At 36.9% G+C, this 72089-nt stretch overlaps 1 protein-coding gene across 1 annotated transcript; it reads right to left on the bottom strand.

Annotated features, from left to right (window-relative positions):
• Window positions 1–32442: 32442 nt before the first annotated feature.
• On the bottom strand, window positions 32443–39488 carry LOC140158641 (uncharacterized). The gene is given in 5 exon segments (XM_072181811.1): window positions 32443–32973; window positions 32976–34316; window positions 35102–35278; window positions 36714–37427; window positions 39144–39488. Coding segments are annotated over 5 exon segments (2916 nt in total). The 5' UTR covers window positions 39420–39488; the 3' UTR covers window positions 32443–32565.
• Between the last annotated feature and the right edge of the window lie 32601 nt (window positions 39489–72089).

Genomic DNA, 72089 nt, shown 5'->3' with positions numbered 1-72089 from the left:
CAGGGCAACATACCCACCAAAAAGCCGGGGCTGAAATATGGTTCTGGAGAAGAATGCTAAACATCAGTTGGAAGAACAAACAGGAGCATCCTTGAAGAACTTGGTGTGAAGAGACAGAGTTGGTGACAAGAAAGTTAACTTACCTTGGTCACATCCTCAGAGGAAGTGTCAGTGCATTAACACTCAATAATAGAAGGAAAGGTCTAGCTCGGTACAGAACAGCTTGGAAGAAGGAGATAGGGAGATGCAGCCAGATGGTAGCCGATCATCAGTAGTGACGGCGGCCGAAGAAGAAGATGACTACGAGAATACGTAGGTGTAGTTTTTGACAACTTAAATCTGAGCAGTTTTAAAATTTGATATGAAATTTAACCCCTGTTGACCCCTTGGGACTTTCTTTTTTTCATTTTAAACATAGCTTATTGTTTTCTACCCATTGTTTCTTATCTTATAGACAGCGATTAGAAGTTGATTTCCGAGGATGCACGACAGCCCCTTTTTTCAGCGCAACTTATAGGCATCCGGTCCTGAGTCGGGGGTCATAACATATTTCATTGACTCGAGATAGGGGCGGGGGATCATAAAAATGCATCGCTGACAAATTTCGGACCCTCTCCGAAGAAAATGAATTCACTCTTACCATGCTTACCGATATATTGGTTTGAGGCTGTTTTAGTCCGTAGTTGATGAGGCAGTATTGCAAATCTTGAAGAGACGTACATTCGTCATAGTCGCCCAACCATTCAAAATTTCCAGCCAAAACACCAGCTGGCACTTTACCAAATGCATCTAGAGCTAAAATGAAAATGAATCATTTTTATTAAAGTAAAGTCATTCAAACGCCCATGCTACACTCTGCTCGACTATAAAATGTTTGCGGGATAGGCTTCAAATTCCATGCTATTTGATATATACGTATATTTATCGAAATATCAAAAGCTATCTCAATAACCACTGAACCAATATACTGTACTAATTTTGTCATAAAAATGTTGAAGTTCAGATTTTTAAAGAAAATTTGTAACTTGTTGTCTGAACCACGGAGAACCAATGAAAGAACAGTATGTCATACTGAATTTTTGAAGAATCGTTATTCGTTCCATCTTTTTAAAAGAACAAGTTGTGGTTCGTTCTAGAGGAAACATAGGGCAAACGGGCTCCCTTTCATTTCATAAAGGACCCTTTTGGCACATCATCCAGGCAAGAGAATGCAAGGAATTTAAAAAAAGCGCAGTGATTTATAGTGCACTACGCACAGGCACAACGCCTAGACATTGATCCACAAGCCTCAGCTTACTTTACAGGACAATAATGCGAAAAAACAGGAAAATATACGTAAAAGCTGTCCAAAATAATCCAAAAACTAAAAATAAGAAAATGTAGGTAAAAAACCTATGAAACCCTGTTTAAAAAAACATTATCAAAGTTGCACAAAAGTAGAGTAACACTGACTAAGTTGCACAAACGTTTTGTAAAGTTATATGACGTTTTGAAGGTTCAACAAAGTCGTGCAAAGTTGCGCAAACTTGGACAAAACCCTGCAGCGTAAATCTGGTCAAAAGGTTGTAAGCATGGTAAGTGGAGTCTGCAAATGTACATGTATAGTACATTTTTCCAATGGCAAAACTCCCAGCTACGGTACTGCGCATAATTATTGCACAGTCCCTTATATGAATCGTATATCCAATGCAGGAGCGTTCTTTTTTTATGGTAAATGAAAGGCTCAATTTCTCCTAATTCTCAGCAAAGACTTTTAAATATTTGGTAATAAATAAGTATAATTCCTCAAAGTTGGCCGCCACATCAAGGTAGTGTTGGTCTCAAGCATCTCCCGCAGCTCAAATACCAAATAAACTCCAATATTGAGCAGTGAAATTATAACATACATATTTGCAATGGGGTAAGGTACCATTCGGTATCGTATTGGTGGATTTTTTTCTCAATTTGAATTTTATCCTTTCTAGCACCCCAAAAATCATCGTATAGACATGTACTACTCCTCCTCCTTCTGTTTTTCGAAAAACCTGTCGCGATGTTATTTTTACTCGGCGTAAACTTACAGACTCGACCTGAACCGGCTCCTGTGACTTGACTTCCAATATGCCCAGTGGCGTAGCTACCTGGGGGGGCAGGGGGGCAATTGCCCCTGGCAAAATTTGCCTATTTGAGCCCCCGCCCCTAGTGCAAGGAAAAAGAGGAAAAGGAGAGGAGAGAGAGGGGGAGAGGAGGGAAAGGGAGATATTGAGAATCCATACGATATGCAATACCATACGATTATTATCAATAAGCCTGGCAAAAATTGTCTATTTGGGCCCCCCCCCCCCAAGTGCAGGGAAATTTGGTGGATTTGGGCCCCCGCCCCATACAGGCTTTCCCCCTTGAAAAAATCCCAGCTACGCCGCTGAATATGCCCAACTTCTTTCATGACATGCCACAGGCTACATGCATGTATGTTACACCAATGCACACAATACGTGTACTGTATGCAGTAAAATTTATACATTTGCATTATTTTTTATTTGCATTAAGTTTTGTTATAGTACGTCTACCTTGCACAAACATTGCCGTATCATTCTGAAGAAGATAAATAATAGCTTCGTTGCAATCCATGGTGTCCATTTTACGCAGGTTAGTAGAAAATCGGAGTTTTTAACTTCTGGTTTTTAGCACTAACACGCTTTGGCGGAAATCATTCCTGAGTATCCTCAAGTTCACCGTCCCGGGGGCCACTCTTGTGTATAAGTGTTGTAACTCGATTTCATAGGAAACGCGTAAACGTGTAGTTTTTTCATACAATCCTCGCTATTAAAAGGTAATAGCTGGGAACAAACTGATGCAGAGATGTTACTTTTCCCAGAGTCTGAAAGTATTCGTAACGGGACTTTTGTAATAAAGTGGCTCAGTGACTCCTACTTTTTATGTATTGTTAGGAAATCTGAAAACATATTGATAAGTCGTTAGGAAATCTGAAAACATATTGATAAGTCGTTAGGAAATCTGAAAACATATTGATGAGTCGTTAAAATACAAGCTGCACTAGTACGTCCTCGCAAAGGGTGTTTTAGTGTAAAATACTGGTTAATGACCACCTTAATTATACTGATATTTTTAAATCCTTACTAATTAAGCGCCATTTTGAAATTCAATTCACGCGAATGCTTGCAATATTTTAGGTGTGCCCCAGGAATGGATATAAATTATATATAATATTCAACAGTCTGATATGACATTAACATACTGCAGACAGAGCCTGGAGACAGAGTCATGACCTTAGCGCAGCGTCGAGTCGCTCTACAGAATATTACATTCGCTCTGATTATCATCACGGTTAACATGATCTGCAACTATAGGTCATGGTTCATATTATGCTTTGTAGTTATTGGGCTAGGCAGCCAAAAAGAACCAGAAAACGGGGGTTGCTAGCAAAGTAGGGTACAAAATGTAACGATGCCTCTTCAACAGCTATATGAGCTAGAAATTCCAGATGTCCAGCTAGTCAAGTTAGTATATCATCACTTCAAATCCTATCTTTGCACAATCGAGAATGCGTTCGACGCGACAATATAATTGTGCGAGAGGTTGCGGGTCCGAACCCTGGCTGTAGATTAGTACACTCTCATGGAAAAATTGAGTTCGGTTGAAATTCCCCTGGTAAGGAACTTACTGCTACTATAAAATTGTCTCATTGCAACCCGCACGAACCTCGGGGAGCTGATCCTGTTGCGAATGTGTGGAATGTCTAGGGTGTGCGCTCTTGAAGTTGCAAAGTCCCTCTTGTTGTTGTAGCACCACATTAATTGCTATCTTTGGTAGATAGCATATCATTAATTACTATCTTTGGTAGATAGCATCAAATTAATTGCTATTAATTGTTATCTTTGGTAGATAGCATCACATTAAATGCTCTCTTTGGTAGATAGCATATCATTAATTACTATATTTGGTAGATAGCATCACATTAATTGCTCTCTTTGGTAGATAGCATATCATTAATTACTATATTTGGTAGATAGCATCACATTAATTGCTCTCTTTGGTAGATAGCATATCATTAATTACTATCTTTAGTAGATAGCATCACATTATTTGCTATAATTGACAGATACAATTAATCAATTGCTATTAATTGTTATCTTTGGTAGATAGCATCAAATTAATTACTATCTTTGGTAGATAGCATCACATTAATTGCTATATCTAGTAGATAGCACCACATTAATTGCTATCTTCGATAGATAATATCTCATTAATTGCTATCTTCGGTAGGTAGCATCTCATTAATTGCTCTTTTTGGTAGATAGCATCACATTAATTGCTCTATTTGGTAGATAGCATCACATTAATTGCTCATTTTTGGAAGATAACATCACATTAATTGCTATATTTAGTAGATAGCACCACATTAAATGCTATCTTTGGTAGATATCATAACATAAATTGCTATTTTTGGTAGATAGCATCTCATTAATTGCTATCTATAGTAGATAGCATCATATTAATTGCTCATTTTTGGAAGATAACATCACATTAATTGCTATATTTAGTAGATAGACCACATTAATTGCTATATTTGGTAGATATCATAACATAACTTGCTATCTTTGGTAGATAGCCGCACATTATTGCTATCTTTAGCAAATATAACATTAATTGCTATATTTAGGTAGATAGCACCACATTAATTGCTATCTTTGGTAGATAATATCTCATTAATTGCTATCTTCGGTAGATAACATCACATTAATTGCTCTTTTTGGTAGATAGCATCACATTAATTGCTATATTTAGTAGATAGCATCACATTAATTGCTGTCTTTGGTAGATATCTTAACACAAATTGTTATCTTTGGTAGATAGCAGCACATTATTGCTATCTTTAGCAAATATCATAACATTAATTACTATATTATAGAAGATAGCACCACATTAATTGCTATCTTTGGTAGATAGCAGCTCATTAATTGCTAACTTTGGCAGATACAATTAATCAATTGCTATTAATTGTTATTTTTGGTAGATAACATCTCATTAATTGCTATCTTCGGTAGATAGCATCGCATTAATTGCTATCTTTGGCAGATAGCATCACATTAATTGCTATCTTTGGTAGATAGCATCACATTAATTGCTATCTTTGGTAGGTAGCATTACATTAATTGCTAACTTTGGTAGATAGCATCACATTATTTGCTATCTTTGATAGATAGCATCACATTAATTGCTATCTTTGGTAGATAGCATCACATTCATTGCTATCTTTGGTAGATAGCATTAATCAATTGCTATCTTGGGTAGATTATAGAAGATAGCACCACATTAATTGCTATCTTTGGTAGATAGCAGCTCATTAATTGCTAACTTTGGCAGATACAATTAATCAATTGCTATTAATTGCTATCTTTGGTAGATAGCAGCTCATTAATTGCTAACTTTGGCAGATACAATTAATCAATTGCTATTAATTGTTATTTTTGGTAGATAACATCGCATTAATTGCTCTCTTTGGTAGATAGCATCGCATTAATTGCTATCTTTGGCAGATAGCATCACATTAATTGCTATCTTTGGTAGATAGCATCACATTAATTGCTATCTTTGGTAGGTAGCATTACATTAATTGCTAACTTTGGTAGATAGCATCACATTATTTGCTATCTTTGATAGATAGCATCACATTAATTGCTATCTTTGGTAGATAGCATCACATTCATTGCTATCTTTGGTAGATAGCATTAATCAATTGCTATCTTGGGTAGATAGCATCGCATTAATTGCTATCTTTGGTAGATAACATCACATGAATTGCTATCTTTGGTAGAAAGCATCACATTAATTGCTATTTTTGGAAGATAACATCACATTAATTGCTATCTTTGGTAGATAACATCACATTAATTGCTATCTTTGGTAGAAAGCATCACATTAATTGCTATTTTTGGAAGATAACATCACATTAATTGCTATCTTTGGTAGATAGCATCACATTAATTGCTATCTTTGGTAGGTAGCATTACATTAATTGCTCATTTTTGGAAGATAATATCACATTAATTGCTATCTTTGGTAGATAACATCTCATTAATTGTAATCTTCGGTATATAGCATCACATTAATTGCTATCTTTGGTAGATAGCATCACATTAATTGCTATCTTTGGTAGATAGCATCACATTAATTGCTCTCTTTGGTAGATAGCAGCACATTAATTGCCATCTTTGGTAGATAGCATCACATTAATTGCTCTCTTTGGTAGATAGCATCGCATTAATTGCTCTCTTTGGTAGATAGCATCGCATTAATTGCTATCTTTGGTAGATAGCATCACATTAATTGCTATCTTTGGTAGATAGCATCACATTAATTGCTATCTTTGGTAGATAGCATTACATTAATTGCTAACTTTGGTAGATAGCATCACATTATTTGCTATCTTTGATAGATAGCGTCACATTAATTGCTATATTTGGTAGATAGCATTACATTAATTGCTCTCTTTGGTAGATAGCATCACATAAATTCCTATCTTTGGTAGATAGCATCACATTCATTGCTAACTTTGGTAGATAGCATCACATTAATTGCTATCCTTGGTAGATAACATCACATTAATTGCTCTCTTTGGTAGATAGCATCGCATTAATTGCTATCTTTGGTAGATAGCATCACATTAATTGCTAATTTGATAGATAGCATCACATTAATTGCTATCTTTGGTAGATAGCATCACATTCATTGCTATCTTTGGTAGATAGCATTAATCAATTGCTATCTTGGATAGATAGCATCACATTAATTGCTATCTTGGGTAGATAGCATCACATTAATTGCTATCTGGGTAGATAGCATCACATTAATTGCTATCTTTGATAGATAGCATCACATTAATTGCTATCTTGGGTAGATAGCATCACATTAATTGCTATCTTTGGTAGATAGCATCACATTAATTGCTATTTTTGGAAGATAACATCACATTAATTGCTATCTTTGGTAGATAGCACCACATTAATTGCTATCTTTGGTAGATAGCAGCACATTAATTGCTAACTTTGGTAGATAGCATCACATTAATTCCTATCTTTGGTAGATAGCATTACATTAATTCCTATCTTTGGTAGATAGCATCACATTCATTGCTATCTTTGGTAGATATCATTAATCAATTGCTATCTTGGATAGATAACATCAAATTAATTGCTATCTTTGGTAGATAACATCACATTAATTGCTATTTTTGAAGATAACATCACATTAATTGCTATCTTTGGTAGATAGCATCACATTTATTGCTATCTGTGGTAGATAGCATCACATTAATTCCTATCTTTGGTAGGTAGCATCACAGTAAGTGCTATCTTTGGTAGAAAGCATCACATTAATTGCTATTTTTGGAAGATAACATCACATTAATTGCTATCTTTGGTAGATAGCATCACATTAATTGCTATCTTCGGTAGACAGCATCACATTAATTGCTATTTTTGGAAGATAACATCACATTAATTGCTATCTTTGGTAGATAGCATCACATTAATTGCTATCTTTAGTAAATAGCGCCACATTAATTGCTATCTTTGGTAGTTAGAATAACATTTATTGCTATCTTTAGCAAATATCTTAACATTGATGGCTATATTTAGTAGATCTAGCACCACATTTAGTACATCTTTTGTACATAGTTACAAATATAATTGCTATCTTTGGTAGATAGCATCACATTAATTGCTATCTTTCGTAGATAATATCACATTAATTGCTATCTTTGGTAGATAGCATCACATTAATTGCTATCTTTGGTAGATAATATCACATTAATTGCTATCTTTGGTAGATAGTATCACATTAATTGCTATATTTAGTAGATAGCACCACTAAATAGCATCGGTAGCATCGGTAGATAGCATCTCATTAATTGCTCTTTTTGGTAGATAGCATCACATTAATTGCTCTCTTTGGTAGATAGCATCACATTAATTGCTATCTTCGGTAGATAGCATCTCATTAATTGCTATCTTCGGTAGATAGCATCACATTAATTGCTCTCCTTGGTAGATAGCATCTTATTAATTACTATCTTTGGTAGATAGCATCACATTAATTGCTATCTTTGGTAGATAGCATTAATCAATTGCTATCTTGGGTAGATAGCATCACATTAATTGCTCATTTTTGGAAGATAACATCACATTATATTTAGTAGATAGCACCACATTAATTGCTATCTTTGGAAGATAATATCTCATTAATTGTAATCTTCGGTAGATAGCATCTCATTAATTGCTATCTTTGGTAGATAGCATCGCATTAATTGCTATCTTTGGTAGATAGCATCACATTAATTGCTCTATTTGGTAGATAGCATCACATTAATTGCTCATTTTTGGAAGATAATATCACATTAATTGCTATATTTTGTAGATAGCACAACATTAATTGCTATCTTTGGTAGATAACATCTCATTAATTGTAATCTTCGGTAGATAGCATCTCATTAATTGCTATCTTTGGTAGATAGCATCACGTTAATTGCTATCTTTGGTAGATAGCATCACATTAATTGCTCTCTTTGGTAGATAGCAGCACATTAATTGCTCATTTTTGGAAGATAATATCACATTAATTGCTATCTTTGGTAGATAACATCGCATTAATTGTAATCTTCGGTAGATAGCATCACATTAATTGCTATCTTTGGTAGATAGCATCACATTAATTGCTATCTTTGGTAGATAGCATCACATTAATTGCTCTCTTTGGTAGATAGCAGCACATTAATTGCTATATTTAGTAGATAGCATCTCATTAATTGCTATCTTTGGTAGATAACATCTCATTAATTGCTATCTTTGGTAGATAGCACCACATTAATTGCTATCTTTGGTAGATAGCATTAATCAATTGCTATCTTGGGTAGATAGCATCTCATTAATTGCTATCTTCGGTAGATAGCAGCACATTAATTGCTCATTTTGGTAGATAGCTTCACATTAATTGCTCTCTTTGGTAGATAGCATCGCATTAATTGCTCTCTTTGGTAGATAGCATCGCATTAATTGCTATCTTTGGCAGATAGCATCACATTAATTGCTATCTTTGGTAGATAGCATCACATTAATTGCTATCTTTGGTAGGTAGCATTACATTAATTGCTAACTTTGGTAGATAGCATCACATTATTTGCTATCTTTGATAGATAGCATCACATTAATTGCTATCTTTGGTAGATAGCATCACATTCATTGCTATCTTTGGTAGATAGCATTAATCAATTGCTATCTTGGGTAGATAGCATCACATTAATTGCTATCTTTGGTAGATAACATCACATGAATTGCTATCTTTGGTAGCAAGCATCACATTAATTGCTATTTTTGGAAGATAACATCACATTAATTGCTATCTTTGGTAGATAACATCACATTAATTGCTATCTTTGGTAGAAAGCATCACATTAATTGCTATTTTTGGAAGATAACATCACATTAATTGTAATCTTCGGTATATAGCATCACATTAATTGCTATCTTTGGTAGATAGCATTACATTAATTGCTCATTTTTGGAAGATAATATCACATTAATTGCTATCTTTGGTAGATAACATCTCATTAATTGTAATCTTCGGTATATATCATCACATTAATTGCTATCTTTGGTAGATAGCATCACATTAATTGCTATCTTTGGTAGATAGCATCACATTAATTGCTCTCTTTGGTAGATAGCAGCACATTAATTGCCATCTTTGGTAGATAGCATCACATTAATTGCTCTCTTTGGTAGATAGCATCGCATTAATTGCTCTCTTTGGTAGATAGCATCGCATTAATTGCTATCTTGGGTAGATAGCATCACATTAATTGCTATCTTTGGTAGATAGCATCACATTAATTGCTATATTTGGTAGATAGCATTACATTAATTGCTCTCTTTGGTAGATAGCATCACATAAATTCCTATCTTTGGTAGATAGCATCACATTCATTGCTAACTTTGGTAGATAGCATCACATTAATTGCTATCCTTGGTAGATAACATCACATTAATTGCTCTCTTTGGTAGATAGCATCGCATTAATTGCTATCTTTGGTAGATAGCATCACATTATTTGCTAATTTGATAGATAGCATCACATTAATTGCTATCTTTGGTAGATAGCATCACATTCATTGCTATCTTTGGTAGATAGCATTAATCAATTGCTATCTTGGGTAGATAGCATCACATTAATTGCTATCTTGGGTAGATAGCATCACATTAATTGCTATCTTGGGTAGATATCATCACATTAATTGCTATCTTTGATAGATAGGATCACATTAATTGCTATCTTGGGTAGATAGCATCACATTAATTGCTATCTTTGGTAGATAGCATCACATTAATTGCTATTTTGGGAAGATAACATCACATTAATTGCTATCTTTGGTAGATAGCACCACATTAATTGCTATCTTTGGTAGATAGCAGCACATTAATTGCTAACTTTGGTAGATAGCATCACATTAATTCCTATCTTTGGTAGATAGCATTACATTAATTCCTATCTTTGGTAGATAGCATCACATTCATTGCTATCTTTGGTAGATATCATTAATCAATTGCTATCTTGGATAGATAACATCAAATTAATTGCTATCTTTGGTAGATAACATCACATTAATTGCTATTTTTGAAGATAACATCACATTAATTGCTATCTTTGGTAGATAGCATCACATTTATTGCTATCTGTGGTAGAGAGCATCACATTAATTCCTATCTTTGGTAGGTAGCATCACAGTAAGTGCTATCTTTGGTAGAAAGCATCACATTAATTGCTATTTTTGGAAGATAACATCACATTAATTGCTATCTTTGGTAGATAGCATCACATTAATTGCTATCTTTGGTAGAAAGCATCACATTAATTGCTATTTTTGGAAGATAACATCACATTAATTGCTATCTTTGGTAGATAGCATCACATTAATTGCTATCTTTGGTAGGTAGCATTACATTAATTGCTCATTTTTGGAAGATAATATCACATTAATTGCTATCTTTGGTAGATAGCATCACATTAATTGCTATCTTTGGTAGGTAGCATTACATTAATTGCTCATTTTTGGAAGATAATATCACATTAATTGCTATCTTTGGTAGATAACATCTCATTAATTGTAATCTTCGGTATATAGCATCACATTAATTGCTATCTTTGGTAGATAGCATCACATTAATTGCTATCTTTGGTAGATAGCATCACATTAATTGCTCTCTTTGGTAGATAGCATCGCATTAATTGCTCTCTTTGGTAGATAGCATCGCATTAATTGCTATCTTTGGTAGATAGCATCACATTAATTGCTATCTTTGGTAGATAGCATCACATTAATTGCTATCTTTGGTAGATAGCATTACATTAATTGCTAACTTTGGTAGATAGCATCACATTATTTGCTATCTTTGATAGATAGCATCACATTAATTGCTATATTTGGTAGATAGCATTACATTAATTGCTCTCTTTGGTAGATAGCATCACATACATACATTGCTCTCTTTGGTAGATAGCATCGCATTAATTGCTATCTTTGGTAGATAGCATCACATTAATTGCTAATTTGATAGATAGCATCACATTAATTGCTATCTTTGGTAGATAGCATCACATTCATTGCTATCTTTGGTAGATAGCATTAATCAATTGCTATCTTGGGTAGATAGCATCACATTAATTGCTCTCTTTGGTAGATAGCAGCACATTAATTGCTATATTTAGTAGATAGCATCTCATTAATTGCTATCTTTGGTAGATAACATCTCATTAATTGCTATCTTTGGTAGATAGCACCACATTAATGTGCTATCTTTGGTAGATAGCATTAATCAATTGCTATCTTGGGTAGATAGCATCTCATTAATTGCTATCTTCGGTAGATAGCAGCACATTAATTGCTCATTTTGGTAGATAGCTTCACATTAATTGCTCTCTTTGGTAGATAGCATCGCATTAATTGCTCTCTTTGGTAGATAGCATCGCTTTCTTTGGCAGATAGCATCACATTAATTGCTATCTTTGGTAGATAGCATCACATTAATTGCTATCTTTGGTAGGTAGCATTACATTAATTGCTAACTTTGGTAGATAGCATCACATTATTTGCTATCTTTGATAGATAGCATCACATTAATTGCTATCTTTGGTAGATAGCATCACATTCATTGCTATCTTTGGTAGATAGCATTAATCAATTGCTATCTTTGGTAGATAACATCACATAAATTGCTATTTGTAGATAACATCACATGAATTGCTATCTTTGGTAGCAAGCATCACATTAATTGCTATTTTTGGAAGATAACATCACATTAATTGCTATCTTTGGTAGATAACATCACATTAATTGCTATCTTTGGTAGAAAGCATCACATTAATTGCTATTTTTGGAAGATAACATCACATTAATTGTAATCTTCGGTATATAGCATCACATTAATTGCTATCTTTGGTAGATAGCATTACATTAATTGCTCATTTTTGGAAGATAATATCACATTAATTGCTATCTTTGGTAGATAACATCTCATTAATTGTAATCTTCGGTATATATCATCACATTAATTGCTATCTTTGGTAGATAACATCTCATTAATTGTAATCTTCGGTATATATCATCACATTAATTGCTATCTTTGGTAGATAGCATCACATTAATTGCTATCTTTGGTAGATAGCATCACATTAATTGCTCTCTTTGGTAGATAGCAGCACATTAATTGCCATCTTTGGTAGATAGCATCACATTAATTGCTCTCTTTGGTAGATAGCATCGCATTAATTGCTCTCTTTGGTAGATAGCATCGCATTAATTGCTATCTTTGGTAGATAGCATCACATTAATTGCTATCTTTGGTAGATAGCATCACATTAATTGCTATATTTGGTAGATAGCATTACATTAATTGCTCTCTTTGGTAGATAGCATCACATAAATTCCTATCTTTGGTAGATAGCATCACATTCATTGCTAACTTTGGTAGATAGCATCACATTAATTGCTATCCTTGGTAGATAACATCACATTAATTGCTCTCTTTGGTAGATAGCATCGCATTAATTGCTATCTTTGGTAGATAGCATCACATTAATTGCTAATTTGATAGATAGCATCACATTAATTGCTATCTTTGGTAGATAGCATCACATTCATAGATAGGATCACATTAATTCTATCTTGGGTAGATAGCATCACATTAATTGCTATCTTGGGTAGATAGCATCACATTAATTGCTATCTTGGGTAGATATCATCACATTAATTGCTATCTTTGATAGATAGGATCACATTAATTGCTATCTTGGGTAGATAGCATCACATTAATTGCTATCTTTGGTAGATAGCATCACATTAATTGCTATTTTGGGAAGATAACATCACATTAATTGCTATCTTTGGTAGATAGCACCACATTAATTGCTATCTTTGGTAGATAGCAGCACATTAATTGCTAACTTTGGTAGATAGCATCACATTAATTCCTATCTTTGGTAGATAGCATTACATTAATTCCTATCTTTGGTAGATAGCATCACATTCATTGCTATCTTTGGTAGATATCATTAATCAATTGCTATCTTGGATAGATAACATCAAATTAATTGCTATCTTTGGTAGATAACATCACATTAATTGCTATTTTTGAAGATAACATCACATTAATTGCTATCTTTGGTAGATAGCATCACATTTATTGCTATCTGTGGTAGATAGCATCACATTAATTCCTATCTTTGGTAGGTAGCATCACAGTAAGTGCTATCTTTGGTAGAAAGCATCACATTAATTGCTATTTTTGGAAGATAACATCACATTAATTGCTATCTTTGGTAGATAGCATCACATTAATTGCTATCTTTGGTAGAAAGCATCACATTAATTGCTATTTTTGGAAGATAACATCACATTAATTGCTATCTTTGGTAGATAGCATCACATTAATTGCTATCTTTGGTAGGTAGCATTACATTAATTGCTCATTTTGGAAGATAATTCACATTAATTGCTATCTTTGGTAGATAACATCTCATTAATTGTAATCTTCGGTATATAGCATCACATTAATTGCTATCTTTGGTAGATAGCATCACATTAATTGCTATCTTTGGTAGATAGCATCACATTAATTGCTCTCTTTGGTAGATAGCATCGCATTAATTGCTCTCTTTGGTAGATAGCATCGCATTAATTGCTATCTTTGGTAGATAGCATCACATTAATTGCTATCTTTGGTAGATAGCATCACATTAATTGCTATCTTTGGTAGATAGCATTACATTAATTGCTAACTTTGGTAGATAGCATCACATTATTTGCTATCTTTGATAGATAGCATCACATTAATTGCTATATTTGGTAGATAGCATTACATTAATTGCTCTCTTTGGTAGATAGCATCACATACATACATTGCTCTCTTTGGTAGATAGCATCGCATTAATTGCTATCTTTGGTAAATAGCATCACATTAATTGCTAATTTGATAGATAGCATCACATTAATTGCTATCTTTGGTAGATAGCATCACATTCATTGCTATCTTTGGTAGATAGCATTAATCAATTGCTATCTTGGGTAGATAGCATCACATTAATTGCTATCTTGGGTAGATAGCATCACATTAATTGCTATCTGGGTAGATAGCATCACATTAATTGCTATCTTTGATAGATAGCATCACATTAATTGCTATCTTGGGTAGATAGCATCACATTAATTGCTATCTTTGGTAGATAGCATCACATTAATTGCTATTTTTGGAAGATAACATCACATTAATTGCTATCTTTGGTAGATAGCACCACATTAATTGCTATCTTTGGTAGATAGCAGCACATTAATTGCTAACTTTGGTAGATAGCATCACATTAATTCCTATCTTTGGTAGATAGCATTACATTAATTCCTATCTTTGGTAGATAGCATCACATTCATTGCTATCTTTGGTAGATATCATTAATCAATTGCTATCTTGGATAGATAACATCAAATTAATTGCTATCTTTGGTAGATAACATCACATTAATTGCTATTTTTGAAGATAACATCACATTAATTGCTATCTTTGGTAGATAGCATCACATTTATTGCTATATGTGGTAGATAGCATCACATTAATTCCTATCTTTGGTAGGTAGCATCACAGTAAGTGCTATCTTTGGTAGAAAGCATCACATTAATTGCTATTTTTGGAAGATAACATCACATTAATTGCTATCTTTGGTAGATAGCATCACATTAATTGCTATCTTTGGTAGAAAGCATCACATTAATTGCTATTTTTGGAAGATAACATCACATTAATTGCTATCTTTGGTAGATAGCATCACATTAATTGCTATCTTTGGTAGGTAGCATTACATTAATTGCTCATTTTTGGAAGATAATATCACATTAATTGCTATCTTTGGTAGATAACATCTCATTAATTGTAATCTTCGGTATATAGCATCACATTAATTGCTATCTTTGGTAGATAGCATCACATTAATTGCTATCTTTGGTAGATAGCATCACATTAATTGCTTTGGTAGATAGCAGCACATTAATTGCTATCTTTGGTAGATAGCATCACATTAATTGCTATCTTTGGTAGATAGCATCACATTAATTGCTATCTTTGGTAGGTAGCATTACATTAATTGCTAACTTTGGTAGATAACATCACATTATTTGCTATCTTTGATAGATAGCATCACATTAATTGCTATCTTTGGTAGATAGCATCACATTCATTGCTAACTTTGGTAGATAGCATCACATTAATTGCTCTCTTTGGTAGATATCATCGCATTAATTGCTATCTTTGGTAGATAGCATCACATTAATTGCTATCTTTGATAGATAGCATTACATTAATTGCTATCTTTGGTAGATAGCATCACATTAATTGCTATCTTTGGTAGATAGCATCACATTAATTGCTATCTTTGATAGATAGCATTAATCAATTGCTATCTTGGGTAGATAGCATCACATTAATTGCTATCTTTGATAGATAGCATCACATTAATTGCTATCTTGGGTAGATAGCATCACATTAATTGCTATCTTTGGTAGATAGCATCACATTAATTGCTATTTTTGGAAGATAACATCACATTAATTACATCACATCACATCACATTAATCTTTGGTAGATAGCACCACATTAATTGCTATCTTTGGTAGATAACAGCACATTAATTGCTAACTTTGGTAGATAGCATCATATTAATTCCTATCTTTGGTAGATAGCATTACATTAATTCCTATCTTTGGTAGATAGCATCACATTCATTGCTATCTTTGGTAGATAGCATTAATCAATTGCTATCTTGGATAGATAACATCAAATTAATTGCTATCTTTGGTAGATAACATCACATTAATTGCTATTTTTAAAGATAACATCGCATTAATTGCTATCTTTGGTAGATAGCATCACATTTATTGCTATCTGTGGTAGATAGCATCACATTAATTCCTATCTTTGGTAGGTAGCATCACAGTAAGTGCTATCTTTGGTAGATAACATCACATTAATTGATATCAATGGTAGATATCATCACATTAATGGCTATATTTGGTAGATGTCATCACATTAATAGCTATCTTTGGTAGATAACAACATATTAATGGCTATCTTTGGTAGATAGCATCCCACTCTCTTCGACAAAAAGCAATAGCCTCACATCAGTTGCTATCTCCAGTAGATAGCATCACATTAATTGCCATCTTTGGTAGATAGCATCACATTCATTACTATCTTCGGTAGATAGCATCAAATTTTATTTCTATCCTTGGTACTATACGTAGATAGTAGTAGTTGTCAAAGACTACTCGCGAGTGAGGGAGACACGAGCAGAGTATGTGTAAAGATGTAGTGTGTGGTTCCCAATATAGCTTATCATCCAATGGGTAATATAGGTAAACGATCTGTAGCACAGACTAGGTAGATAGCACATTAATTGCTATCTGTGGTAGATTACTTCAGCACGTTAATTGCTATTTTTTGAAGATAACATCACATTAATTGCTATCTTTGGTAGATAGCATCACATTTATTGCTATCTGTGGTAGATAGCATCACATCCTGCCTTTGGTAGGTAGCATCACATTAAGTGCTATCTTTGGTAGATAGCATCACATTAATTGATATCAATGGTAGATATCATCACATTAATGGCGATTGAGTGGTTTGCACGTTAATTGTACAGAGTGTCACTTCTCATTCTATTTTTCTCGGACCCGACTAGCTAGCCATTGCGCCTCTAACATTTTATACAACTAATTCGCCCTAAAATCGGGATTTCCCCCACCAGCATATCCCTTTAAACGTTGATTAAGAAAATGGCATGAACCCGACCTTACAAAATTATTCTAACTTTTTGACAGCTGTCGGAATACCAGAATTCTGACACGCGTCGGAATTCTAGACACTTCCAAAGATCTGACACATCACGATCAAGCGAAAGCCAAGAAATCGACTTATTATATATCTTATACCATCTGCTTCATGTGAGCAACTACAACAGCGCCCTCCATTATAAAATAGTAATTTAGCAAATAAATCTGTTCATTTTTATTTTACATGTAGCCAGGCTAAAGGGGGGCTAAAAAAAGTGGACCTTTTGTAAATTCTACCTAAAACATGCTAATTTCATCATTTCCCCCGAAAAAAGCAGATCTTTTTTTGATTTTTTGCTTCAAGAAAGGCCGATTTGTAAAGAAAAAAAGTGGGCTTTTCAGATTGCCATTTGGGGTGCAAACTGGCTTTGGGTGTATTATATAGCCCAGTGTGCATGTGGTCTTTTATGAATTATAATCATGGGGGTTGTCAATCAGGGCTCAACATAAACAAAAACAAGGGCAAATTTGGGGTTGGGGTTGGGGCTGCATTTGGAAAGGGGGCAGAAACTTATTTGGGGTTGAATTCCTCAAACTCCCACCCAAAAAAATGGCTGCAAAGACCACACTGGCTGCAGCAACATATGCCTATTTATTTAGGGGGGGGGGTAGATTAGGGCGTAACTGTCTGAGTAGCCTATTTCAAAAACAGTTATCAAATTCATCTTCACTTTTAATGCCAATTTAACAGGAATTCACTAGGCCCAGAAGAAATTACATTTGAATACAAACAACTGCAATATCAATTTGGTTAAATTCTGATCCACAATACAGGGAATCGCTGTGGTTATTAAGTCGGGTTTCTGGGCCCTACATCCCCTCTTATCCTCCCAGTGGTGGCGCCAGGAATTTTTTTTTTTCGGGGGGGCATAAGGGGGCAAAGTGATTTTCAGGGGGGGGGAATCAAAAAATTTTGCCCCAAAATGCCATAAAAAGTGGACATTGTCGTTATTTTGGGTTTTTACTGGGTGTAAAGAGTTCTGACTGGGGAATTTCCCCATGCCCCCGTGGTGCCGCCACTGTATCCTCCTCTAAAATATACCCTATAGTTATCATGCTAAAATACAGACAACTTTTAATAGCCAATGCCTTTTGAAATAGGCCTAGGCAAACATGCATGTGTACTACTATTTCACATTCAATCCTGTTTTGAATAAAAAAATTTAAGATTATAAAAATTTGAGGACAAAATATTTGGAATCAGCAAAATGCAAAGCAACAATTAATCACACATACTCCAATGTTTCTATGTATGGTAAGATTTTTATTAAACTACATAATAATATGAAACTGTACAACTATAATATATACTTTGTCTTCAGCTTTTAGTTAACATCATCAACTACAAGTCAAGAATAACTGTTATACCTCTATGGTGTGTTTACATCATCATAATGTGCCTTTATCACCTGCCATAATAACATGTAGAAGTAGATGGTCAAATTATCAGGGGATTGAGAGGCTGAAAAAGACATGATTTTACATGGTATTTGCATATTTTCCAGATTCACCTGTTATACTGGGCAAATTTGAATCCTACACATTACTTTGTTTGGACTTTAGACAAATATAATATTGGTCTCTGGTTTGAACCACCTGATTTCTACATCAAAAGAATGAACAAACATGTCCATTGTGCTTCTTGTAGTTTTAAACTAAACTCAATTCAAGAACGTTTCTTTTCAGGAATATTCGGAGCAACCACCACTAGGAACCAATACTGATGAGTACTGTGAGCCTTCTGACTACATGCTCTCCCCAATCCCCATACAAACTTGTACACTTCACTTGACCACATCGCCACTTTCAATGGAGTAAATCATCGTTAATTTATTTTCTGTGTCTGAATTCACAATGAATTATAGGCTATGGTATGGTTGATTATTGATTTGATTCAATGTTTACCTTCAGAAAACAGGTTAGTCAGTGGTGGTATGAATGTGGCAATTCCAATTGGAATGACAACTCAATAACTAAAGCTCCTCATTTCATAGTCTTGTTATATGATTTTCTAAAAAATACAACTCTACAATATATTTTACTTTCAAAGTAAAAACCGTCAACAGGTTTTATTCTTTCACCTTCAGGGGTGATGTTCAAACAAACAGATTGACTTTTCCAACAATCCCAAACATGTTTTGAAGCATTCGGACATGATCTTGATATTATCCATTATAAATTATTTTACAAATACATGTGTAAAGGGCCCAGACCCTAGGGTGCTGAGCCTCCCTTTGCACCCACTGGATATAATCCTGATCCCAAGGTGGTTGTTTCAAGCACTATTATAATGATGCAAACAAAATGTCAATATTTTCTTTTAAATGGAAGAGCAAGTTGCCTCTCAACCTTAAATCTATTCACATCTAATCTTTGGTTCACCTCAAGTTCTGTAGTGACGTCTGCTTTTTTGTGATTGCGCTGCAAGCGTGCTGATAAGCCGCCCTTGTACGCATGCATCACTACTCTGTACCATTAATATTACATACATACGCGATTTGATACTGCAACCATACGTCACTACCAAACTTGAGGCAAACCAATTTATAGGTTCAACAATTACATGTACATGGTTTGTTCTGTATATGAGAGCATATCACCCTAAATCCAGGTAACAGAAAGAACAATATAATACTACATACAAAATATCATATATTGCAAAGTATAAATAAGATACAAAGACTTTACAAAATGTATTACACAAAATGTACAACATATTTACATTAAAACTTGCTTGTCTGATCACAGCTTTGTTTAAAGCTAATCAACCATGTCTTATGATTTACATTCATGGTTTTAGATGACAAATCATTTTGATTTTGTGGTTTGAGAACTTTTTAGAGCAATATTGATGGAGTGAAATTACTTTATTAGTTTTTAGCCAGGTAGATGCATTTTATAAACATACTTCTATTCGTCATTCTTTATGCAACCACAAAAAGAACAATTGAAATGTCATTTTGTGTATTCTCAATCGTACACAGACAAAAAATGCTCACAATAATGAAACTGATGCTACCTTGCAACACATAAAAACATTCTCCAAGGAAACAAAACATCTAGAAATAACTAAAATGTAATGCAGTTTGCAGCTGGATGACATTTTTAAAATCATATAATACAATAAATACAAAGAGGTAGCAAATATAAATGATATCACATGAGCAATACCATTAACAATACCAAGGAGTTCGAACTCGGCTTGAAAATTTCAGTACACCCAGAGTTGAAGGTGACATCACTGGGTTTAGAAGTTTCCATGTGGGCTTATTATAGGACTTCTAATCATAGTTCACATGGTTCATGCTCTATCATAAAGCAAAGCTGCAACTCCAACATTGAGTTCCTATTGCCACATTGATGTACAACAAGGCTTGCACCTTCCTCTACTGACTTATTACTCTAGCTACCTGCAACTCAAGAGAGGGCAAAGTTTATCTAGGATAAGACAGTATTGGAGTACACTTACTTCCCCTTACTTGGTATCTCATTGCAATCAATTGTTGCTTGTAACATATTGTTATGATTGTCAAATCTATTAATAATTTTTATAAGAAATAAGTAAACAAAATCAATCATTTCTCACATCATGATTTCATAGACTTTCCTTTACAATAAAGATATGATATTGAAAACATAATAATCAACACAATATTAGTTGGTGTCAAGTTGCAAACTCTCTGTGGTTTCAACTTCTCAAATAAGACAAAAAAGTTTCACAGGTAGGTACATAAATAATTCCAGTCACTGAAGAACAGAACAATTTCCAATGACAACAAAATTGTACAACATTAAAATCATTCATAAAATATGATTACTTCAGCATATAACGGTAACATTGCATGAAGAAAGAAACAAAGAAAATATTACAAAACAAAGCAAATCACACATAATTTACAAACTTCTTTTTAAAGGGAGAATAACAAAATATTCTACACATGTTAACAAACCACTAACAATGCAAATGAAAATTTCGTCTTTTTTTTTTTTGGCATTTATAAGAAAGAAATGAATGATACACAACAAAAATGATATTGTAACAAATAGGCTTTCAAATCAAACTACTGAGTTGTAAATTCAAATAATTACTACAAGATCTGTTTTTGTTTTCATTTTCAGCCCATTACCATTACTTAATTTAAAATTTTCTACTATGAATTAGCGTACAAAAACTACTAGCTACATATGAAAAAAGGTGGGCTGCTTTCGTATCTAGCAATTAAAACTGCAGTACAATTTTAATCCAAATTTAGCAAACTACTCTACATAAAACTGTTGAACACTCTTACAAATCTCACATCCATAAAATACACCCAATTCATTTAAATAGGTGCATTTTAGGATGTTCTCTACCTTATTAAATCCAACCAATAAATTACCAATACAAAAGTTAGCCTTTTGGTGGGTTATCTTTTACAACATTTCAGTACTTCAAAGCATCTATTAACCTCAAAACAATCTACAAGAATTGTTTGAAATAGTATATCTACGCAAAGTAAGTTGAAATGCAAGTACAAAATAACAGTTAGTTAACCCTAGTAAACCACTACTAAACCCTACTTCTTTATCAGTATGCATGGGTATATTGGATATAAAAACTAACTCTACAACTGAATCCCCCTTGAGTTGTAGATTTCCTGTCAAAAAATGTATTCTGCATGGTTCTATTTTTATCAGGGAATAGGGACTTTGAGTTGACGTAAGAACTTTCTCAGAATCTGAGGTATTTATCGGTATTAATTCTTAAAACCTAATAAAATTTTAAACATGGTCCCACATGAGTTGTAATATTGGTATAACACAAATAAAATAAAATAACAAGAAAAAAAAATGTTATTACCAATACACTGCCAGATTCCTATTGCGGCCGCTTGCACAGGTATACCGTCATCAAGTGTGTCACCAAGGTACTTGGGAGTACCAGTATAGTACCACTGTGGAGAGGCAGCATTGGTACTGTGTAGGTACTCTGTGTATACCTGTCAGTACCTTGGTGACTGTGTACCTGTGCAGGCAGCCACAAATGGAATATTGTAGTGGATAGTGTGGGACATTGAGTTGATAAGAGCTTACCTATGGCCTAAATTTACGGGAGTTACAAATTTATTTATATAGCCTAACTTAATTCCTACCAAACCATCCCATAATGAGTTGCATACAGCATTGACAATTAAAATGTTGGGGAAATCCCAGCATTATAGCCAAAAAGTGTGGGAGGTTGAGTTGACGAAAAGAACAATTATGGCCTAATTTTACGGGAGGTCTAATGATTTTCTTACATCCTAATTCTACAACACAATCCCAAAAATGAGTTGTAGGTTTATTTAAGATTTGAAGAGAGACCAGTTTGACAACATTAACCTTTGACCCACGCCTACCAGAGTCAAGAGCATGGTTCAAGATAGATATCAACTTTGTATGCACTGGTATGCCAGGGTTGACAAAACAACATTACATTGTCTGCTCAGTCTTGTTTCAGGGAACTTTGCAATGTGATGAGTGGCAGGGTCAGAAATAATCTGATTCTTGTAAAGGAATTTGCTGGAATCATTAGATTCTTGCCAAGTATCTTAGACTTAAATTTACAAGAATCAATTTTGATTCAAGCCAATTTGATTAATTACAACCTGCCAACTACTCATATTGCAAAGGCCAACAATATTTGCTGTTCTATTCCAGCACATCTTCCTAACTTCCTTTAGTACAATAAAGTGTTCAAAAAGGAAATGGAAGTAACCATGGTAACCTTGGATTTTGTGAAACTCTTTCAAATTACTACAAATTTCAGGTTGACTGTATCTCTTTTTCTGAACTGACCTTGATCAAAAGTGCAATGGATGTCAACTGGAATATATATTCTCTTTTCAAAAGGGGTTTGGGACATGGGAGTTGGTGAAAGAACATGCAAAATTACTTTCCTACACTGAGGAAAACAATTTTTGAGTTGCAAGATGGAAATATTAAATATAAAAAGGGTTAGTTAATACTATGTCAGCTTGCCATATTGGATTGAAAAAAGTTGGGTTTCTTTTATGTCGATCATGTGATATAGCCATATCTAAGAGTAGGCCTATATTATACAGAGAGAAATTTCCACAATAATAAAATGTTTGTCTATTTTGCCACTAGCAAAATATTCATTAAATTTTCATGCCCATAAATGGTTCATTTTGCGACAGGAATTTATGGAAAATTCAGAATTTGGGAAAATATGTAAGATTCTTTTCCCAATTATGAAAAGTTCATGTTACAGGGTATGACTGGAGTCACTGCACTTTTTTAGAAATATACTATATTTGCAAAAAAGGTTCTTTCCCCATCATGCAAATTTCATATTTTCTGTATAAATTACTGTGCCTTTAAAAATAGCAGCAAGGAGTCACTGCACTTTTTTGATGATCATCATACTGTAACAATCAGGTGGCTTCTTAATGATGAATAACATTTGAGCATGGCTTGAACACGCACTTCCCTACACATGAATTTCATGAATTTACAACACATACTTAAAATGATTACATCGCTGTAATGCTGGTGGTATAGGCATATGTTATTAACAACATTAATAACATATCATTATTGATACCTAGAGTGCTTCAAGTCGGTTAATTAAACAGTGCATACAGAAAGTGAACTGAACTGTGCCTTATACATGATATTGCAGGTCTGCAAAATTGCCATCCCAAGTATCTACTTTGTCCAGTGCTGCCAGATGCTGCCTTTTACATGTATGGGAAGTAGACCGATTCATAAGGCTGCGATCACATAGAAGTATACTGTATTCACTATAGGATAGCCTATACGCTCACTCGATCAGGCTGAGTTTACATAATATACTCTTATGTAAACTCAGCCTGAGCGAATGAGCGTATATCGTATAGCGAATACCGTATACAGTATACTTCTATGTGATCACAGCCTAATGTATCCCATCATTTTTTAAGTCAAGCATATCTAGGCATTAACAGCAGAAATGTTTGAGAACACTGACGAAAATCTAAGATTATGTTGAGGCACACTGATTCAATTCACCCAAACACCTATACCTTCCAAGTAAGAAGGCAGTACCTGTCTAGTACCATATTTGGCAAATACTGCATTTCTACTTGTGGGCACTCTGATTCAATAACACCCATGCATCTCCCTAGTAAAGAGGCAGCATATATTTTTCACTATATTTGCAAGTATTGCATTTTTTACTTGCCACTGCCAAAATGTAAGGATGTAGCTCACAACATCTATCAAGATTTAGAGAATTCTGGTGTAAATGAAAGCAAGTCAGACAGAGTAATTAGATCAATTTGTCTGCATCTGCACACACTGCAAACACCTAAAGCAACAAATAGATTCAATTTAAAGTAAATAATATAAGTAATGGTATTCACAGTGGTAGGTCTATTGTCCTGTCTCAACTACCATTTATTTTATATTGAACTATCTGTCACATGTGACAGGCCATTACCATGCAAAGAGTGAAATAGTTGTGGAATAATCGGCTCTGGAATTTGATTCAATTTAACTGTTAAATTAGAATAGACTTTTTTGTTTAGTTAGTTGTGGTTCAGAGAGACTTGCACCTGATAAAACATTTCCTACATTTATGGTAACAACTTCTAACATGAAGGTGATGAAATCACAAGTTACGGTACTGTTCATCTTTTCCAGTTCACTGAATTGCTATCATGTCAACCATTCCATGCTAAGATTGAGGGTTTGATAGAATTTTTAGGCCTTCTGAGAGTTCTTCATACTATATTTTAGACAAAGAGACAATGGGTAGGTAGTGTCAGTGTGAGTTTTGCACACCACAATGTAAGAGAATAATTCCAATTGACGGCTGGTGAATGAAAATTCATGAAATATGTCACTAGTACAATAAGTGGTGCACACTCTACTTCACCTAGTACTTGCGATGAAATTTCAGCTAACATTTTAGATCTCCAATAACAGAAAAACAGACCTGGTCTGGTTCCCAAAGATTTAAAATTGATCCAACTTTTGATTTATCACAAATATATGCCTATTAAATCAATATTAAGATTGATTGGAAGTCTTTGGGGCATGGCCCCTGGTTGTAAAATTGCTTGAATGCTTCTGATTGGTTGTTCAGCTATTCCATTTAAAATCCACACGTCCCCCGTGGAAGATTTTGGAAATATCTTCCACAGGGGGAGTATAAATACCAAATGGAATGAGCACATTATCAGCTCCATTTGAATTTCACACACCTTCTGAGAAAGATTCAACCTGAATCTTCCCCTGAGGCAAAGTGAGTTTCAAATGGAGATTTGAAATTCATACTCCCCCTGTGGAAGATATTTTCAAAATCTTCCACAGCGATAGTGTGGATTTTAAATAGAATAGCCCAATCACTGTTGGATGATGCATGTCCTGTAAGAATGCAACAATACAACCACAGATGGTCTACCTATATAATAGTCGCATTTCATGTGCCGTAAGCTGCCATTTCATCACGCAATTCTGCTACAGATGAAAGCTTCGTTATGGCTCAATAGTGGAGTATACACTAATCATAATGACTACTACGACTGATGCACACCTGTTGAGTAAAGGGAAATTACAATATAGGCAATCTGACATAGTTTGATTAATGAGTTGTCAGTCTGATAAAAAACATTAAATTCAGTTGAGTTGCAGCATGCTTAGTTCTAATTAATTAACAATATTACCCCATATTACTACTATATATCAGCTACATTTTACAGTTATTAATAAGCAGAAAACAGTCTACTAAACAGCAATGATGAAAGTTACATTAGTGAAAGTAACATGGCCTAAAAAACTGAAAGCAAATGAAAATAATACACACTTTGCTTTCACAATACACAAACACAATACAGCTTAAGTTTACATAAATTATGAAGTCTTAATATTACCATTAAAAGTAAGAAATTGTACAATTCTGTGAATACCTGCTGATACATGTCAATTTTGTTGGGAAATTGTTACTGAACTTTATAAATTAAACAGTAGTAAACTTTACTACATATACGGTACGTCGGTACATATCATTTTTAAATCAATCTAACTAAAAGAACAATAATATAATATCTACAAAATACATACATGTTAGAAGTTTAAACCTTAAACGTTTCTCAGCATACTTTGTGAAGCTCCAAGATCATTATTAAGTGACAATGCAGTGACAATGCAGGTTATGAATTATTCTTTGATGTCACTCAACAATGCTCCAGGAGCAAATACAAAATGCTACAAAACACCAATCAAATCATACAATTACTCAATTTGAGAGCAAGGCTAGCTTCTTCAAATACAAACAAAACATGAGTTAATGGTGAAAGTCTTTGGTTAGATAATTAAATGTATACATAAGCACCTTTAAAATGAAATAATATAACAATATGCAACCTCTTGCGTTTTCCTAGACTGACCTCAGATGATGCAGCACTTTTGTGAATCTGCCCAATATGACAGACACATGTTTCCTTTTAACACAAAATCCATGAACATGAGGGAATCCTGGATATACATGTAAATGTTACACTCCAAAAATTTTCAATGCAACCTATCTGACCCACTTTTGCTAGGTTTATGCATTTGTATTAGGCCAAGTAAAATAAAAAACATGTTTCACGTCCGGGTTTTTGAAAAAAAAGGAGGAAGAGGGTTTTTTTTATTTTTTATTTTTTACCGCAAAATCGGTGTAAATACCCATAATTAGAGCTGTTTTAGCGCACACAATAATACCTGGAAAAAGGAGGAGGCCTCTTTTTATTTGTTGTTCTGAGAGATATGCCCCTCTTATTATCACAAAACATCCAAAAGTGTTTCTTGATTATCAGCAAGGCTGTAGAAAGCATATCTCTACTTCTTAGACATATTTTTGAAAGGTTATGACTGAATTTCAAAAAATAAAAATATAATTGAAGAAACCTCAAAAAAGGAAGCGGGAGGGGACGTGAAACATGTTTATTTTTTTATTTGGCCTTAAACAAAATCACAATGCGATGAAATCTAGAGAGATGAGTCTCATGTTCATCAAATTCAGCTTTGTATGTTTTCACTTCAATCTGTTCTCTTTTTCATCCTAATATGCCAAATAAATCCATACAAATTAGACCTAGACTTTCTTACAATATCATTCATACCAACTCTTTTGGTGTGAACAAGAACATATTGAAGGAAAAAATCTGCCCTCCAGGTGACAATGCAGTATCTATCTGCTTTGTTTTTGAAAACATTCAATATTTGTCCCCCAATAAAAATGCACTATTTTAATAGCAAAGTTATTCTTTTCAACACTTTATAGATCCTGCATCTTCACTTTGAGGGCAATGATATAACCTGCATGTACAGTTTGCATTTCCTTGGCACCATCAAAATGTAACATGATTTCAACTATGGCAGACAAGCAAGCAAGCTCACTGACCCTGCCTAACCTGAGAAAAGTTCTTTCACTTTCATATCTGTCATGTCAAATCTCTCAGATGATATCTTTATTTCTTTAGTATCACCCACCATTAAAACCATTTTCATTCCATACCATATTAATCAATCCTGTTCCCCTCTCTCTTTTTGTGTCTTTTACAAAAAGCTGATCTGAATACAAAAGATGATATTTCAGAAACACAGATTTTAGATTCCCACTCTTTTTGTTTAAAAAACCCTCAAATCCCTGTTACTGATTTACACATGTTCTTAATGAAAAATCCATGACTGCTTCACTGCATACATTCAACTGCTAATAATACCCTTTTCTTTTCCTTTCTTTTAAAATTTCCAAGGACTACAATAGTGCTTTGTGTTTAAATTTCAAAGAGATGAATATCGAGCTAGTCATTAAATCTTGTGGAAGGACAATATCTATTACCAGAACTAAAGAGCCTATCATTACAATAATCACTGGTGTTTGAAGTTGTTTTCTTAGGCTTTATCTTTATGATATAATAGCATTCTTTCTAGGTCTTATGGAGTCACTTTTTCAATGTAATACTTACTGGGTTTTATGCTCATTTGAAGGATACAATACATGAATACAAAGCATTTGAAATAATCATGGATTATGTATAAAAACTATCCACACGCCACTGTACGCCACTGTACGCATGGTAAGGTGTAACGAATTTGTGTCACACACACCCAAAATCTTATGTCTACATTTTAGTTAAATAAAACCAGTTTGCAAAATATAAGTCAACTTCATAATTCCTGAACAATGAGGATTGCATGCAAATAGAGTTTTGATGCAAGCTCGATGATGCAGTACAAAAATCACCATCTAGCTAATTTTTCCTCAGCTGAAAATATCAACCACTCCTATGATCCTGCTTTCCATGATTAATAAAATATCACTGCACGAATAAAACCCATAAAATCACAGTAACTTGATTACAAAATTAATTTGATATTTAATCATTGAATATCCTCAGGAAAACCTCTATGCAAACTTAGAAGTATGATTGCAAAATTTAATTAAAGGACACCATTTTCAAGCATTTTTCAGTGTTTGATTGGGTTTAGGTCTACTAGTATCACTTTGGATGAGATTGGAAAATTAATCAAAATGTGAACAACTTCAGTAATCATTCTTTTGGGGCAAAATAGAAGATGATGTTCAAAGGTATGGTACCAAATCTGAGCAGTTTTGTTGAAATGCTTGACAGTTAAGTTTTGCTGAAATAAGTTTGGCATTTTTAACATCTAAAGCAATGGAAATATTTCAATTGATAACCAACTCATAATCCAGTCAATCCAATAATGCTCCCATTTTGTAAAATGCCCACCTACCAAAAATTTACACCAATCCATAAACCCGCATCAGGTCAATCTGTTTAGAGTGGAAACACTAGTTTAATCCTACGCCTATGGCATTATATGGCATGACTTAACTCTGGTGTATAGTATACAAAATGGTATAGGAGTATAGATTCATTCATCACAAACCACACGGTTTTTGTGCCATCTATTAACTCCGACACCCATGACCTACAGAATAAACCAACCTCAGTGCTACCTCATAGGTCAATGTCAACCTTATGATCGGCAATTTTACACAATAATGATCCCCGTGAGATTGAGTGAAACAAGGCAATGTCTGTGTGTGTGTTGGGCTAACCTATCATCCCTTGTATACATTGCATGGTTTTAGTTAACCTGCAGAAAAAGTTCATTTAAACATTGTACATTCATGCAGGGTGACTGGCAGAAAACAATGTTGGGTTTTAACAGCTAAAAGTACTTCCAATAAACCTGCTTGTTAAGTTAAAATTGCTACCTGAATAAGTTGAATTTGAAATGCAAGTTAATTAGATGCTGAACTTTTTGTCACACCATTATAATATAAAGTGCCTTAAGGCCCATACAATAATTACTAAGCAGGTTGATCATGATACTACAAAACATCAAAAAGCTTTGGTTTGCTTTTGTTTACACTATGAATGCATCCCTTGTCAAGTTCTTGGCCCTTTATCACACAAATCTGGGAGTTTTTCCACCGGATATCAGATAATGAATGTACATAATGGAGTATTTTTCCTCTTCCTTTTTCTTTTCCTCCATATACAATAAACGCTTTCAGTATTTTCTTAGCATTTTCCAATTTGTTCATACAAACTTGTGGCAAGTAATAAAACCATCTTATTTTTCTGCTGCAGGCTTTTGAACCTAAACACTCAACTCTGTTTCAATCATTTTATTATAAACCAAAATAATCTTTTCATCTAAGAAATTGGAATATAAATATCTATATATAACTGTATTTCTCTGACATTTTATGTGGGAGTTTAATACAGTCCATATGTAGAAATTGTCATTGAGCTGACTGACGCCATAAATACATAGCCTTAAACAACAGGTCAAAACCCTTGCATTCATTGAATACAAACATGAGCAAAAAAATAACAAAATCACCTGAGAATATGCCACACATTTTGCATTTTGGATTGTTGAGCTGCTGTGCACATAGAAACTGAGCTTTAGTAAAAAGTACAACTGGTAATCGTTTTATGGATGCAGTGAACATAGCTCAATTATGGTAATGGAAGATTAAGGTGGTTTATGATTAATGCAATATAGAGTTTTGTCACGACATGACATACATTAGATGCTATTAACGAAAATGTAACATGATAATAAAATGCAGGCAGTAAAAAAGCGTGGGTAGCTACAAATTATCTTGAATTTGACATCATAAATTCAGTTAACTGTCCATGTTTTACACTAAATTTGCCTGTGAAGTGAACATATTAACTTGACGCCAGATATCAATTGCATCATTATTAACACTTTTCAGTAGTAATTAATCCAGTTTTTGTCATGGTTACAGCTTACCGAATATAACAAAGTGACTTAAAAGGTATCGGGTTTACACCTAATAAAGGATTTGTATCTATTTTATAGTCTATACGCATCACATGATTGAGTATCAAGGAGCATCAAATACGACAGTAATGATCACTTAGGTTTTCATTCACATTTCATCCCATAAGCCTTACTTAGCAAAAAGAAGGACACTGTCACCTATTTCTATTGATATAAACTTGCTTCTGTATTAAAATCAACATAATGAATAATAGACTAAATGGCTAATGAAGCCTTTTCGATTTATTTTTATATTAATGGCTAGTCATTTACACACTACATAAAATAGTCTTGCTTCCAATGGCTCAATTCGTTAACCTCTATTCAATACTCATAGCTAAAATTTGACCCCAAGTTTTAGGGTATGAATTTGTGTACCCAACATATTCTAAGGTCATTCTATGAATATACAAACATATTGGAGTTAGAGAACTGTGTCGTGGTAGATGAGCATGTTTAATGTCTTAGCATTACTGGAAGTAGCACACTTTCATCCAATTTGCAACAGCCTTAGCAGATGCAGTCCAAGGTTAATTACTATAATCAATTATGCTGATTTCAAAACAAGATACCTTGCTTTCTAATTGTAGTGAAAAACAATAGCTGACCTTCATTCAAGTCAGAAGTCAAAACCATATGCTTTTTTCACCTGGTCAGTTTTCCTCATTCAATTCTTCATATATTAGATAAAGGGTTCACAAAAATAACTCCCCCCTAAAATTACAAAACATTTTTTTGCATAACTTGACATATATTTCGTGGATTTGAAAAAATTAAAAACCTGTGAATAAAGGAATTGTTTTTCTACCCTCCCAATGTTCTTTCGTCTGAAAATCTTTTTGTTTTGGCTAAAAATAATCACGTTTTCTAAAAAAGATGCTTTCAGAAAAAGTTGCACTTTTCAACATCCTCATTTATGTCAAAATTAGCTTCAACAAATCATTATTTTGCACTACGTGATGGTTTCATGAGTGACTAAGAGTTCAGAGACAAAGAGGTGAAGGAAAAAACAACAACAATTAAATCAATCGTAACATTGATACCGAGCAAGTTTTGTACATTACATGTATGGGATGTTGAAAAGCGCAACTTTTTTTAAAGCATCATTTTGGAAAAATGTGATTATTTTTGACCAAAAGAAAAAAGATTTTGAGAAGGGATAACTTTGGTAGGGTAGCAAAAAGATGCCTCTATTCACAGGTTTTAAATTTTTCAAATCAACAAAATTGATGTTATGTTATGCAAAGAAATGTTTTGTAACTCCTAAATTGATTTTACCATTTTTGAAACACCGGCTCAATAAAATCTTCTAGAAAAACCCAGTACATGTTAATTAGTCATTGTTTTATACTGCAAGATGATTGCATGGGTGACTGGGTAATCGTATACATAAAAATTAAAACATTGATATCGAGAATGTTTTTTGTACATTAAATGTATAGGATGTGGAAAAGTGCAACTTTTTCTGAAAGCATCATTTTTGGAAAATGTGATTATTTTTGGCCAAAACAAAAATGTTTTTTAATGAAAGAACTTTAGGAGGGTAGGAAAATGATTCCTTTATTCACAGGTTTTTAGATTTTTCAAAACAACGAATTCTATGTCAAGTTATGCAAAGAAATGTCTTGTAATTTTAGGGGGGGAGTTATTTTTTGTGAACCCTTTAGCTATTATGAATTGCTTCACTACTTTCACCCAGTACTCATCAGTGCTTCACCACCTGACTTTTGTTTTAGGTCAAGAAATTACAGTGATACATGTATAAGAAAATAAGGTTACTACAAGATATGTGGTCAACAGTGGCTAATTTCTTTGTGTACCTGTTCCAAGTCCGTTGTCAACTGCTGCACTTCTTGCTCTAGATTCTTATTCCTTTGACACATCTGGACATAGTTAAGCTGCAGCTGCTTCTGGTACGCAATCACCTTTTCTTTCTCATCATGCCAACTCTTACGCTCGTGAGCGAGACGTGCTTCCTGGTCTTTATTCTTTTGTTTCACAGCATTCAGTTCTTTCTTTAACTCTCCCATCTCGCGTCGGAGGCTTCCTGTGAGCGTGATGTGATGTTCCGGACTCATTGGCGTGTTGGCCTTCACAGGACCTGCTGTTTTATTGGCGGATGAGCCATTAACAAGTTTTGACCTAACAGCAGTTGAGCCTATAGCTTTAGAAATCAGCGCATTCTGTTTGGCAACAGTTGGAGGAGACATAGGTTTGGAAGATTCATTTTCTGGTGGGGAGACCCACCTAACAGATTCAATTGACTGCTGCTCAAATTGCGCACACCTAGTGATATTCTACCAAGTTTTTCCTGCAATAATGAATTATCATCCTTTAGATCATCCATCTGATTTCTTAAGGTATCATTTTCTTCTGCAAGTGTCTCCATCTGCCTTTCCATCTCCTGCACATGTGCAGTTTTACTTGATTTATGACTGTGTCGTTTTAATCTTTCAATTTCCCCGTTCAACTTTTCCGATTCACTTTTGCGCTCGTCGAGCCTGTCCATCATGCGGCTCATCTCGGCTTCACGTTTCTTAAGTTCCTCCAAGCAGGTTCTCTGCTCGTCCTCACGTTGTTTCAGCCTCGATTTGAACACATCCATTTCGTATTTGTTCTTCTCTTGTATGCTCAAAAGTTCTTGCTTTGTTTTAAACAACTCTCGTTCTTTTTTAGTAAGCTTCACTTGCAAATCCATAAAATCACTCTCAAGTTGCCTTTGAGCAGGGGTAACTTTGCTATGTTTTCCCCCACTCCTACCCCTCTCTTTCTCCAGGAAGCGCACTTTATTTTGCAACTTTTTAATTTCCTCATTTCTTTCTTTGAGCTTAACTCTCAAGCTGGAGCCTTCATTGTCTCGTTCAGCTTGCATTTGTTTGAGTCTTTCAGCCATATGGCTAAGTTCTCTATGTTTTTGGGCAAGTTTATCTTGAATTTGAGCCAGCTGGGCTATATTACCCCCACTGCCCCCTTTCCCTCCTTGAGAGGCTCGCGCCTCCCTCTGTCTGGCGGTCAGCTCATGATTCAACTTGTCCTGAACTTCACGCAAATAATCAACTTCACATTTTTCCTGACTCAATTCCTGTTCTTTATCTTCAAGTTTTTTCCTAAGTAAAGACAACTCCTCCTCTTGAACTTTGACCTGTTGAGACAAATTTTCTTTGATAACTCTGATATGTCCAATTTCTACATGGGCCTGGTTAAGTTCAGCCTCTTTTTCTCGTAAAACCTGTTCAAAAGAGCCATGTTTGGCATGGCCATTCAGATGCCTCGTAGCAAGCACTGATCTTAAATCCATCTCGGAACAAGCAACAATTTTTGAAGTTTGTTTCCTCAAACCATTGCTCTGAAAGTGTTTTTGGTCTTTTTGTTGTGTTTTTGGATCTCCGATTTCATGAATACGTTCTCTGCTGGTTGATTTGGATGGTCTGACAAAGTTTCTATCGTTTTGATTTGCATCCAGATTCTTTCGGTTCTCTTTCTCTTGTTGCATATGATCCAACTTGGATTGAAGTGCTTTTCTGTCCTGCTCCAATTTGTAGATCTGGGAAATGAATTCATGAAAACAAACAAAAAACAGATTACTTATCAAATGAAAGCACCAAATCTGTCAGTGTAAAAGTGAAAATTTTCAAATTTCTTTAATTTTTTGCATTTTCAAGCTCTTTGTCTTCAAAAGCTCAGGTCATTAACCAAATTTGAATTTCTCTTTAAGCTTGTGCCTGCAAATTAGCACTGCTTGTATTTATTTAGTAACAATAAGACAGAATTATGCATTAAACCCGAAATTAACAATCAAATTAAAAACAGGCTCAATATGTAAATATTTGCAACATGAACAATTAAGAGCAAAATAGAAACACCACATTTACAGTATATAATGTATGTCAAAAATAGGCATGAGTAAAATAAACAATCTTTTACATACGCATCCACTCCTTTTCTGAAAAATGATTTTAATTTTTGGTTCAATTCAATTCAAATTTCTCATCTCTCAAAAAGAGCATTATAAATAAATTAACTAGATCACAGCAACAACAGCAATTGAAAAACAAACCGAACATTGCCCAGGGACTGTGTCTTGATATTGTGTTAAGAGAGACACTATTAATAGATTTAATAGATCACATCAACAACAGCAATTGAACACCTAAATGAACATTGCCCAGGGACTGTATTTTTAAAATTGCATTAAGAGATGTAGAATGCTGTTTCCTCAAGGAGAGCTTTAGATGAGCCATCAAGAGGAGCTATAAATCACTCTTGCAAATGTAAGTTTTTAGAAGAGCTGTGGACACTTCCTCCGATCAAAATATTATTATTACCCACCTGCCCTTGTAATGAAAGCCTTGTTTGCCTGGAACCATCATCCTGCTTCTGAAGCTCATGCCTTAGCCTTGTAATCTCATCTTCCCATCTTCTCTGCTTCTCTTCATACACCTCAAAGATGGTGGCTTCGTTCTTCTCCATTGTGTCTCTTAGAGTTGCCAACTCCGATTCTTGATCCTGTGCAGGAAAAAGTTGATAGATATGTATAATACTAAAGATGGATGAAAACAAGAATTTGTACTTTCAAATGTTGCCTCCTACCTGAAACCAAAGTTAGATTTCCTGAAATGTTCATACTAAAGGAATAAGTTGACACAGGTAGATGGTCTGCGAAGGTCAACTTGTTTGAAAATTGGTATGTTCAGGCTAACCATCTATAAGAAGATCATCTACTCACTTTCAAATCGATATTTCTATAACAGCAATGACAGCAATTGCACAGAAACAAATCATTCACTTCAAATAGTGGTACTATTAGTAACACGTCACACTCCTGTTCTGTACCAATTACAGAACAAGAAGATCCATTACTTTGTACATTACAGAGTCATTTCGTGTCATTTTGCAGTTTTTACATCGACATTAGTATCCATGCCTTCATGTACGACTGTACGTAGTCTATCATTCCATGCATATTTAATCATCAAATTTGATAACTCATATAGGTAGATCGCTTAATTGACTATTGAAGTGAGCTATTTAGGCAGGCGATGAACTCCACACAGCATGTTCAGTTGTTCCTGAAAGGTTTTTTTTTCAAAACCATAAATTGTGTATATTGAAGACTTCCTTAAATAGCAGACACTGTGCTCCTAGAAGATTCACTATAAAGCAATACTTGGTAGAATACAAATGTACAGTAATGAATATTCAGCTTGCGAGAGATGTTGTTATTTTTTACCAATGGAACGGAATGTTGAATACGTTGTCCACATTGGATAGGCCTAATAATCCATCGCTAGGAGACAGCGAAATGATAATTACTGCTTCAATTCAAACATAATTGACCTTGTCAGACATGATTAATTTTTATTTTATTCAAGTCAACCTATCGGTCACAGATAGATACAATTACAAAACTGGTTTATTTACATATGGCTGCTTTATATTGCAGTAAGATCATCAGGGATGTGCAATTTCATTTGTATTCCGTGTTCTATTTCCTATTTCCTGCATTAATTTTGTGAACCAAAAAGTGCTATACAGTACTTGTTTTGTGTAGAAATTCCAAAAGTTGTATTTCATGTAGGCCCAAATTATAATCCACATAAATGTACCTTTAAGTAAATGTATAGATGATGCATTGCAAATACAGAACTTCTGTGAGACTTGTATGCAACTGAAAAGATCTTGTTTCTGTCAATCAAAAATATATCTTGTTCATGTATTATTTCAATGAAGGACACCTGTATAAAATAATATTGTAATCATATTCTCCCTCTTTCACACATTTTTGGAGGTGTCCTTCACATAGTTTAGTAGTATACAGGTAACAGCAGCTAGTCACTAAACAAATGAAATTGAAATTTCCAGTTGTTTAAGTTATCGTAATTATCTTGACAAACAAATACACAAACAAACAAACAAATGAGGAAGCAAAAAGAGCATTTACCTTGATCTTTTCCCTGAGTGCAACAATCTCTTCATCTTCAATGTCCTCTAGCACCGATGATACATGTGAAGATGATGATGATCTCTCATGGCTATGTTTGATATCTAAGAGATGATTTGATGACATACTATGCTGTCCATTAATCCTATTAGCCTCTTGTCTATACGACCCATTTCTGATATCTAATACTGTACTGGATTGGCTGTATGGTTTTCTTATATGTTCATTCTGTAATCTCTGATTATAATGCGACTGTTGTTGTTGTCTATAACCAGAGTGGTGATCATCATAGCCATCATTTTGCCATGATTGATCTAAATGGTTCATCGACTGTGAGGGCTGCAACCTATCATGGCGCCCTCTTGAGTCGTAGTCTCTTGCGGGCGCTTCTTTAAACTGCACCCGATAGTTCTGATGAGTTGGGGTGTTAATGTCTTGCAAAGATTGTGCTTTGGTGGGTGGGGCACCAAAGCGTTTGGTGCTTGGTCCACCACCACCACCGCCACTGTTCCCATAATGGGTATTTGGGTTGTTGTAGTGATTTCGTCTCATTTGATTGGCTAATACAACGTCGGGTTGAGTCAATTCTGGGATGTCATCTAGCATGCCAGGTGAGTCTGATGACAGGCTTGGTTTTGATGATGTACTGGATGGAGACTGGGATGGAGATGATGGTTTAACTGCAATGGGTCGGATTAGACGCTTTTCTTTGTGCTAGAAGAGGAAATGTGAAGAAAATACATCAGTTAAAATTCTCACCACAGTTTGCTATTTCAATTAAATTGTTCTCTTTTTCCCCATAAAAACACAATTTTCAGATAAAAACTAAGCTGCTTTCATTTGAGCTCAAATGTATTTCATATTAATATTTAACAACAACAATATATACTTCAGTGAATAGATCCATCAGATTTGTACTTAAAATCAATTCAAATTAATTTGTCAAGCAAAAATTACTAATTGAATTAACAATATATTAAAATTCCACATTCTCAATATTCCACATGATCAAAATATCAGACTTGTGTCTTGATCATGTGGAATATTTGATGTAAATGCATATTATGCAAATTAGAATGAGATCTGAGATCAATACAAAACACAAGTTAGACCTCCTCCCAACCACCTGTGACATTCCTTGTGCACCAGATTGTAAAAGCTTAAAGAAACCTTAGCTAGGTGTATTTACTAACAGAATCATACGATTTGAATAGACTCAATAGATTTCATACCACTCTGTTCTAATACTGAGATTTCTTTACTCTCCTTGCAAATATTTTTTTTACAAATATGCAAATTAGATATGTGAAACTATAGAATACATTTAGCACATTAAAACTGAGAATCTACAATGAACATGTGCATCTTTGTTTTGTAGCAAATTGACCTAATCTTGGGTGTTGTTGGGCTCAAAACCAAGCTGCTTCAATTTTAGCTCAATCAATTGCATTTATGGTTTTCAATACATGGTAATTTGAAGTCTTTTATTATTTTTTACCAATATACCAACTGGTGCAGTAATGAAATTGCAATTGGGGATGTGTTGGTGAATTTGGTCTAAATGTCATACATGATAACCATTCACAGTATTCTTACATGTACGTGCTACTCTGCCAACTCTTCATAAAATCTCCATTTCGATAGGGAGGAAGTATGTAGGATGGTGATGATGACGTGCGCTGATGATGATGTTCAGTTCTGTTTACTTCACATTCAACACTCATGTGATTAATTATCATTTTTGGAAAAATTCTCACATACAGGAAGAGCAATTGAAGATTTCTGATTAAACTTGGCTAGTTAATGATCAACTAAAACAACTCGGAACTTTTTGTTCAAAATTTTTTTTTTTTGAATGAATAAAGATTTATCTCATAATGCAATCTCTGTGGATGAGTAAGTTTGTTTATTTTGGGCTCTTTTTGTTATGGATGAATAAACTTGAAGTAGACTAAGTGATCACACATGACAAATTACAAATTGACAAGTCAGGGTTTGACTGTCTCGCTCTCTTGGTGGTAAAAGGGGTAAATCACCCTTAGCCAAATGTAAATTGTTTGCGACTATGCTTGCATAACGGTAGAACGGTAAGGTACATTCCCATCAGTTTACGACACAAGTATGTTTAGAGATCAACAACAATACAAGCCATACCAAAAGATATAAACTATTTTTTCCATGCTGTGCTGAAATGTCAATATTCCCTCCATTTTGTTAATTTTAAATCTAAATTTAGCTGCAAAATTGACAGTCACCTGTGCCACCACAAATGAACGCATGTTCACAGCAGATCTATGTTTCGGGACACTTTTGAAATGTCTACATCTTTTCAGGAGACTTTTGAAAAAGGTACACCCACTACCATCACAGTGCTTTTACCACTCTCTTACTATATAAAAGATTTAAGAAGCAAAAAGCAATTTTCCCTACCTTTTCTAATTTCCCACTGATGGGCATAATTCGGGGTGGTCCCCAATGCTGTTGTTGCTGTTGTTGATCCTCGTAATAACTTGATTGTCCTTCTGAACTATTAGTAATATCGCTGATACGTGAACTTCCCCCACGATACCCACTATCACCAACAAGACTGCTCACGCTGCCCATGGTGCCTGACGAACCCGGGGAGGCGTCCGAGAACGCCGCTGGTAACGCAGTGAATCCGTTCACATAAGAAACCTGTGGTAGCGTGACCTCGCATCTTGCCATGATATGTTGGTGTCGGTGGGAGGAAAAAAATGTGGGAGGTGTGCTCCCTGGCATCAGTTAGATGAACGGGACTGGTTGCCTGTAGAAAATGAAACAAACAAAAATGGGTCATTAATTTTTTTCAAATTACACAGAAGAACCAAACTTGAAATGTTGATGATCTGTCACATGCAGTCCACACTGTAATTTCATTACAATTTATCAAAATGTCCATTCATCGGTTTCAGGATCTTTATTTTGTTCTGAAGATCACACTTTTTCCTATCCAAAGAAACATCAAGTTACTTGTATGCATTGTTCAAATAAACATTACGTAGAAATAATTTTGAATCCGTACATACCCGGCGTAAATACCACTACCATGTAATTTGAATAAAAATAAAAATGTTTACAAGTAACTCCTCTTCCATTCCAAGAATGGCAATCAATTACCATCCATTACCATGAAACCTTTGCTTATTTTAAAAGGCCATGGTCAGAGCTTGGGAAAATATACATGTATCCCGGACATGTATGACATAGTATTGTAGCATATTCTTGGAAGGAAGTCCTACCTACCTGGCTTCTTTCTATATGTGCACAGTAATACCACACTAAATAATCATGATAATAAGCATATATGAAGTTGAAGAAACAAACTGAGCACAAGGTTACATGCAGGCAATGATTGAAATTTATTGGATAGTTTGCACCACCTACTTGCCTATAGCCGTGATCTGACAATAGGTAGCTTTGAGGCACAGCAAATTGATTTAAAACGTGACAAATATATGTAATTCTAATTCAGAACAATCCAGAACAACAAACACAGGTCAATATTTCAAAGTGTTGCTTAGTTCTTACCATGGTTATTTATATACTGGTATAACATGCAATAATATATAACACAAACAAGTTTGAATGCTAGACATGGTTGATAGCAATATGCAACTTCACACACTCAGTACTGTAACACATTTGTGTTTTGTGAATTTATTTTGAAATATTTCAAAAGGATTTTTTTAATTGAAATTTCCATCTTGATAACAGCAGATGGGTTTAATTACTAACACTTAGGCCAATTTCACAAAATACAAAATAAGCATAAATATGCACAATTTTATTATCCGTGAATAATAGAAATGTATGCTAATGCTGAAACTAATCACACCCAGTATAATGTGAAGAAGATTTAATTAAACAGCTGCTGAATTCAAGGCAGTAATAATATCAATTATCTGGTGGTAGCAAGTTAGCAACACTTTCATTACAATTGTTTGTGTTGTTCTGGTTCATTCATTACAAACTAATAGTCCTCGATCTCATTATTTAGATGCACGGCTGGCCAATGTGGGTAAATGGCCATTATCATGCAGGCACTTCAGATATCTTTTGATGAATGTGGGGGTAGTGAGTTAGTGTAGCGGTTTGATCCTTGCTTGGCACCACTGAGGTCCTGGGTTCAAGCCCTTTCCAGTCCACATCCGCCCTTGAAGGTGATTTGTGAAGATGCAGATGATGATAGAGTCTCCAAGTTTAGGATGAAACGGTTAATCTGTGACAATCAGCAATTTGAATCACTAAGTCTTCCATTAATATTTTCTTAAAAATTCAAAACTTTGATTTGCAGGTTATACATGTATATGAAATAAACGTTGTCACTCAGTTAAAAATTCATTTACTACTACTGTACCGAGTTTGTCCAGGCACTCAATTCTTACAAATGAATAACCAATATACATTCACAAATATTCAAAAGGGGAAAAAAATGTAGCAATATTTGTGCGGTTTTCTTTGGTGCAAAAATATAGGTTAAATAAATAATATAAATGATACCCAAAGACAACAATGTGGGTCACTAGTATTTATAGCTTTGTTATAATGTCAAGCAGAATAAGTGGATTTTACACCTGATAGTGTTAAATAATATATTTTAAAACCAATAGACGTAAATTTCAAGTTGATGAAATCAATCCAATAGTGACGAAATAGTGACAGAATTCAATAATTTTGAACCAGTGTGTGTGTGTGGGGGGGGGGGAGGGGTGTGAACAGGGAGGGAATGGTAAGAAAAATCAATCATGATAAATGATGGGAAGAATGAAAATGTCATAAATTGGGCCTTTCTTTTGGACAATTTCTCCTTCAACAGAACAACAAATTTACCTACATGGATGCGTTATAAAGAACCAAGTTTTCTTTTCGACACTCATTGGAAGTATCTGAAGTAACATGTAGCAAAACGAGTAAGACAATTGGGACACTATTGAGAAGGAAAACTTGTGATGAACACGACTTGTATGCGGATAAGCATCAAAGAGCAAAATTCATATTGAACATCAGTGGGGATTCTATATCACAAGGTATATTAGACTAAAACAGCCTGGGGAAAGGGTGGGGTAGTTGAGGAAGCTAGCCCACCCCCTATGATCTTGACATTGTATTCTCAAGGTCAGACTTATGTCAGAGAAGGGTAAATTTGTAGCGTGGCAATGGCAGACAAACAAAGGGGCAAATAGCATCAATGTTCTGTCTGGATGGTCCCATTTGAGAAGCAAATTAGTTTCACAAAGGAAAGCAATACATTTCTTGCTTTACAGTGCTACAGTAAAATCTACTATGACAAATCCTTAACATTCATTTTAAGCCTTTGAATTTTGTGATTTTATTTTATTAATCAAAGTACTTGTATTTAAACTTATAATATAGGCCTACATGTAGATTGAATCGCTACAGTATGCACAGAGCTAGTAATTGTATATTTCTTGTGATGAAAATGATAGTGTTAGTCTCTGTGTAAGTCTTTATAAGTTTGAATTATAAAGCTTTACTTGATATTTATTTCAATAACTTTAAAAAAAAAAATAAAGTAATATCACTGATAGTAACCTATTCATGCTAAATGAATCAAATTTTCAATAGCATTTGTATTTTGCTGCAGCTGCAAATGCTCTAACAATGTGATATACAAACGATAGCCTCACGGTTACTTTTCCAATCATCTTGATCTGCTTTTACTTTGTAACATTGAACACACATTCCATTTTCTCAACCCATTCTTAACCAGTACAAAGTAACCATTGTGAATACAATCTCAGATCAAATTCAAAAGCTTTAACTATTAAATATGATGTTGAATATGTGCGTGATAAAATAAAATTGAAACTCATTGAAAATACCCAAAGCTTTTCCCTCTACTACATTAACAACTTACCGACAAAAAATTCCAGTGAACAATGTCATCCAACACAAGTCCAACGCCTATGGCGATATGGCTAAAACCTCTCCAATTTAACTCTCCATCTATGAAAAGCTACAATCACCAAGTCAAAAGCTCTACTAAAGTCTCCACTTGAAACATGTTTGAATGAGTCAATTACTCTAAAGAGCAATTTGGCGACATATGTTCTCACTTATGATAGATTGCACCAAACATTAATACTTTCAGAGTTCAAGGTGCAAGTTCTTTTCCATTCCAATTTCGATAACAAACTGGTTTTAATTTCAAATTTTTCAGTGTCACCTGTAACCAATCCCTGTAACTCAAATAAACCAGATTGACCTCAATATTCAAATATTGTAATAATTAAGCTGCTTGAAAGAGACTAGCACTAGCACAGTAATCACACTGTAGGATATCATTCTCAACAATCAGGACACAGTTCTTTAACCCCAAGACATTTACACATTGGTAGAATGACCTGAATGTGTTGGGTACAAAACTCATACTCCATATCTTGAGGTCAAATTATGAGCTACCAGTGTCAAGTAGAGGGCAATGAATTGTGCAAATTGGAATGAGACTGTTATGGCTAATAAGTAATAGTGTATAGCCTAGTGAACTAGGACTTGACCTCGGGATGGCCTGGAGGCAAAACAAGCTGTCAATTAAGTGGCTTATAAACCCTCATCAGGGGTCAGGTTCAGATACTTCCTGTTGCACCATTACACCTACTCAAGTCATTACTTCACATCATCATAACTGCCCCACCCAAGTCTTCCTGTTGAACCAGTTGGAGATGAAGATCATGCTTGAGATTAAGTATCTATAGTGTAGACAGATCAGAGAAGTGACAAAGAGAACTCACACCTTCACCTGATGGTTGAGGTTACTGATTTTAGGATCAGGTGTGAAGCAATTAGCAAAGTAAGCCTTAGGGAATCCAATAACAACATGAAATATGGTTTTGACATTGGCAATGTCTGCATATTCCCTGTTCAACCAGTTGGACACAAAGATGTCTGTTCAGATATGTGTATTGACAAATGTAAAATCTGTTCAGACATGTGTATTGTCCACAAATGTCCAATATCATGGAGCTCACAGCGTAGCTCAATTTCAAACACAGACCCTCTATCATAGGATCTGTGCTTCAAATTTGAAGCAAGTTTTAGCCTCTAGGGTCCTTTGATGGGATTACAACCATCCACTTATAAAGGTTAATGAATAGATTTAATTGTTGATCATCAAACATTTTAATCATTATTTTGCATAAATCAAGAGGACAGACCTCAATTCCACATGCTAACTTCCGGCCTATTCAGTTTGTGGATGATGAGAGTATTGTTTTGCACTGAGTAGTTGAGGAAGTCAAGTTTATGACATTTTTGTTTAAAAACTAGGATCTGTTCTTACATGTTTGCAAAGGCACACTTTGAGTCACAATGAAATACAGATCCATGTGCAAATGATGGGAAGTGACATGTTATTTTCAATCTGAGATGATGGAAGCATCAGAAAAGATATTTTACACTTCCCATAAATGCATTTCTCCCATTTCAATTGTCTGTACCAGGGACAGATTTAAGCGGTGGCCCGGTGGCCCGGGGCCAGTGGATTTTACGTTGGGCCAGTAAACTTCCAACATTGCTGGCCCGGCGGGCCACTAGATTTTTGAGCCTGATATAACACATTTGAGACAAGATATAATCAGTGATGGCCATATTTACACAGTTTCTGCTCCATCTGTCATCTGTAATTTATATCTTTATTTAATGATTTTTCGTATTAATATTAATTCTTATTCTTGTGTTGCTAGCAAGTTGGAAATATATGGCTGCTTTTTACGTCGATAGTAGGCCTACATATACTACTTCCAATCTCTTTCATGCGCTATCTGATGATGATAGCGATACCGCAAAAAACACATATTTGAATATTTTTTGGAACTAAAAAAGGCAGGACTACTGACTGAATTTGTGTTAGCGACTACACTCTCTACATTCAGTACTGTTAAGGTTTGCTTGACTTTAAAGGGCTCGGATAGCAAAGTTTCCACATATTTTTTGTGGGAGAGGACATCAGACATATCGAATTGCATTTTGAAAACGAGGATGTCCTTCTGATGTCATAAAATTTTGATTTTTTTTTAATTCGCGATATACACATTTCATGACAAATGATTACAAATTCGTATAGATTTTTTACCCAAAAACACAAAAAAATGTCTTTTTTTGCAGTAGAACATATTGAAAAAGCTGGGCCAGTAAATTTATTGCAGGGCCACTAGATTTGCCATTTCACTGGCCCGGACGGCCAGTAGAAAACTGAAACCTAAGTCTGTCCCTGGTCTGTACTGATTTGCTATCTAGTGCAACATGGGTCAATAGTGACGAAATGTACCTCAATGAACTGAGCACATCCAGATATTGCAAAATATGTTATTTTTTATCCAGTATATTTTCAAAATGGAAAAAAAAGGCACCTGTACAAAGTATGGGAGTGTCATTTGATGAAATGAGATGATGTATCATGTTGCAAAGGATTCTGGGAAGGGCAAGATATCTTCTCCGGCAGGAACACAACTGATCAGAAATTAAACATTACTGAAGATGAGAATTATGGTGATGGATGAATGGCTTTAATGACAATCCACAAATCACTTGCTTACAATAAATCCTAGAAAATGAAACGACTACTCAGTACCTGATCAGAGTCCTGGGATACGTTTTTTATTTTAAAAACTACATCAGCCATAAATAGAATATTCGCTTGCATAAATCCTCTCTCAGTCAATAATAAGCCTTGTAGAAATAATTTCTTGTATATAGCCACTATCCATCTATTTCCCTCAAGACATTTATTCCATTTGTACATACAAGTTAATTTAGCTTTCTTTCTTCATCCCTGCTTTACTTCGGTCAGTAGCCAAGCCAGTAATGCGTACGATGAACTCGTTTAGAGGCAGAATAGAATCCATGGTGTGATTAATTTCCCTTCATTGATTTGATCTACCTGTCAGTTCAATAACATGCAGTACCTGAGGTAAGGCAGCTAAAGGGGGGATGGCAAATTAGTCACTGTATTATGTTATTTTAAAAGCAATGAGCCTGATTTCATGCCTTAACACACATACCAATGCATTCACAGACAGTATTCAAATTTATGAGACCCATATATGCACCAGAGGATGTGGAATCTACCAGCATGAATATTCATCAGAACCCAAGAACTATCATAAAGAGCTTTTGAAGTACAAATGCATAATTCATAAACAACAAACCTTCAAGACGTGCCAAATTCCATACTTTTCAAATATGGTAGAGTTTTCGGATCAAACAAGTTAATAATTTAGCTTCCTCTCTTCATCCCGGTCAGTAGCCAAGATGCAAAATGTGTGCAATGAACTTGTTTAGAGGCAAAATAGATTAGTGCAATTACTTTCCCTTCATTGATCTGATCTACCTGTCAGTTCAATAGCATGCAGTACCAGGTAAGGCAGAAAATGGAAGATGGCAAATTAGTCACTGTCTTATATGTTATTTTAAAAGCATCAGGCAAAAGTGCCTTATAATACACATACCATGCATGCATTCACCAAATTCAAATTGATACGGACCCATATATGCATCAGAGGATGTAGAAACTACCAGCGTGAATAGACCCATCAACTACAATAATTTCCTTCTGTTTTTCTTTATATTTTTCAAGCTTAGTTTGTCTATTTCTCATCACTTTTCAGGCTGACTTGAGGTATATGTTGCAAAATGCCTCTCTAAACCGTTCCAATGGTCTACAAAATTGTGGATTTGGTTACAATTGATACAAATAGAATAAGAATGCCACATAAAAACACCCGTGTGAATTTGTATATTGCATTGCTTTATTTAAAACAAAAGTGCATCTGGTCATTAATGACAATAAAATAATTTTATACCAAATTAATGATTAGAGTCAATGTACTTTTTTTTGGTTGAGATACCAAATGATGAAGAGGCCTAGACCATAATTATGTCTAGACTAACATTTATGGTGACATTTCATTTTGTGGTACCAACCAACCCTACATGTACCAACTACCCGCATTTTGTGACCCTCACATACTGAGCGAGCGCGTAGCACAAGCAACCGAGTGCATAGCACCAGGCGTTCAACCGAGCGCACCTCTCTGGATAGTATACTACGGTAATAGCAACAGAGCCCGAAAGTAGTAGATTTGGACCAAAATAAAGGAGGACAAAATAAGTTTGGCCGAAACTTTGTTGGACTTCGAATCAATTGGACCAACTCTTTTTGGAAAAGTGTTCTGGAAAGTGTAAATAGCAACAGAACCCGAAAGTAGTGCTACCTACCAACTTGTTCTCATTCATTCAATGTTTTGTTTGTGGTGACCTCACATTGGGGTGTGGGTAGTGTGGGGGTGTGCTGGTGTGGGAGTGGGGTGGATTGGGTAGCAGGGACTGAGTGACTGATGAAAAGTGCCCAACATAGGCTACCTTTTGGTATCAACCGGCAGGGCCGTAGCAAGCGGGGCAGCCGGGGATGCCATGGCCGCCCCACTTTTTGAGAAATTTGTTATGTTTTTCTTTATATCTTTATTTCAATTTGGGCATGTTTATTTATAACATTCGGCCGAAGCCAGGCTAATCCCAATAGTGCTCAGAGGCTACTAAATTTAAGGGACGCCATCCGGATATGACGGGACAGGGATATGGGAAGAGGTCCGATTTTAGATGCAGGAGGAAAACCGGAGCACCGGAGAAAAACCTGCGAGGACGAGCATGGATCGGCAACCAAACTCACATGTGGCGCCGCGGGGAATTGAACCCGGGCCACAGTGGTGAGAAGCGAGTGAGAAGACCACTACACTAACCCGCCCTCTGTATGTATTTGTAATTTGGCCGCCCCACATTTGTGATGGCCGCCCCACATTTTTCAACCTTGCTACGGCCCCGGCAACCGGGGTGAGACTTGAGCTCCAAAGCCACTGGGGCACAAACCTGCATTTGGCATAAAATTTTGTGTTGTTTGAGACCAGTATTATCAATAATTATAATTATGCCATTGACAACATTTCACTAATCTGATGTAATTTCTAGTGTCTGTAATGATGCACAATGTCAACATGTTGATTGACATCCATACTGATTATAATGTTCATGATGCTGTAACTATGGTAACAGTGATACACCACACAAATTTGCTGGTATTTTACACAAATAATCAAACACTGTAAAAGTGGACATTTTCGCGCTACATTTATTTTCACGCTTTTTGCGTTCCAAACTTGTATCACGAAAATAACAACACAAAAAAAATATTCCTTTCGTGTATGGGTCAATGTAAGGAAACTAAGAATCAAAAATTTAAAAAGAAAAGGAACAGTTTATATAAATTGGCAAAATGCGAAAATTAATCCAATGAAAATGTCCACTTATACAGTTATGATTTCATGCTACATTACCTATTTGATCAGAGCTATTTGATATGGCTGATAAAGCCAAGAGCTATAAAACTGACCAATACTTGACTAAATTGTAATTTCATGAAACAGATTGGCTTCTGCAGTTTTAATCAGCAATTTTATTACTTTTTTCAGTATAAAATATAATAGCAAGATTGTTAATTAGAATTCTATGGAAATTTGAATTGGCTACCTGGTACTGTGTTGGATAATTATGTTATAAAACCAAAATGATAACATTTGCTAGCATTTGAGGAAGCCCTAAATTTTTGTTTAAAATTCTGATTTCACATGATCTCGTATAATGTACATACTGGGCAAAAATCTGGGCTTAAGGTGATGTACTTGTGAAAGTATCTGAGCTTTCCAGTAACAGTACATCACAATTCAATCATTGTGATGTTCGAATTATCACACATTGCTTTCACACTTGCCTTTTGTCCACTTCACTATAGCACATCTATGCTAAAAAAATGTCCCAAAAATCGTAATTTTGGTGAATTTTAGGATTTTCTGATTTGGCAAAACAGGAAAATCATTTGTAAGCCCTAAAACATAATTTAGGACAATGTTTTAAGTTTGAGATGGTATTTTTAAATTCTACTACATGTGTCCCATCATCATATCATCTGATGGCCATTTAATGAAGATGTTCACCTACTGTCACGAATCATAAAGCACAATCGTCATGGCATCATCATAAGCTGTTTGCATTTTCTGCCCATCCCAGCTCATCAGAAATATGGGTTAGCCTATAGGTTATTGAACCACAGTATAATTATCTTCAATGATTACAAAATGATTAATGCTATAACATCGGTCACTTTTCCTGATACCAGATGTGTGCATGATTACAAGCCTCTGTAAAGGGATATGAATAAAATATTGATGACAATAAGTATCAACAAGTGAGAGCAGGGTCCGGTAAAAGATCTTTGACTCTCCTGCAGGAGGTTCCTGGGTCAATCCCAGATGAAGGCAAAATTTATATAATTTTATTCACTCTTGTCAATGTCATTACTTCATTTTGAACTGTAGGGAATATGCCACATGCGCTGGAAAACAAAGAATTTAGGTTAAATTTTAGTTGCCTGTCCTTCTCTTGCAATTTACTACGAAATTGTGTTTCATGTTTTATGGATTTGGGTTGCAGTTCCACTGTGCTTACATCAAAATGATTTATATCATTCCTTCAATCTTTCATAAATTCCTGCTTGAAAGAACAGTGCTCCATACAACAGGTTTGAAAAAGGATCCTACTTTCTAGAAAATCACCAGACAGAAATCTCATCATCGCAAGATGAAATCATTTACCCATGATCACATACATACCACTTGACAGATAAGGCATGTAAACTATATCTAAGCAGACACATTAATGTAAACATCAACCCTACAATGTGATTTGCAATTATACGCCTATTTGTTCCATTTCACATAGCTGGAATGCCAACCTCATTCACACGGTTAAGAAGACAGATAGCGCTCACCGATTTAATCTGACATGGTATGAGAATAGAAGGGTGGTGATCGACATTGGTGGAATGGAAACTAAATAAACTAGTGACACAAATGCTGAATGTTAGTGATAACCTAGCTACAGGTTCAGTGCCCTGGTGTAGCAGTCAGTCATATCCTGGTTGGATAGCAGGTTTGGTCCTGATCAGGCAGCAAATTTCATGTAATCAAACATCAAGATCTGGGAATGGATGGAACATTGAACACCAGTTGCAGGCACAGGTTTCCCAAAGTGGGATAGGAGGGTCTTGATTCCACCAATCCCCCCAACTGCTCAAACATTTTTGGCTCACAAACCCCCAGCTCCCCCCCCCTTGTGCATGCCAATAAGTGCTGAACACTTTACAACAGCTTGTAGAGCTCAGCAAACGCAATGTAAGATTAATAGTTTCACTAATTTCATCAGAAAAGAAGATTCATTATCAATATATAAGTGGTTGAAATTCTATTGAAGCATGAAACTCCGTAAATGGACTTACGGAGTTACTTATCTGGCAAGGCGAAATGACCATGGATGAAACTGGACTATCATCTTGCATTGAAACCAATTGACAGTTTTGAATTGAAAATTGAACAAAGATTCAATGAAATAGATACATTATACTCACATAATTACTCAGTAAGAATCCACAATAATATTGGTTAGCATTAGCATCATGACCACTACACTACCTGCAGTCTTTGGCTCTCACAGACTTGGAGGGTGCAAAGCCAGCCCAAAGGGCTGGCCTGACGCAGCCAACACAACCTCTCTGGACTGATGCAGCCTTTCGAAGTGAATACATCATACTAAAAGCAAAAGAGCTCAAGAAAGTAGTGATACATGACCACATTGTAAGCGACACTCAGGCACATCCAATGCAACTAAATCTTGCTTTTCTTCTCAACAATACAATATTTTTAGTATCCTTTCTCTATCATTGTTGGTCAGTTAATACATAGACTGTAATGGTCACTCAACTGATTGAAAGCTCAATCAATTACTAAAGTACCTTGACCACCCTGATTTAGCAATCAATACAATCATATACAGTACCCGTATGGTAGGATAATTCCTATTCTTAACTTTTTATAATGCCAACTACTAGATACAATCACAAACACAGCTGTATTTAGAATTTGACTTACTATTTTTGTCTACCAGAATGCATAGACATCTTGATTCAATCTGCACACTCAAAAGTTGAGGTATTTCCAACAATGATCTGTGGTAATATTATTATTCAATGTAAATACTACAATGTTGTGTCCACCACTTGCCATTTGCAGCAATCCCCAACATAAACTTGGTATACACACACACCTGCACCAAAAACCAGCCTCTGTGCATCCTGTGTTCTTTCATTTTACACATGAACAACTTTGAACAGTCAAAAACCTCCAAAATGAGCATTGACCAGAAGAATTGTGTGGTTATACATTGTTATTGGTGTGCAGATTTACTAAGGGTTTATGCCTTTTGTTGCTAATAAGAACCAGACTTGTGAATGAATTGGTTGAGCCTGGATTATGACCTTTTTTCCCTTTTCTTTCTTTTTCAGATTTAGCAACTGTGTGTTTTGAAGTTAAGGTTATACAGGATTTTGACATTTTGTGTAGGCAAATTGGCTGCACGTAGCCACCTAAAATATTTTGTTTTTCAAAAAATAAACATGGCAGGCCTAAAAATCATACTTCATCTTAAAGTTGACACTCTAATGATTATTATTGTAATACTTTTAACGTCATAGCTCATACACAAATGTACTTTGTAAGTGTTTCAATTTGTGTTCAATTTCATGAGCATGAGGTTTTTTGGGAAAGAGGCCAGGAAAATATGGGGAGAGGGTCCGATTTCATTGCGATCGCGCATATGTGTTACAAACAAACCAATGAAATAATGTACCTATTTATTCTTTCGATAGGTCCTCCTGATTTAAAACAGTAAGCTTACATGTTCACAGAATGTCAATGAAAATGATGGGGTAAATGTCGTCTTGTTTGCAACAACAATATTAATTTAGTGTGCCAATATATTGACACAATTATTCCCTACATTATTTCTTTGAAGTATCAGCTAACACATGCATATCAAAATTTTATGAATCAGCTACGGGAAACATTAAAAATAATTTATTTCATCTCAGCATATCAGGCCAAATGGTCCAAAATGGAGTTCTGAGATATCCACACATTTAGTTTCAAGTACTCACATTTTCTGCTATTTCACAGTATCAATTCACAATCCCATAATATTCCAGGTGCAGTGCTCCTGTATTACTACTGATAATCCTTACTGCATGGGAAGTATCAATTGATTTTCACAAAACTTGCAGAAATTGACAAATTTCTGCCAAAACTTCCACACTATCAATATCATGTTCAAACCATGTGCTAACTTGTTTACAATGCTAGTTAATGTTGCCAGGGCCAAGGTGATAGTACTTATTTTATTGATTTTGTCTAGTATAGTGCTGGTTGAATACTCATGCTCCACTGTGTATATGCTTCAGTGATTTTAGCAATCAAATGAAAATGATAGGGTTGCCAGTTCATGCGCTGGAATAATAATCACTATAAGGGGGCACATCACTAAATAAATGTCCCATTGAAATACATGTGAAAATACAATAAAGTAACTAGGTGCATAATAATTATGAGTCCTGGGGGAGGGTAGAATGGGGGGGGGGAGCAGTTTTTGGCAAACATTTACAGTGCATCTTTATAAGGCTTAGGAAACACTACAGAAACATTCAAATCTGCATCATAATATCTAGGCCATTTAAAGTTTCCACATTGGCAAAGTTAGGCTGGCCGAGAGCAGGGCCAGGGGAGGATGACAGGAAATGTTGGCATACCTTTTAAAATCTAACCCACGGGCCCCCATGTATATTTGGGATTCCCCTTCCAAAGAAAATGATAGCCCCTCACACCTTCTCTTTCTTCCATGAGTTACACCAAATGCGGAAGGATTTAGTGTAGTGTCCCCTTAAAACAAGAACTGTCTTTAAAAAAGAATTAGTGCTGTGGGATATCTAGAGCAAATATTGATACACAAAAATAATTTCAAAAATACTTTGTTGATACAATTTTTTCAATCTACATCTCTGAGATGTTTAATATATACATATACTTCATAAATAAAAATTAAAAAACAAAAGACAAGTTGAGTAGAATTTTCACCCTCCGTAACCTTAAATGTTAGATTTTCACTTAATCCACCTTAATTAGAGTTGGGCTTACTCCAGGCAAAAGGTAAGCTTAGGTTTTCAAATATTTTGGATAAATAGGTGGAAAATTGGAGGATTAGTAAAATTGTTCAAACCGAGTGGATTAGAAAGTTGAAGATAAAAATGTTTGTCCAAATTAGACATTTTAATTAACATTGTGGGCCAACAAATTTTGCAAATCGTGTTTGGAATTTGGAAGCTGCACATGATCGACTCAACCATTCCATGACTCAACAAAACTGTTTTCATATTATCTTTTACCTATAACAATAACATATTTCAAATTTCCAAATTGAACTGGGCCCTGTATTTTGACAATAATTTCATAATGGATTAAACATTTCTCATCTGTAATTTCAACAATTAAAAGTTGAGTGCATGATCCTGCATCACTTTTTACACAATTATTTTCACATATTTTCAAATTTCAAAGCCTTTTAATAAAATATCTCTGTATAATGTCACACTATTTGGTGATGGATTCCCCAAATCAATATCGTATCTTGAATCAATAATAGTAATAATACCAGGTTTCACTGACAACTTTATCTATCGGAGCAAAATTTCATGCCTCCAGCAAGAATCACTGGTGATGCTCACTGCTTCATTCCATATCTACTGCTCAAATGGATGCACGGATGGACTTATTATAAACTCATCAACGCTAGTGCATTTGGTTAGTTCAATTCGTTTGCAGCCTTTTAAGATGAAGGAAATTACCATCTTCAGAATAAGGAAATGGGATTCTTTCTTCTTTCAATAGGCTTTATGTTCTACTCCTTGCATGAACTCGTAGTCATGGCTATATTTTGTTAGAAGTGGAGGCAATTTTATTTTGATAACAATATTTTGATTTCATATGATGTCATTCCAAATACTCTTTCTTCTCTTTTTATTTTCCTCCTTTTTCTGCTCATGATTTACCATATCTTGTTTCAAAATCTGAAAAAGCGAGGTACTTTTATTGCACAAATACCTTGTACAATTCCATCAAAAGGACAGCAAATGTATTACAAATGTTTTGAGTAGAATGTATTAATTTTTACTCATCATAAATTATTACAGAATAATATACCATTTTCAGAACAATTTTTATCACTGCACCATGATGCCACTTTAATAGTATCACAAATCATGACCCTTTATGCAATTGTTTTTTCACTGATATTTCAAAAATCATAATCATGGCCCCGAGATAAGAAGCCCATTCATAAAAGATGAGGTGTAACCATATAGAAAACTATGTATCTCTTGGTTGCATCACAGATTGGCAAGATTGTATCCATCTCAGTCACGAGATATCTACCTATTCATTATTCACCAATATCCACCATACGTATACCAATCGATTCAGATACAATTACTGCCGGCCTCTCTTTGTCTTTATATAACATTCAGTGCACATCAATGCCTCAATCAATGCATTATTAACTCTAGTTCTTTAAAGGGTATATTCCACAGAACCTTTTTGACAGCCAGAATAGAAACACATTTTCACAACAACTGTTGTCACAATGTAGGCCAATCTTACACTGGGGTAAAAAAATTGCCAAAATTAAGACTTAAATTCTCTTCTTTATTCGCATAAAAGTTGATAATCCTGTTACGTAGAAGAAGTAATTTTTGCGAGTAATTTTTTGTGCTTTTTAATTTTGCAATTTTGACTTTTCTTACATAGCCAATTAGCCATATGGACAAAAAGTACATATTCACATGCTTTTATTTTATCAATATGTCCTTACCAACTCTATATCGAGATCCACGGCAATTGTATATTTGAATTTTGATACAAAAGCACCAAAACATCCAGAAACAAAATACCACATAGTATCACCTTTAAATACTATCTCTATGCACATCTCAACATAGCGTGCAGTGCGTGCGACTCTTCATCGTTACCATGCAAATTCAAGGGCAACAAGTAAATACAGTTAATTATTGATCTCAAACAGGGAGTTTTTGTATAAAGCAATTTCAGTCCAGAGGAAGTCTGACCAGAAATGTGATAGTTGTTTAAAATTATATAAAATAAAGTGCAAATAAAATGGTGACACCATGACTATGAAATATTAATAGCCAAGCAGTTTCAATGCAATAAATTGACATAAGGCCAAGGAAAGTCGATTTTGAGTTTCCCGTCACCCGCCCTCAATTCATTTTCTGACCCTCACTTGAATTCATTATTGTGATTTTCCAAAAAATACCAATAAAAACTGGTTATAGCCTATTTTCTAAAAAAAAGGTTTTATTTTTTGTGGAAAAATCAAAATCAAAACATACATTTTGCTGTCAACCTTGCAGACTCTTTGCAATATGCTTTTGAATCTCATTTGGGCTAAACATCCATCTTCAAGTGAGAGAGCGGCAAATAACAACACATTTTACATGCGTGTTGGTCATATAATGAAATGCAGACAAATAATGAATAATGAAAAAGTTACCTCACTTGTTTTCAAAAATTATGTGACGGGAAACTCAAAATTGACTGTTAGGGGCCTAAGAGCATAAAATGATTATATTTTCACTACAATTTGTCTGCTTGGAAAAGTAGTCAAGTTTTCAAATGCTCACTCTTTAAGTAAAAAAATCTTGTTCAGTTGGCATACAATATTTTCAACTTTTCATTCAACTTTTATATAGGCCTACTTTTATATTTTGTATCACAGAACTTGTCCTGGAGTCAAAATATTTTAACAGTCTCTTTGAATTACAGATCCTGGAAATAAATTTTTGACCAAAGGAGAATTAATAAAAGGCCAGACCAGCCATCTTTTCACCTCCATCAAAATAATAAAAAAATAACAAAAAGTTTTTTTCTTTCTTAAAAAATTGGTAGGATCAACTGGATTTTTTTATTCGGCCATAATATGCTGTGATTTCTAAGAAGCAAGCCAATTGGTACCAAACAAACAGTATCAAAACCACTAAAACTCGCCTGAAGCTGTAAACCACAAAGTCTACAGGTTTCTCACGCAATGTTTTCGAGAAAGAAATGATCTTAAACTTGAGTGTAGTCATTGCGACACAGTGTTCGTCGAGATAAATCACAAGTCACAAAACACTATCGTTGGTATCATTTACAAGCCAGAATATGTGATTTTGACGATTTTAGGAACCAACTTTCTAAAACTTTGGACATTATCGCCAGAGAAAAAGAAAAATGTTATCTTTTAGGAGATTTCAACATCGATCTCTTAAAATACGATCAATGTTCAAAATCCAACCAATTTGTCAACTTGATCTTTTCGCATGATTTTTTCCCATGTATTGATCGTCCAACCCGTGTGGTTCATAATCGGCATGGCGTGATTTCTTACTCATTAATCGACAATATATTCACCAACGATGTCTCAAGTAAACATAAGTCTGGCATCACTATTACAGATCTCACTAATCACTTCCCAATCTTCACTATTTCAAAAGGCGCCAGGTTCAATTCGCCACCCAAACCAACTGTCAAAGCGAGTCAGGCAACTCAAGCCTAATAACATCAAAGGCCTCAATAACGCCCTTTCTCTAACTAACTGGCATCTTGTGTATGATACTGATGACCCTGAGGTAGCTTACAATATGTTTAATGATAAATTACTTACTTTACTCGATATTCATTGTCCTATGAAAAACACTAAATCTAACAACCGTAATAATCCAAAAAAGCCCTGGGTCACAAAAAGGCCTGATACAATCTATTAAAACTAAAGATAAATTATACAAAAAATTTATATCTAAACCCACTGATGATAATAAAACTAAATATACTAAATATAGGAACCACCTTAATAGTCTCCTCCAATTGCCAAAAGATCATTTTTCACCAAAGAAATTGAGCTCCATAATAATAACATGAAAAAGATGTGGTCTACTTTGAACAGTCTACTTGGGAGAAACAAACATTCTAAACTCCTGATTTTTTTCACTGATAGCTCTGGTACCAAAATCACTAATCCACATGAAATTGCCACCAAATTCAACGAGTTCTTCACCAACATTGGAACTAACCTTGCTGATAAAATTCCATCTCCTGACAGGGATTTTCAGGCTCGATCCACGCCTTCCATAATGAACAGCATTTTCTATCTCCAACAACACCAGATGAACTAACTAAATTATGTGCAAAATTAACGCTAGTCATAGTTCGGGTGTGGGACAGGCGTCAGCACTATTCTATTAAAATCAATTATTAATAATATCAGCAAGGTCCTCTGTCATATCTTTAACTCTTCAATCAAAAACGGCATTGTTCCTGACAAACTAAAAATTGCCAAAGTAACTCCAATTTTCAAGTCAGGGACTCCCATGACTTTTCAAATTACAGACCCATCTCAATTCTTCCAGCTATTTCTAAACTACTTGAAAAGGTTACCTATAACCGAATTTATGACTTCATTTCATTTCACAATATCCTTAGTCCCAAACAATTTGGTTTCAGACAAAAACGTTCCACCTACATGGCTATCAATCTGAACTCTACACCAAAATTACCAATTATCTTGATAATAGGCTCCATACAGTTGGTATTTTCCTAGACCTTAGCAAAGCCTTCGATACACTTAACCATGAAATTCTCTTAAATAAACTTGACACTTATGGTATTAGAGGCACTGCTAATAATTGGATACGCAGCTATCTTAATAACAGAAAACAATATGTAGTTTTCAATCAGATTTCCTCTGATATGACATCTGTCACATGTGGTGTACCACAGGGATCGATATTGGGCCCACTTTTGTTTTTAATTTATATTAATGACCTTCCTCTTTGTTCCAACAATGCGGACTTCGTCATATTTGCCGATGACACCAATATTCTTTTTTCACATAAAGATCAAAACACCCTTGAAACTCTAGTTAACAATGAACTAGTAACCATTTCGAACTGGTTTAAACTAAATAAACTTTCCTTAAATATCAAAAAAACTAATTTCATGATTTTCAAAAATAAATACAGTAATATTCATAACAAAGATATTAAAATTCTCATAGATAATCATATTTTAGAAAAAGTTCACACAACTAAATTTCTAGGCATATTAATTGATGACGATGTTTCATGGAAATCTCACACTTCCAATGTATCCAAAATGGTCTCTAAATATAATGGTATTATCCGTAAGGTTCGCCCCGATCTACCTCAGGAATCATTACATACACTTTATAACACCTTTGCTCTCCCCTACTTATCCTACTGCAACATTATCTGGGCTGACAAAAATAATTCCCATATAAATTCATTATTCCTTATACAAAAAAGAATTATTCGGACATGCACCAACTCTCTTTGGATTGCCCATACAGACGCGCTTTTTAAACAACTCAATACTCTTAAGGTGCAAGATATTTATTTCCATCAACTCGGAACATTTATGTTCCAATACCCTACAATCTCCTCCCAAAAGATTTGTCCATTAAGGAGTTTTTAGAACTAACAAAAGTATTCACCATCACCATACTAGGCAAGCCAATGATTTCCACGTTAAAATGTCCAATACCAAATTGGCTGATAATATAATTAGTATTCAAGGAGCCCTTTATTGGAACTCACTTCCCCAGTCTATCAAATCTTGTAGTTCAGTACCATCTTTCAAATCCAACTCTAAAAAAATCCTCATCAGCACATATGTACAACACTGATTAGCCTATACACCTGCAGTTGTTGTTTTTGTTTGGTTTTTTCCTTCTCATTTTTCAGGATCTACTTGCATAAAATTAATTCAGTATATATGTTCCACAACAAATCGGACCCGTTTGTCTGTCTGTTTGTATTGTTCCAGTCTTTAGTTATTATTATTATTACTTTGTTATATTAAAAATAAGCTATTTGATAAATTTTGTTAGCTCGCTTTGCCTTGTATGCAGATTATCACTTTTGCATTTCATTGTTCTTGCTCTGCAGAACTATACACCATTACCATGTTAATTTATCGTTCCATTAAATATGTAGATTTAATTTACAAAATATTGCATTAAATATATAGTTACCTGCTATGTAAGTTATAACTTAGCTCATTATATAGACTCGTTGCAAGTGCACGTGCAATCATGTGCTTATGCTTTCATCCGGGCTAATTTTTACATTTTTGTTATTATTGTACCGTAATACTTATGCCATGCCTGAACTGTTTTATATTATAATGGGATTTTACAACCCTTTTACACCTACTGTGTAGGTTTGGTTGTTATTTTCACCATCACTACTCATTGATTTATAATTGAAAGCTCTTGTGATAATTAGTTTACCTAACCCACAAGGCATATATCTTGCTATTGTATTTATTATTATTCTAAAATTTAAAGTCTAAAGTTTATCATAATTATTTAATACTAACTTCTGTAAAGGGTGCCACAACAACACGCTCTGCGTTCAGTGGCATCCTCATCATTTCACCATATTATACGATGTTTGTAAAAGCTTTTTTATATTGTATTTATTTAATTTGATGAATTTGATGAAATAAAACTGAACTGAACTGAACTGAACTGAATGTTACATTGGATATTAAAATGTAGTAAAATACATTTAATTACACAGGAATAAAATCAAATCAGAATCCATCTGCAGCATACATAGGCTATATGGCAAATCCTTGATACATTGATATGAAAATCCAAATAAAATGTAAAGCTTTTGTTGTATGCTGGTATTATCAATTCTAAAGTAAAGTAGTAAACTTTTGAAAATTCGTGAGTACGGTCATTTATTTTGCCTTTTGTGATGTGCTGTGCAGAGGTACAAATTTTATCAGAATTGAGATCAATCTCTTGTGCTCATAATATGGTTTCAAGAGAATAAATTTTCATGCAGCAGTACTGTAGGCCTACTGCCACAGATCCTACTGGGATCTGTGGTAGTCATGGTGGTTAGTGGTACGGTACTTAAAAGTAAATTGAAGCCCCGGTTGTAGGCCTCACACTTTGCCCAATTTGAACTGTTTCACTTGTTTCAAATTTTAACTAAGCTTCATTGCAGTAGATCGAAACATTACAGAATATATTTGCAAATTCCTACTTTTCATAGCTGTTGGAGCACAAAAAGCACATAATTGTCAAAATGAATGTAGTGTGGATATTTGCATTTTATAGTACCAGCACATGTATCCTGTCATGACCCCTTACTCGTTGTCATGGTAGTAGATGTGGGAGGAGTAAGCTTCTCTGTCTGACAGCAGGGATTGTTTGCATTTGATGCACCTCTGGGCTTGCCCTCCCATTCTACTACCAAAGACTTTCCATACAATTCTACCACAAATGAAAAAGTTGTTGCACAATTTGATGGTGCTTTAAATTTTGTCACCGAGTGGGTCAACTTGAACATGGTAATCTAAAAGATGCAAAACAGCAAATAACAGGGCATCGTTTTATATCTAGTCTTAATTATACAAACAGACTATCAAAATGTTAACTTTCATCAGTATCATCAAACTGAACATTCTGAATCATGAATAATTGGAACTGTCAAAATAACGATTTCCCCCATATTTTCTTTATCCAACACTGAGAGGTCATTATGCACAAATCCCTCAGTCAAGCCTGGATTTAGGGATTTTCTCTGAAATTCACATTCGACAAGCACAATTGGGATGTGTTGAAACCATCTTTAGATGTATTGCCATATTACAATAAGGTCTAGTCAACATTCACCAGATGTGGCTTGTTGATTTACAAGAATAAGCAAACAAACAAATAATTTAAAAGCAAACAAACATACATGAGGACATGAGCCTGAGTTACAATTAATTCTATAGAGCAAATACAAGTTTCAGACAGATTCCAAGGTTGATCTTTTAGAATATCCTAACATTTTACACATTTAATACAAACTTGTGTACGTGCCCCAGTATTATGTAGGCCTACATATGCACCATTCTTTAAAATTTCTCAATGGAAACCTGCACTTTTTGGTGTTCTAAAAGTATTGCTATTTTAAAATGAAATAATGTTTAGTTTGTTGCTTCTTAGATAATCATATGACCCCCCCCCCTTCCGAAATATCAGATCCTGCTAATACTGCTAACTCTTTGTGTCTTCTACTTCCATAATCACATCTCTTGATGGAGACAATCCAGACATTTTAGACCCCGTTTACACAGAGAGAAGTCGACTTCAATTGCGACATCGAATTCAGATTGCGACTAAGGATTAGCATAAATTATTTCTTGACGGGGTGTTTACACGGTAGTCGACTTCAAAACAAATTATGAATTCAAATTTTATGCCATATCACTTGCTCATGTTTCAAATTACCATTATGAAGTCGACTTCTAATTACGTGTTCGTTTACACTGCAAAAGTCGAGTTTGAAGTCGACTTTGAATTCGACAAATGTTGCTCCAGGTCATCATTCGAAGTCGACTTCTGAAGTCGAGTTCAAAATGCGACGACCCTGTTTACACACAAATGAAGTCGAGTTCAAAGTCGGCTAAAGTCGACTTCAGGCTCTGTGTAAACGGGGTCTTAGATCTAGACACTCTAGCACAATGCATTAGCAAGATAAACATGCAAGTACTCCAATGTAATTCAATGATGAATGTTGTTTGTTTTCATCACATGACAATGATTAGTCCCAAACAGAAATGTTTGGTAGACTCATAACCGGTGCGATCTTACCTTTCCGATGTTGATTAAGATACTTCTTGCATCGATCCCGAGATGCGGAAAAAACCAATAGTCATTTTGTCCCACATAAATGAATAAATAACAAAACCCCGATCCCCGGTGGACTCACCCAAAAGGTGACGTCACACCATATGATAAATCCCTTATCCGACTTGGGATCCCTACTCGGACCAAACTTGTAGGGGTGGCGGGTCGGGATAATCAACATCGGAAAGGTAAGATCGCACCGGTTATGAGTCTACCAAACATTTCTGTTTGGGACTAGACTCAGTACACCGGTCGATCTTACCGCTTCCGATGTTGATTAAGATACTTCTTGCATCAACATCTGAAAGATCGATCTAGCAAGTAACCGACGGATGGAGGTACAAGATTGGTCAGCATCTGATCAGGGATCGGGAGCGGGTAACGATGGTTTTCGCGAGGTCAGAAAATATTTTCCCCAACGGTCGGGAAACAAAACAGACCACGCGATCACAGACATAAACCTCCTTACTTAATAAGTTTGGTGGTTAAGAATAGCGACACTGGTTCTTACCATGCTGAGTATTCTGTATAGTCTGAAAACCTGGTACCCGTACACCACCGTATTATGATCGCCGAACAATGTCCCGGTAAACCTCCCGCCCGTCTCTGATTACTAACGTAAGCGGAAGTATCGAGAGAAGGGCGAAGGTGGCTTCCGGGACACCGCCTGCTAGATCTCCTCAAGGGACAACCGAACGGTATACCCAAGATGATGAGATGTGCTGTGCAGAGGTACAAATTTTATCAGAATTGAGATCAATCTCTTGTGCTCATAATATGGTTTCAAGAGAATAAATTTTCATGCAGCAGTACTGTAGGCCTACTGCCACAGAATAAAATAGCTCGTGTCGAGTGGGTCGTGGGACGCGAAACCTTCGCGATCCCCCGGACCCCACCAACACCTGGACCAGCCATTGCGACAGCGGCTGGACCGAAAAGGCTCTGTAAGGGTGATGAATGCGGTCGTGAGTCCCTCGCAAGGCTTGTGTTCGGAAGAAATAGTGCTGCAGCGCCTTATCGGACACCCCAGCCTATCTTTGGCTTCAGCCGAACCTTGCCCAACCCTGGGGATTGGAGAGGGACGAATGTCGGTATGCACAGCGCCCGTTCGTAGTCACGAGAACAGAGCGCCGAAACAGTGTCGCTCCAGTGTTTGTGAACACGGAAGCTAACCTCGAGACCGTGTGCAACTCAGCACCGCCGTCCGAAGCCAACGCCAAACCGGAAAGCCATCTTGAGAGTTACGATTTAAGCCGCTTTTGGACGGAAGGTCAAAAGGGTGACCCTTAAAGTAATCTAAGACTGTGTTGGGATCCCTTAGGAGGATCACTTTCCTTTTTGGTAGACACTCGTTGAACATACCGTCGAGGCGTAGACTAATAAGGTAACCATCGGCTATGATAGTCGACCCGTCTCGAAACCTCGGTGAATGGAGAGGACATCTGACTTATAGCTGGCCCAAGTGGCCCGCTGAAGTCTTGCTTGGAACTTTTCTGTCAGAAACTCCGGAACTAGCAGCACAGAGGCTCTAGCGGAGAGCTATTTGTCTCATTGCACCAAGCGTAGTATGGAGCCAGACTCTGGCTATACGCACGGAGGGTAGACTTCCGTCTAGCCCGGCGATGAGAAAAACAGCTTCTGATGAAAAGTATCCCTCCGCTGCGTGTTCCCTGGTAAGGGCCATGCAGCTAACTGCAGGTGCTCTAGTGATAGACTGGGTACCTCCGCTCCGGGCATCCGGAGTAGATCTGGTACCTCGGGGAGTGCCAGCGGCCTTGCCGCTAGCAGAATGACAATGCAGTCTTCCCACCCGATCTTGGCCACCACCCTCATGAGTGGTGAGATCGGAGGGACTGCATAAGCTGTCATCCCTCCCCAGTCTATGGACAGAGCGTCCACGGTGAATGCTTGGGGTCCGCGACCCTTGAGCAGTACACGGCAGTGGATGATTGCGATGAGATGCGAACAGATCTTTCGAGGGTGGTACATCCCTTGAAGATCGTCTGAGCGACCTCGCGGAGCAAGGGACCATTCTGCTGGTCCCGACACCCTTCCACGTGACAGATTGTGCGCGAGGATGCTGGTGACGCCCGCGATGTGTATCGCTCTCATCGTAATCTGCCTGAACTTGCACCACCCTATCAGGTGACGTGCATGCAGGCTCAATCGTGGTGGCCCGGAGTCCCCTTGTCTGTTGGGGTAGGCTACCACGGTTGTGTTATCCGTCAGGACAACGGTATGTGATTCCACGATCACCTCCTCGTCGAGGTTGATGTGAAACTCTGTCTCTATGGCCCCCATAGGCCCGAGACGGAGTCTCCGTGGATGTGGACCCCCCGCCCCGTTTTGACGCTATGGTCGTCACTACGTGACATACCGGGGTGCAGGAAACCTGACACCCTGGGTCAAATTGGGCTGATGGGTCCACCACCAGAGTTCTCTCGCGCGATCTCCGACAACGGAACCGCGAGGGATATTGGTGACGACTGGGCCTGCAAGCAGGCTAGAAGGTGTAGTTGGGTAAGCCTAACGAGGAACGGCAGTACAGTACGAGGTCTACCATACTGGCCATTAGGCCTACCACCTTCATCCATGCCACAGCGGGTTTTGCCCGAGACTCGGCCAAGAGTCAGGCACACCGCACCATGTTCGTCACCCGCTCGGGTGAGAGCACCGCGAACCCCTCCGTGAGGGTGATCTGGGCCCCTACAAATAGTGGTGTCTGCGTCGGGACCACGCTGGACTTTTTTTTGAGCTGATCAAAAAATCCAGGCTCCCGCACCCCACGGACTATCAACCCCATGAGACCCGTAGTCTTCAGTGGCGTGCGTCCGTATACGAGCCAAACGTCCAGGTAGCAACTGATGTTGACACCCCTGTGCTTCAGGTACGCTGCCACCGCTCTGACCAAGAGTGTTAAACACCCTGGGAGAGATGGACAGGCGGATGGCGGTATCAAAACTGGTAATTTTGATCCTGTACCTAGAAGCGCAGATGCCTCCGAACTTGAGAGGCGATTGGCATATGCAGATAGGCGTCCGAGAGATCTAGCGATGCTGTTCCCATGCCCCTGATGGGGCAGGCTAGCACCGAGGCGAGAGTCCCCATTCTGAACCTCTTGGGCCTGAAGAACGTGTTCAACAGCCTGCGGTTCCGGCTGGGGCGCCCGTCGCCGGTCTTCCTTGGAGCCAATGGCTCCAAGATCACCCGTAGAACGAGGGGTAGACCGGGACAATCGCCCGCTTCGTGAGAAGCTGTGTGATCCCTGTCAGTAGTGCCCGACGCACTACTGTGGACCTCTGAAATGTGCAGACGAATGTGGGGAGACTGGGTTGCCAGTCTGTAACCCCCACTCACCACTGACCATACCCAGGCGCTCAAAGAGATGGTTTCCCACCTCTGGGTGAAAGCCATAAGCGGTCGTCCACTGGGAGATCCCCTGTGGAAAAACCGCTGAGCCCCCAGGAATGCTCTGCCTAGCTTCCCTTGGAAGAGCGCTTGCTCTTCTTCGGGGCTTGCCAGCTGTTCCTGTGCTACCCTTGCGCCTCCCAGAAATGGGTGCTGCAGAGGTAGTGGGCTCGGGTACTGTTGGTGGTGCACGGCCTGCTGAAGTCGGAGCCCCTACCCATGGTAAGGGCAGTTTCCGACCTCTTCAGAGTGCTCCCGTTGGTAGCTTCTTTGCACGGTCCTCCACCGTAGCGCAGAAGCATCCAAAGAGAAAAAGGACCCTGCCTTTCCATCGCGTTGAGCGATTGGAGTGGCAGGCCCCTCCACCCGGCGCTGAGTGGACACACTATGGGCTAGGCCCATGGAGCTCTCGTTGAGGCTAGCTGTTAGCACCGCTAATAGGCTCACCTCGCGGAAGAGCTCAGATGTTGTCTGAGCGTGATACGCTTGCGACATCTGGGTCCCTCTCGGATCCCCTCAGGTAGGTCCCGTCGCCCTCCCGCGTTACACGCAGAGGAAGCGTGCAAGCACGCGGCGTCATAGCTCTACTGAGCTCGACAGCCCTACGATATCTACCCGTGAGGTTTGCCGGGAATGAGAGTGCAGGCGTCCCCTGTGAGGAAGCAGCAGCTGAGCACTGATCTTCCTCATGGACTCCCCCTTAGGGGGTGTCCGGAGGAAGATCAGTGCTGTTGCTCCCCTCGCGGGGCAGCGGGGGAAGGAGATTGTAGTGATGTCACTACCGTACTCAGCTTCCGACTCCTTTCCTCGCCCACAGTATCCGTATCATGCTCCGATGATGACGGTAACTGAGGACGGGCATCTGAAAGCGGGTAAGAAGGCATAACCACTGTGTGGCTCGCCGACTACCTGCCAGCAGAAGAGGGAGTACTCCCGCAAGACCCTGAGGTATCCGCCATGGCACCACTGGGTCCGCATGCTCTCGCAGCCGTCGCCCTAGCGCTTAGCAGCATCGGGGCCTACCCTGATCAAGATCTGGGTTAGCCCCATGCCGGCTGGCCTGGTCAACAGCTGATGTTGGTACTGCGTGGCCATCGCTAGGCGACACTTGCCACGGTGCTAGGCCGTGGAAGAAACACCCTGCGGCGGGTACCCCGGGGCATACCCAGCCGGCAGCTGACCCTGAAAGGATCCGCCACCAGGGTAACCCCATGGTACTGCAGTACCAGCACCGCCCCCCTTGTTGCCACAGAGACTGTGGCGACTAAGGCGGGTGCTGCGGTACCGGTGCGGTATCAGCGTGGGTACCCGTGAGGGTTCCCAACTGTGGACCGCTGTACCCTCGCCACACTGCGTTCCCTGTTTGGGGGATCAAGCTGTGTGCTGGCGTGGTACCGGCGCGGTACTAGCATGGGTACCCGTGAGGGCTCCCGGCTGTGTACCACTGTACCCATGCCTCACGCGCGTTCCCCGCAAGGGGATCAAGCCGTGTGTATGGGTCCCCCGCTATACCGGCTGTCCCTTGGCTAGAGGGAGCTTGCCTAGTACCACGGGTAGCTGAGCGTGCCTACCCCCGATCAATCACCTCGCCACCTGAATAGGCAGCGTCAATCAATGGAGCTATGCCCTGTTGATTTGACAGTGATCGATCAAGAGAGGGTAATTGACCCATTGACGGTAATGGATCACCCACGCTCCGCTGGCTCTCGAGGACATAAGTGGGTTGTTGATCAGCTAGGCTGTTCAAGCTACTTACTGTACCCTCTAGAGCTTCGCCCAAGGTCGCTGTGTGTGGCGGACCACTCACGGCAGCTATGGGCGGGTGCATAGCGGCTACCACTGAAGTCAAGCCGTAGCTCGCCTTTGTAGCTGCCACCGAATGCACCTGGGTCGCTGTCCCGTGAGAGACTGCGAGCCCAACCCCTGAATAATCGCCAGCCAGTCCCTGTGGACAGCCAGCAGCTATTCTAGGGCCCAGGGTATCACTCGGCGGTCCCGCCATGGAACGCTGCCGTGTGACAACCCCAGTTGGTTCTGCTAAGACTACACCCACAGCGTTAGCCGCGGTATCGTCTCTGCTGAACCCATGCATGCTAGGGTTCAACCCAGGCAAGCCCGGGTACCCTTGCATGCTGCCCGTCGCTGGCTACTACTGTGGCTGTTTGAGCCCGTAGATATGCCTGCAACAGACGGGTGTCCTCCTGCTAAAAACCCGTGAGGATTTTCGCTAGAGGACTGGTATCCTCCTGCTACAAAACCCGCTAGGGTTTTCGCTGGTGGTTACCGCTCTGCTGCCTGCTACTTTGCTCCGACGTATAGTCAGTGCTTTCGCTGGCTGCTGAGCCTTTGACGCCGCTTAGCGGTCCCGAAGGAACCGCCTGCTTGTCCGGGGACCGGAGCCCCTTAAGCAGACCTGCCATGACCCATAGGGGCTGTCACAGCAGAATCTACCGATCGACTGGTATCCTCCTGCTGCAAAACCCGCTAGGGTTTTCGCTGGTGGTTACCGCTCTGCTGCCTGCTACTTTGCTCCGACGTATAGTCAGTGCTTTCGCTGGCTGCTGAGCCTTTGGACGCGCTTAGCAGTCCCGAAGGAACCGCCTGCTTGTCCGGGGACCGGAGCCCCTTAAGCAGACCTGCCATGACCCATAGGGGCTGTCACAGCAGAATCCACCGTGTCGACCTTACCAGTGCCCTTGGTAGATTTCTTCTTCGTCTTATGGCGATGACGGAGCCTATCCCAATCGTCAAGCTGGAACTCGGAGAGTCCTAAGCAAAAGAAAGACATCTAGAAGATCGTGAGCACTCCCTGTGGGTGAAACAGAGCGGGTGTGGGTCCCGCTCCGTCACCAGGGAAGGGCAAGCCCGACAGGGCCGAGGCGGCGAGGAGAAAAGGAGGGGGGCACTACCCCCCAACACGCCGACTCAAGCCCAGTAAGCAAACCTGAGCACGGAGGTTGGTCGCTAACGTTAGTGGTAAAGTAAGGACTGGCTAACTTTATTACTAAAATGTCAGACGGGTCCCTACCAATCCCCACCGTATGAATATCTGATTAACTCGTCTTTATTGGACGGTAATGAAGACATAACGATAGAGTAATCACCCTAACATAGCAACAATAACCTACCGTACATGAAATACAATGTGTATGTACAAACATCTATTGTAACTTACAGGCTGCAATGGTTGTTTTACGTGGGAAACAAAATGAATGGCGCCAACGAGCGGCCATTTTGAATTGCTCGTGTCCCGTGATACAAACGGAGGCACGATATGTAGCTAAGTTTTGGATCGTTTTTGTCACTTTTTCGCCAGAAAATGCCGTCAAAACTATCCTCAGCCGAACAATACCGGTTTGGTTTTACCTAAGGTGTGAAACTACAACCGTATATCTCGCCTTTGGTCGAGAAATTGATACACAGTGCTATGAACAATCGATAGGCACGCCTGTGTCAGTCGGAGACCAAGGAGGATAAGGGCGATCATATGGTGTGCGTCACCTTTTGGGTGAGTCCACCGGGGGATCGGGGGGTTTTTGTTATTTATTCATCTATGTGGGACAAAATGACTATTGGTTTTTTCCGCATCTCGGGATCGATGCAAGAAGTATCTTAATCAACATCGGAAACGGTAAGATCGACCGGTGTACTGAGTCCTCACATTCACTTTACCACCTCCATCTCACCTTACACATCTCGGTAGACTTCAAAGTTACCCAAAGCCATCATCCATCCAAACCGCCTTTTTCTGTTTACAATGTACATAATTGTTGTCTTTGTATAATGGCCATGGATACATGGTGGCTACTTCATTAGCAAATTCCTTTCATATTACTTGCTTCTGAATTTCTCTTGGCCCTACCCATCAGTAGTCACAGTAATACAAACAATGGGATGAAATGTTGATAAATTTGAAACCTTGATCCAGGCAAAGACATTTTAAAGGCATTCTCTATCAGAGATGCTTGATATAAAGCAGTAAATGGTACAAAGGTCCAGCCTTAGAAACCAAGGACCAACCAACATTTCCAGGTCTGTTTGCTTACTGATATAATCATACATAGGCTATTAAACAGTAACATAACCTCAAATGAAGATATTTGACAAATCATTTACATTTATTAGTTGTTACATGCCCCATATTATCTGTATTATTCAAAGTTCAAACCAATATAATTTCTCAAATTTGGCAAATTATACAATATGCACCGAGCGAAGCGAGGTATCTTGGATCATCACAGGTATCCGAGTGCAGCCGAGAGCCTATGCTACATCATACCATGATTCCATGAACAGAGGGTACATAACAAGTACCGTCGGATCCGTAGCGGTCGCTGCGGGACAAGGAATTCAATTTTGCAGTGTTGGTGTCTTTGAAGCAGGTTCAAGTTTGACCCCTATTTTGACCTGTAACCCCTCTGTGAGCTTAACCTTTGAGGGCGCTCATCTTAAAAAATGTCAGAAAGGGTATTTCCATCCACACCAAAAAAAAAAATCAAAATTTGAAAAATTGTGTTCGAAACCAATTTTGGACACTTTTGATGTCCAAACGATTTTCGGGAAAAAGCGCCATGACATCAAAAGTGTTCGAAATCGATTTCGGACACTTTTGATTTCCAAACAATTTTCGGGAAAAAGCGTGTTGACGCGTCAAAAGTGTTCTGACATCGATTCGGACACTTTTGATGTCCAAACGATTTTCGGGAAAAAGCGGCTTGACATCAAAGTGTTCGAAATCGATTTGGACACTTTTGATGTCCAAACGATTTTCGGGAAAAAGCGCCTTGACATCAAAAGTGTTCGAAATCGATTGACACTTTTGATGTCCAAACGATTTTCGGGAAAAAGCGCCTTGACATCAAAAGTGTTCGAAACACCTCACCAAGTAATATAATAATAATAAATAAGCATTTATAATGCGCCATTTATCTAGAAAATTAAATCTAATCCAAGGCGCAAAAACACAAATACAAATTACAAAGCAAGAATACATAATCATGTATGCATGAAACAGAGTTAACAAAAGGATAGTTGAATAAAACAAATCAACTATCCAAATTGTTAGCTCTATACAAATTCATACAACATTATACAAAATACAACCAACATGAACCAAAAATCCTTAATACATGTTAAACAAAATACATAGCAGTATATGAGCATGATAAATCAAACATTAGTTGACATTATACGCAGCATTGAATAAGAAAGTTTTGAGTCCAGATTTGAACTGATCAACAGAAATTGATTGTCTCAGATTATAGGGAAGTGAGTTCCAAAGTTTTGGTGCAACAGTAGAAAAAGCACGGTCTCTCGGAGAATAATTAGATCGTGGAATTTTTAATAAACATTTGTCTGACGATCTTAGAGTGCGTGCAGGTGCGTATGGAACGAGAAGGTCCGTGATGTAAGATGGTGCAATGTTGTTTAAACCTTTCCATGTGAGAAGAAGAGTTTTGAATTCAATTTTTCACGTACAGGAAGCCAGTGCAGATTCATAAGAATGGGTGTGATGTGATCATATTTTGTAGTGTTTGTCAAAACGCTGCGTGCGGCAGAGTTCTGTACAAGTTGAAGTTTCCTAAGCTGTTGTTCAGTAATTCCGTTTAGTAGAACATTTCCGTTGTCTAAGCGCGATGTAATGAAAGCGTGAAGTAGTATTTCAGCAGTATCCTTTGACAGAAGTTTCCTAATACTACGTATTAAGTAGTACCATAGCCATGCGACAAACGATGTTGACGTAACAGCATTTTTTAGAAATTGTTGAAAATCGTGTAATGCCCCTTTAATGACCTAATTAGCATATTTCGGGACAAAACTCTTGCCTTCCCCCTCACCAAGTACCATACCAAGTACCATAGCCATGCGACAAACGATGTTGACGTAACAGCATTTTTTTGAAATTGTTGAAAATCGTGTAATGCCCCTTTAATGACCTAATTAGCATATTTCGGGACGAAACTCTTTTCCAGTATGGGGCGGTATAGGCCCTCCCCTCACCAAGTACCATAGCCATGCGACAAACGATGTTGACGTAACAGCATCTTTTAGCGTTTGTTACTAACGCTTGTTACTAACGGACTAACAGACTAACGGACGGACGGAGAGACATGGTGACTTATAGAGCTGCTACCCGCAGCTAAAAACATACATGTAGCATTGATTCAGTGCTTTAATACTCCTGATACTAGTAATAGAGGCATAAATAGAGCAAGAGCAGCCAAATGAAGGGCTACCAATTTTGCTCGCTGTTTCTTTTGCTCGCACTATAAAAGGGATGTTGTAGTTTGCAAACAGGGCTAGTAGTAGTTCTATTTAACTCACCATCAAATTCCTTGCAAGTACTCATCATACACACTATAGCAAACTGCCAAATGCATTGTCAATTCCTGGACAGCACCTTGCCATCACTCAAGCCAACTAGAACACTGTTTGAATCATCTCATTTCATCTCAGCAGATTTCTTATGTATATCCTCTCTTTGACTCAATGCACAATCTAATCACTGCACTCACTATTCCCAGTGTGCCAAATTCAACGACCTGAACAAAATGCATTGAAGCTCAGTGATAAATCAATTCATTAGCATGATTAGTGGATAAAATGAACTCAGACACATTGGAGTCAACTTTTCAGCACCATGTGTCATGAAAATCTCTTCCCTGGCTTTATATCTTCAAGAAATAAATGAGATAGACGTATTTTACCAAAAGATACACTGAAATCCATAGAAACAATACAAGTCATTTGCATGATAATGAGCATGTCTATCCACCGGGCTTGATAAATAATATCCCTTTCGCATAAACTGAGCACAGGAACATGCATGCTTGACTGGATTAGGTAATGTGTCTTATAGATATACTTCCAGATAACACCAGCTAAATGATGTCTGTCTATTATCTCTTCTTCTAGGAATGATTTATTTGCAGATTGCAATTACATCTCTATTCCAATGATAAGAGATTGCTGAAGGAGATGCTCATTTAGCACAAGGACAGTTTATGTCCCTGGGATGGTATATGCAATGTCCATTTCACAGGGTACTGTCTTTTACCATTACTTTTCCGTTGTTTACATATGTACCGCTGATACAATAGCATATATTCAAATAAATAAATCTAAATCATTGAATGTTTAATTAATATTACCATTAAATATCTTGATCAGCTCTTGTGAAGTTGTGATATATTGTCAATATATACATGTATGAAATCATAAACTTTTACTAAA

Source organism: Amphiura filiformis, chromosome 1 (assembly GCF_039555335.1).
Source record: "Amphiura filiformis chromosome 1, Afil_fr2py, whole genome shotgun sequence".
Taxonomy (NCBI): domain Eukaryota; kingdom Metazoa; phylum Echinodermata; class Ophiuroidea; order Amphilepidida; family Amphiuridae; genus Amphiura; species Amphiura filiformis.
This window is presented reverse-complemented; position numbering and strand designations above follow the sequence as displayed.